We start from the raw sequence: 51,729 nt of genomic DNA, 5'->3' as shown, positions 1-51,729 counted from the left end.
ATCCAACATGAGCATAACATACAGTATATAAATTGCCAGATTATACTGGACAACATGTTGATATCTGTAAACGAGCTTCTCAGAAGATCACATGGGACAAATCAAATTTCCTAAACAAGTTTGAACAGATCCCATCCTCCTTTACACTGTCAAATAAAAACTCCTTTGAAGATGTTAAAGGATTCTAATGCAAATTGAGATTCAAAATATTCATAAACACAAAAACCCAATCTTCTAAACTTGGGAAGTCTCTGGCTCGGTAGTAAATGTAGTATGAATGTCTTACAACAGACTGTTTACACATCTTCAGTCTGACGTCTGGAGTGTGGAATCCAAATAACAGAGTGGGTGTAAAAAAAAAAGGTGAAGAAACGAGAGAATTATAACGTCTCACACTGGCTTAAATGTCCTGAAGCTGTTTTCCTTTCATCTGCTTCCAATCTCAAACTGTAGGGTGAACTGTAGGGTGAACTGTAGATCAAGTTGGACAGATATAAAATTATAATGTTATATTTTCCAAGTTTCATCTTCAGCACCTTTCAAGCTTTTCAACCTCAAACTCCCCAAAACCAGAGTAATGTCTATTCATGACCCTTTTACCGGCATAAATATGGATGATGGAGGACTCTGACAAAGTAATATGAGCAAATATTATGAGCAAATAAATTTATTGCTAAGTTCAAGGGCATTTCAGATGTTATTATGAGATGAAGTGCTTTAAATTACTTTTTTTGGCGCACCCACTCTCCCTCCTTGTCTTCTACATCAGTTACTGATATCATCCATTTTCCGTAATCTGTTTGACAGCCACCAGAGAAAAGGTATGTGCTTGTCTCTTGCAGTAAAAGATAAACTATATATAAAAGTATATTTTGGGCTACATGAAGGACTAAGTCTGTCATGTCTTCTAAGTTATTTTACTTGGTGTATGCAGTACTTGTACTTGGTTTTTGTAGCTTTAAAATACATCCGTGTTTGTAACTTGGACATTAGCCATGGCAACTCCTGTTCTTGGGTCCATCATCCAATAGATTAGAAATCCTGTTCAACCAACTATCCAATGGTATTTGTTCACTTATTCTAGGTTGACTATATATGTTTTTGCATTCAGGGGCATAATGCAGTCAATATGTTTGAGGGGGAACAGTTTCACAATGCATTATGTTCATGTTCACACCCAACGAAGTTCACAATAATTATCTGCTTTGGCTTCTAGGTCCCCCTAACAATCTAGAGCTATAATTGAATTTAACAGTAAATTGCATTTAATAGCAATTCTGAACAAGAAAATGTTAGCGAGAAGGCTTTAAACTCAGGGCTAACATTAGCTGGTGACCTAGCAAGCACCGTTGATTATTTAAGTTAAGAAAGCTCACAAACATGTAGCTACTATTTTTACTTACACTATTTAGCTTTTGAGCCTTTGTAAAAAATATCCTTATGTCCATCTCCTGTTTTGTAGGACGCATTTCAGTGCTGCAAATTAGTTTTGACAAAAACAATAATTTAGCTACTAATAATAGCAAAGAACAACAAGCTAAGGCTTAATAGTGAGATAAATTGCTAATGTCACTTTAAATAGGGAAATTCTGAAGCTCTAAGCTCTTTACAAATTCATTCAAGTCATACTGTTTAATAGCATGAGCTGTGGTTAACACAAGCGCAATTTGCAACAATTCTACACAACTTCCACCTCTGCAGCTGTGTGGCTCTACTAATTTTGCTGCTTCATAGTCAGTGTTGCCAGCTTAGCAACTTGTTGCTAAATTTAGCAACTTTTCAGACCCCTCTAAATGGTAAATGGACTGTACTTGCATAGCGCCTTTCTAGTCTTCCGACCACTCAAAGCACTTTTTACACTGCAAGTCATATTCACCCATTCACACACATTCATACACTGAATGGGTACAGGGGCTACCATGCAAGGTCCCAACCTGCCCATCAGAGGGAATTTAGGGTTCAGTATCTGGCTTTTTTATTCTAAATGATTTCACTTTACTATCTAAGTTTTGTCAAAACAGGCAGAGTTAACAATAGTGAATTTATTCCAGTGCATGATCATTTCTCTATTCATGATACTTCAGTTAGTTTTGATACAAAAGCCTGCATAAAACAGTTTTTTAATATTAGTAGTAGATTTAGATGCACATTGAGGAGCTGCTTGAGAAGAAAAATAGCTAATGAAAAAAACAGTTACAGTCAGTCAGTTTTAAAATAAAATGTATGTAATTATGTCATGACATCATAGATATGCAAATTAGCCTTAGCTTTAGCTACTTCCCACTGTTGGCAACACTAAACATAGTGCTTTCTAGCTGGAAAATCCCCTTTTCAGTTAAGCAAACTGACCACTTCACTCTGATCACCGGGACTGGTGACACCACTCCCCAGAGGTTAAGTCCTGATTGAATTGCACTGGCAGTAATCCGTTTTCTTGTGAAAATACAAGAATACTAGTTAGTAACAGTTTGTAGAAAATCATAAGAAGACGATCCATCGCCCCAAAAATTGGGCTATCGTACCATCATCATCTAACATTTTTTATTTAATTGATCTTTAAAAATGTTTCATGTTTTTCACTTTAATGGAGACAAATCTATTTCTGGGTGGGACCATTACAAAATGCCAGACCTCTTTGACCCCTGTGGTATGAGACATACACATGCATTCATTCATGTCAAGGGGACAGGCAAAGACAGACTGTAGTGTCCTATTTACGCCGTGTATAATTGAGTGCTCCAAATTCCTAAATTCCATCACTGTAATGAAGAAGCCATGTTCTGTACTGTCATCCAGGAGGCTGGTTGAACTGGAACAGCACCCAGCGGGAACCAGATTGAAACCAGCTCCTACGGGGGCGCTCGCAGCATCCCCTGAAGGGTCCAGGTCAGAAGGATATTTTTCACATGCTTGAAATTACTTTGAGAGTGCTACATTCAAATTAATTCTTCACATGTAGATAATACACCTATAGAAGTGGAACATGTGTGTTTATTGAGAAAAAAAAAGTAAGTATATTGGTTTGTCTAAGTGGAGTTTAAATGGGCAGTATACTCTTTGATGCATTTAAACTGACAGACAAAAGCAATACATACAACATGGATAGAGTTCAAAGCAATATGCAGCAAATTTTATTTAGTGCAGAAAACACAGTACAGGGAGTGTTTTTGTGCATTCTCACCTTAGCCACCATTTCTGAAAATCCAACAACACATAGATTGAAATGTCAAAATACACAAGAGGGAATTCATAGCCTAAAACATACAAATATGGATTTCTCATGCCGTCACATCAGAAACACAACAAAACAAGTCAGAGAGGTTCACAACAATGTAGGTATTCACATAAATTATAGAAACATCATTTAATAAACCAGCAATAAATAAAGCATTGATCATGGTAGAAGAAGTGATGAGGCAATACAAGAAGATTGGTGGGTTGTGGGATGGGGCCCTGTAGAGCTTCCTGATTGGCAGATGCCTCCCTGAAAGGACAGTGGTCACTGATTGGCCACGCTGTGAAGGGTAAGTCCATGCCTCAACACCACATTGTGAATGTACAATCATCTCAAACACAAACTAAACTCTTACTTAATGTTTTCTTATCATAACTGTGGACAAACTGCCTTCATTTCACTTCAGTTGTAGCATGGTCATCACAGTGGGATGCATGGGATTTAATCTTTCTGGGTCGCTTGACTGTTGCTTTACGGCACTACAGACAACATAAAGAAGGGGTGTACAAGAACAGATTACCTAAATATACATGTTTTTTGTTCTCTAAAGTATGGCTTTGATGTCATTTCTAGGCTGTAAAGCTGTGCCCAAATATCCACTGTTGGCATACCGCACCAATTACTGTTCACTATCAAGTACATTATATTCTTGTCAAGCATAATAAGTTGATGTAGATAAACATATACAAGCAGCGGAGAATATTTAAGTTAGCAAGCATGGATTTTGGGTAGACACTGTACAGACGCTGTAGTGTATAAATGGTATAAGCCCCGGCCGCTGTTTGCCAAGCTCTTGTCTGCCGTGACGTCAAGAGGTTTTTTTAAGGAGGACGTGGGGACTTCACTTAAGCCGTCTCGGACAAACTATATGTGGCTTTGCTCCATTCATGATCACAAGCTTTTTATTCCACCCATCCTTTTTTTTCCTCTCATTCACAGCGAGCATGCTGTGCTCGCCGAACCCCGCATTTGGTTGCCTTCGGGGGAAAGTAAAATGAGGTCAGGCTAACAAAGCAAAGCGAAAACACAGCGTTGACAAAGAAAGAAAGAAAAAGAAAGAAAGAAAGAAAGATCAGTGTCCTCATATGCTGTAATGTGGTGCAGTATATTAACAGGGGGAGCTATATGTCTTCAAAAACTGCAGAATCAGTTAGTTTAAAATCAGCCAAAACTCTGGATCAGATGTAGAAAATATAAATCAGGATCTGATATGATGCATTGACAATCTAACCTGAAAGATTTTGTTAATACTCGAGGCCACACTTTGAACAACGTGCTGAAATGTAGCAGCATCTGTCATGTGCCAACAACTGCAGCTAAGTAAGCAAAGTGCATTCACACAAATGGCTTGTTAACAGTTTATTAGCTAATAAAGAGAAGGTTATTGGATCAGTAAAGGTATTGGCTGCTGTGGTATTAATATCGCAAAGAAAAAAAAAAGTGATATCCCTGCTTGATACTATAGTAGTACAAAGTCACACATGGACAGAAATAAGAGATTTAATCTGTATTTTAGATTCAACTACATGCAAAATCATGAGTGACCACAGGGAACTGCAACTCTGACGGCTTCATCAACTGAATTTTCATGCTGAATTTGTATCAAACTCCTTTTCTCCCCTTTAACAACACGGCACTCTGAAGTGGGCAAAAGTGACATTTAGAGTTGAGGCCTTTAGCTAACACTAATCCACAGCAAAAGCAACATGGCTGCGGACAGTGATTCCTGCGAGGATCAAACCTGTGACCTTTCAGTTGAAGGTCACTCTGTCTAACCACCTGAATGATCTCACAGCCTCAAATCCACGAGGCTTATCACAAGTCATATTTCACATTGAAATGACCAGCGTGGCGTTACTCTCTCGAGTTGTGCCTGTTGCCAAGCAACATTAAGCTTCTTTAGATTCTGAAAGGTAACTATTTACAGCCTCCAGACAGGGACTCTATTTTCAATTACATGGATCTGGCTTTTGAACAGGTCCTACAATGACAATTTTAAATTCTCCTCTTTACATATATGTATATATATGATGCAAATATGCAAGATTTGACCATTTGTCGGCCAATCAGATCTCAGTGATGTGATTTTTTAATAAGTAAAAGCCATTTTGCCCTTAAAGCTAAGCTTTAAAGTTTCAAATCTAAAGTATTTCTTCATAAAACTATGTATTTATGACTACACCGACCAAACAGCCAAACATTACTATCATCAGATTCTGATTCAAATATTGCTCAATTCTGATTGGTGCAAAACTAACTGAGCCACGCCCATTTCAAACCAGCAAGTGGAGCGAAGACAAAACAAAAGAAAAAAAAAATACAGAAATCTCTCATGTGAAATAAGAAAAACTGTTCTAACCTTAAACTTTTTTTTTTTTTAATGTAGGACCACATCTAGAATAGTAAGAAGCTGATTGAGAAAATAAGTTTTCAGGGCCTTTAAAGCACTTTAATAAGAGAGATTATATATCCTCCAAATTCTTCATACACACTGGTACTTGCAGACAGGTGTTGAACATTCAAACGCTGCTTAAGTGTACAGTGTGAGTGATGTTGAACAGCTGGATAATACAGTGCAGGTACATAAAGGAGGTCGAGTTTCAGTGGTGTCCAGCAGGCTTATCTGAGCTGTATTTCTAACTTGTTAATCCTATCAACTCAAGCACAATTGTATCTACACTGCAAAGGCCCACAGTGATTTGAGAATTTTTAAACATTTATATGCAAGCTACACTTTTACTTGAGGTGTCTATTCAAAATGCATGCCGAGTCAAATCCACCTAAATCCGTATTACTAAGTGTATGTCAGGTAATTATTTGAAAAGCGTGTCAAATCCAGTTGGGGGGGGGGGGGGGGGGGGGGGGGGGGGGGGTGAAGGGGGTTTGATATCAAACTCAGAGGCTCATCAACAATTCTCACTGTGGAGGAAGGAAGGAGGAAACAGTGGGACTGTGACAGAGAAGAGCAAGTGGCGATGACGGCTGGCTTGTGCCGGTTGCGCTTTTATGCAACCGCTTCCTGTCCTCAAAATAGAAAAGAGGTTACATTCCAATAATAATTCTAGTAATTAGTGAGATTATTATTAAAGCAACGATGGAGAGTAAGTTTGGCTTTTTAGAAGCAGTTCAGTGTGCTACATACATCGGGGGGGGGGGGGGGAGGAGGAGGAAGAGGGGACATGGATATAAAGCAGGAGAGCGTGTATGTGTGTGTTGTCCCAAAATATATACAGTACACTTGAACATTGTAGGAATCCTTGTGTGTATGTGTGTGTGAGTGCAAATATAATGACGTCGTAGCTGAAGTAGTGTCTAACAAGACAGACGTTTTGTTTTTCCATCTCTCATTCAGTGTCTTTCTTTCCGTCTCTATCCGACAGCTGAAGTGTCTCTCTTTTCTTTCTGTCCGTCTGATCTAAAGGTGACAAGGCTCGGGTTCGTGGCTGGCATCTGCTCAGAATCATTATCAAGTGTTTATTTAAGGATACGGAGGTTTGAATTACCTATCGGGGCAGTGAGTAACCCAACACCACGCATGGTTGAGAGCTCTCAGCCGTAGACAGACAGTGTTTAAATGTTGTAAATGTGGCTTACGGGGCCAGTAATATGATGCCTGTTGTATGTACTGTACAGTATGGGCAAACCTCTTTCTATATCAGCGGCTTGGTTTCTGGCTTGCAGGGGTTCAAAACTATTCTCAGTTTTGTTAAGATAGTAGAAATGTGAATGTTAAAATTCACATTTGCTTTTACTGTAAAGGTGAACTATAAGATATTTGGCTAAATAGCAATTGCAGCGTTCAGGATACTATACAATAAGTCTCACTAAAAACATCTGACATAGAAAAAAAGTCACCTGACACCAACAGAGAGAATTATCTATCCATGGATTATCACTACCACTGCAGCCCTTTTCAGATCTAATAACACATAGCTCATTAAAAGCCACTGAATGGTTGTTTTTTTTTAAGTAGGTATGAATATTTGAATGAATTTCCACCAGGTCATCACTGATATCAAGGTATCACTGAGGGACCGTTAAAAGATGCAGACGCTGCGGACACATAAACACTTGATGATCACTAATGCGTCAATCATTCGTCGTAATGTGCGAGAGGGGTGTTAACGACTCATGTGAGGATGCCATGTGCCTACTTTCCATCACATATTGATCTTGCCTGCAGCAAATTGCCTCTGACTGCGCGAGTTAGCAGCCAGTTTCCATGACCACCACCTCCGTCACCTGTGAGATCAGACTGGCAGAGGCGATCCAATATCTGGCCTACACAGGAGGCGATACTGAGGTGATTTTACACCTGAGACAGTTACTCGGTGTTATTTTCATCCTCGCAGCGAGACAGAGAATTAAAGAAAGAAGGAGGCGGAAAGAAAAAGAACATGGAAACAAGAGAGCGTGTGCTTCGGTTGTTTTTTTGTGCGTTCTTGTTTCAATCAACGTCGAAAGAGTGTGTGCTTGTTCTGTCAGTCAGCAGAGAAGTGTTTATCTGTGTTTTTTTTTTTTTTTTGAGCACAACTTCTGTCTGCTTGTGTGCTGGGCTTGTGTTTCATCTGCAGGAGTAGCGAGGACAAAGGGGATCAGGGTTGCATGTACTGGAGGGTCAAGGGAAACGCGGGTGATATGTAAGGGCTTTTGCAAAGGTTAATGTGTTGACGGGAGGTTACAGTATTTTGTCATGCTAGATTATAAATTCCAAATCACCTTTTTATCTCATCTTTTCCCTCTTTCTTGTTCCTTCCAACTATCTCATTCTTGATACCGGTCCATCTCTCATGCAAAAAGGCGTTTCATGACACTTTGCATAATATAACGATAAATCCTGAACAATTAAAATCCCTGCTCCGTCAACCCCCCCAAAACCACACATTTCAATCATCTACGGTATTTCTGTACATCTGCGGAAAGTTTTTTTTGTTCTTTTGTTTTGTTTTTGTTTGTTTTTTTTTTTCCTCATATCATTTTCATTTATACTCAGTCAGTCACTCTACTTCTTTTTCTTCTGGAAACGTCTGAACTGGTTCTGGATGGCGAGCGCTGCCTTCTCCGTCTCCGGCGCTTCCAGGTCGATATCGATCTCCTCCTCCTGTTCCTGAGGCTTCGCCGCCGTTGCCTTCTCTAGTAGGGCAGAGGGCAAAAAGGTTGGAGGTTAACACACAGCAGAATGGACAGGAAATGTCAGTCAATTTGTCAGTATTGCAGTTTATTAGCAAGTACTTCAAATATCAGTATGCAAATCAAGATATGTTTTTTCTGTTAGCCCAGAAAGTCTAAAATAAGTAGTTTCAGCTTTCTAAAACATCACATCTCTGATATGAAAATGAAAAACAACATCAGAGACAAAGAAGAGCTGAAGTGATAAAAGCTGGAGACTATAAATGTACCTAACTGACAGTAACAAGTCAGTGCTTGATGGTGCTTTAAAAACCACGCTGCATGTCGGCCTAATCTGTGGTGACTCCTGCAAAGAGTTGCGTGGATGAACAAACAGCACATCCTTGAAGACGAACGCAGTCGTGCAGAAGGGTCTCTTAAAATCTTGTGCTTATTAAAGACCAAAGAACATTTCATACTGAATATGTCACTATTATTTTTTCAGTAATGAGTCACAGCTCATTTCCAGTAGAAGAGACCAGACAAAATGTCCAGTCAACTCAAGTGTTCTTTTTTGGCAGAGACCCTAAAGACAGTAAACCAAGCAGCAAGAATCATTTTTAGAGGATCTGAAAGTTTCAATGGAATAAAATGGTTGGCTTCAGTTTAAAATGTCATATACTGTATTTTATAAGTATACACAAGTCACGTGCTAACAGCTACATCGACCAGTTCATGGCTGTGTAAGTTTTGGTTAAAATTTAGAATAAATGGAATGGCATGCTCTAAAATTGCATAGAAATGTGTTTAGAAAAGCAAAATGATTTTGACTTTAGTGAACACAGGAAGACATCTACTTGACTAGACAATGTGAATTCATATAACAGCTTTTAAAGATACTCTTGACCTGCTGTACTTGTGTTTGTGTGATTGGCAGGCGTATGAATCAGAGCACTATGATTAGCCTCAGGGTATCTACCTTCCTGTACATTCTCTCCATACATGTTTATTAGCTGCAAGGTACTATTACAGCAGGTGAACCTTGCCTCAGGGCTTGAATGGAAAACCTTTATGCGCTATCTATTTTTGGCACATTTGAGCAGGGAGAACAGGTGAGGGATTGAAGGAAGGTACTGCAGAGGTGAGAAGGATGAGGAAAGAAAAAAATTATGTTGTCTGGTTGAGACAGAGAAAAACGGAAAGGGTGCCTTTTTATGATCTTTCATGAAACACAAAAAAAGAATACGACACACAAGAAAAATATACTAAAAATAGTTTTAACACTCACATAGATAAAAAGAGAGACACGTGGTCAGGGAACTAGAAACTGTGCATTGATATGACAAACAACCCCATCACACAGTCTGCGCACACTGGCAGATCAAGTGTTAGCTGGTGCCGCACTGATAGATTTTTGATAGAACCTCTGCATTGCTAGAATTGGATATTGATGAGCAACGCTGCACAAAAAGTTAAAGCTGCAGCCAACTTTTCCTGGCTGACAGACTAGTGATTCCTGCCAAAAATACTGTCTTGTCTTGGTTGCTTAGCTCATGGAAAATCAGTGGTATGACCTCTGATAAAACAGAATGTCAAGTTTCTTGTGTAGTGGACACTCAAAGAGGCAGAGCAGAGCAGAGAAAAGGGAAAGACAGGTAAACAAAATATACACCAAACAAAATGGCTGCGACAACTTCCTGTATTTTATTAACCATCACAAACATCCCAAACTGTTACCTGACATAGTACACTTTTACCTCTCCTTTTGCATGGTTTAATATTAAAATTTAAAACATTTAATTAGTGAGCTTTAGAGGTGTTGATTGGACAACTTTGTTACCTTTGGACAGAGCCAGGCCAACTGTTTCCCTGTTTCCGGTCTTTGTGCTAAGCTAAGCTAACCATCTCCTCACTTCAGTTTCATATCTATTGGACTATTAGAGTGATATCTATCATCTCATCTAACTCTTGGGCATTGACTGTATATAAATATGGACGTTATGACAGCTCCCCAATAATGAAGCCAAAGCATCTCGATAGCACCCTGGTGGCTGGCTGCAGTATAGGTCATAAGGTCTGCCCCTTCCATGTTAGCGGATGGGACATGAACCAAACTAAAAAATCAAAGTACACGTCAAATAAACCCTTTCCGAAAGATGGTTTCTATCATTTTAAGTTGTTGTTATCATGCTGATGTTTGTCCAAGTGCTCATTTTTCTGGTAAGTTTGTTTTCTAATTAGTTATTTGACGATATAAAAAAGGGGTGTTAACGTCATGATCGACAGCTGTTACAGCCACTCTCAAACCTCCATCAGGCAGCGGTGCGGCTGATGGGGCGTGTCCCGTGGGCCGTCATCCCATCGCCTGATTCTACTGTGCAGAATCTGGCTCCAAATGACATCACACAAGCAAGATTGCAGCTCCCGAAAAGGATGTTGGCTTCATTTTTGCATTGCATTGTAAGTGGAGATGCGTCGTCCATATTTATATACAGTCGATGCTCTCAGAAGGAAAGCCAGATGATACCACTGACAGAGTGGTCTAAAAAGTTACCAAATCTAGCAACAAAGTTCCTAAATTGGCCAGAGTGACATATTTGCTTGCCAATTTTTTGCACCACTTTTCCTCTGCCAAGAGAAGACAGCAAATGATCACAGGATATCATCTGATATCTACCAATGTTTTGAGCGACTAAAAGCTACTTTCCCTTGGCAACACTGTGTTGGCAGCATTCGAGGTATTTATGCTTCAATCTGGATGGACATTTTAGTGATTCCCAAATGGCACATCATTATTTAGAGATGATAAAAAAGCTCAGACATACCTTTGTTGTCAGCTGCAGTCGTCTGGCTGCTGTTAGCAGAGTTAGTGGATGCCAGCTGCAGAAAAGAAAGAACAACACTTTAAGCAACATGTACTGTAACTGTTTCTATTATGATGTTACATTACTGCATTTCTGCTGGACTTCTGTTCTGCACTTGAGAGAAATTGTCAAGAAAATCCTGTAATAGTTATTAAGGGACTGCTTTATTGGAGATGTTTATTGAAAACACACGTATACACAAATGTACTGTACATAAACACACACACTAACATAAAGCATTTTCTGTTAAACATTATAATCAAGCAACTTCCTGATTGCCAAATTGAAGGCTTTCAGTCATAACTGAATGGTCCAATCATCATGATTTTATTAATAACTGTATTGCAGCTCCCACACACACACTGTGGATAAATCTGTCTGTGTATTCTGTCGATTCTGCAGCTCGATAGTCTCACATTTTGCTCGGAAAGACTTCCTGGCAGACTGGATGAGAGGCAGAAGACTGAATGGTGTCTTCTTGGAACTGTTTAAATGACTCAAAATGAAAAATTCACTACAGTGTGCAGAAAGAACTGAATGAGAGGAAGCTGTGTGTGTACGCTGGGTTCTCCTACGTCTTGTCAAATGCCAAATTTGCCACGAGCTTACCGTCAAAGAAGAAAAACAGGACAAGGCAGGGGCGTACTATGGCTAACATCACCACATAGTCCAGACGACAAGTAATCTAATTTTATGATCTTGCACGTCTCCATTTCTGTCTGTTTATCTGTCTCACGGGTTAAAATCCAATTAATTTTTTTTTTCAGCCATCTGTCTCACCTCATCTCAAGATCTCTCCATTTGTCGCTTTCTCGGTTGCTTTTTTTAGGTTATCCATCTGTTTAGGTACATTTTCTTCTTGGCTCTCCTCTGGTTCATTTTCTTTCAGACTTTTCCTCTTAACAAAGTTTACATTTATAACTTTAAAACGATAAGAGTTCACTGCTGTTGTGTCCAACAGACTGTCACATGTTTATGCTAAAAACCTAGATTTCTGTATCCAAAAGTAGCCTGTCAGATAGCAGTAAGGTGTCATTTCATGGTTTTCATGGTGATTTTTTTTATCCTTTTTTATGGTAGTATACAAAGTTTACATTGATTATACATGTTTTGGAGCAAATGTGCCTTTAAAGCTGCACTAATCAATATTTTTATATCCACTATGGATCAAATGACTAAATAATGTGAAAGGTGTCGCTCATGTGATAAACCCACAGAGAACTCTGCAGCTCCTTATTTTGGTTTTACAGCCTGTAGCTTTTCTGTTTCAATTCACTCTTACCACTCTCATCAACCTTGTTTCCAGCAGCAGGAGCTTTTTTCAGTAAAAAAGCTGTGATGAACCCACTGTACACTATGCCTGCTCAGCACTGAACGGTACAAAGGAAGTGGTGGAGAACAAAAACAGAGCTAAAAAGAGGATAAATATTGGATTTTTGTCAAGGTGGCCAAAAACTCAACTCAAATTAATGGTAATGTGGCACTGTTGTGTGTACTGTTTGCTAAAATATTAGTGTCACAGTGCAGACCTGTTCCTTCTAGAGAGTAATGACCACGGATGACTAACACGTTGGCCCTTGGCTAGCGGGTTGACCCTTTGGCTGAGCGATTAGCGCAATTATCTGCAGTCTGGGAGACGTTCAAGACTTGCTGTGGAAACCCTCCTTCGCTACAGTTGGCCATACCAAACTGTATAAGGTGATGATATGTCAATGTTGTTTTACAGCTTGTTACGCTGCCCCTAAGTGGCCAAAAAAACAACAACAATCAATGTCACTTTAAATACCAAGCAATATTCTATATTTAGTAATAATTTTCATGAAACAAAAGTAGGATTGTTTTGTTTCAGTTGTGGTGCCTAATGAGATGTTCTTTAATGCTAAAAGTTTAATTCTCATCTCACTATAGCTGTTTCTTTGTCACAGTAGAACATGTAAACTCCTGGTTATACTCTCCTCTAAGCTATCTACTGGAGTCCTTTGTTTTTACTTTCACACTTTTTTCCTAGACTGCACTTTTTTTTTTTGAAATGTTATTTTTACTCAGACCATCATTAGCTGTCAACCATCTAACATCTTTTTTTCCTGTGTTCCCGCTTGCTTCTCCCTCATGTTTTAACTCTCTCCTTCTGCTCTTTTAAGGATTACTTTCCTTCCTGCCGTCGCGCTATTGGTGTTACTCTTGCGGACATGTGAGTCAGTGATACAGGAAGAGAGTGTGAGGAAAACTGACAGAGAGGGACATGGACAGAGAGGGAGAGAGAGATTTAGACAGATTCTGCGATTATGCAATGTCGTGTCAGACTGAGGGGAAGTCGGCGCGTGAGAGTGTGTCTCTGTGCGTATTCGTGTGCGTGTGTGTGTGTTTGTGTGAGCTTGAGTGCGTGTATATGAATCTATCCCTGCTTAACTCTGTCCTTATTGCACTTTATGATCCACGTAGCAAATGGCCCATGCATAACACAATCTTCAACAGAGCGTGAATGAGTTGGTGAAGAGAGGCCTGTCACTCCAGCCCTGCCAATAACTCAGAGTCTATGCTGTGTGTATTTGTGTGTGTGTGTGTCTATTTGTGAGAGTGTGTATGTACCTATGTCTGCAAGCATGCATGGGTGCGTGTGTGTGCTGATGTGCTGATTTGTGTGGGAGTTTTTTTGTGCTCATACAGTGTGTGAGCATGATGTGTGTGATTTATGTGCGTGTGCACACGTGCAAAAGGGAACGCATCGGGTCAACAGCCAATCAGGGAGCCCACGTTCAAAGCTAAGGAAGCCAGACAAGGAAGAAAACTAATGTTCAGTGACTGCAAGTGTATACAGTATGTGTCTGGAAGGAGGGACAGAGACTTGGAGAGGGAGACATAGACAGAAAGACGGAGAAAGGAAAAGGAGGGGAGAGATGAAGATTTCGAAAAGAAGAAATTCAAGTGACAGGCAAGGAGGCAGGGGTAGAGACAGGATCTTACAGAATAAATGGGAAAGAAAACACATACACACAGTGAGAGTGTGCTCTGAAGTAGAACTGAATGTTTTTTATATCAAAATTGTGATTTGACATTACAATGTTCAAATCGCACATGCTGCAATTTTATAATTAACAGCATCCTATGAGGCTTTAAAATTTATTCAGTGACCATTGATTTTGTCAATTATAATGATGACAGCGAATGTACTTGGCTGTAGCTAATTAGCGTTAATTCTTTGAGTTGGGAGAAAAAAAACAAAAAAAAATGCTTGTATGTTACAGTGGTGTGGGCAGAAATTGTATTTTGGGTGTGCCAATACAAAAGTGGGTGGGCCATCTTTTCCCTGAAAAACAGACTTATGAAAAATTGGAAGAAGAAAAAAGAAGACAAACAGAGATAAACTGTTATAAACCAACAAACTATAAAGGCTGTACACAACAGTATAGACAAAAAGCGTCTTTTATAGCCTACCCAGACTAACATGCAGTATATTTGCACCGGCAAGACCGGCTGGGCATCAGCTCTACAGCGCACAGCACTGTTAATTATCTATTTTATTGCACAAAGTGGCAACTAAACATAAATCCAGACTACAGCCTAATAGCCTACAGCCATTGTTGCTTCATTACCAGTCAGGTCATGAAAAACCAAATCTGCATGTTTTACAGAAAACTGCGTCCTTGCACTCTATTAATTGTCCATAACACTTGAGAAGCACCTTGATTTTCCATTCTTGGCTGTGCAGGGAAATACATACAAATTTGGCTGTGAATGTGGTTCATAAATGGCACATAAATCGGCGGGTGAACCCATAGCTATGAGAACGTGATTTCAGTTGAGGGTGCTGACTATTAAACACGCCCTCCCAAAAAAATGTTTGAGTTCATTAAATATTTGCAGCGATCCCACCGCAGCAGAAACGGTAAGTCCATCTCCCCATTGAGAGAGACACTGTGCACATTTATGCACGAGGCACAGCAGTATAACTTCATTGATTATTTATATCTCCTGACACACCGACATGATTGGCCTCATGTGTGATCTGGTTGGAAGTGCTCTCTACATGCCCGTGTCTTTACGCTCAGCTAAAAGTAGTTTTGACAAGGAAGAAACACCATTCTATTATAATTTTGATGCTTTTGAAGAAAATGAGCGGACTTTTTGTCTTGTTGCTATTCAAAGAAGACCAACAGAGAAGCAAGTTTTTCTCTAGATAATCTAGGTAATTGCCTCATGTCAATTGCAGACAGGTAGCTAGCAACTAGCTACTAAGCTAGTTATGCTAACTGTCAAGTGTAAAAAAAAAAAAAAAAAAGACAGCTGGCTGACAGTTGTTATAATCTCCTGCTAAAATTTAAAGCACATCATATAATTGTTTTAAGCTTATCACCTTCAAAAGGTCTAGTTAAATGGACCCGAGGACTTTAGGGCTGTACAGCAGTCTGTCCTGTCAGTCTGTTAAGCTAACTTTACCTAGCTGACGCTAAAACAGTTTGTCATTCCTATGACTGGCCAACTTCTAGTTGTTAGCAATAAAAATGTTTTTTTAATGTTGTATAAAGTCAAGTAGACCACTAATGTAATATCTTATCTCTTAAATGTGAGCTAAATTAGTTGACTTTTCTGTAAAGAAATAGCCAGGAGTGCTAGGAGTGGGTTTCTACTAGCAACTGCATTTTTCCAGAGTCTGTAATGTAGATTCAAGATAAGTTTGTGATTATACAGTATTTGGTGCAATATTTAAAACTATATAGACCATAAAAACAGGCCTGGAGTTTAATTTATAGGAAATTCTTGCAATTTATGTTGCAATATTGGTCAGAAAAATTGCAATTAGGCTACATGGTTTTCTCAAATCATTCAGCCCTGTTTGAGAGAGAGAGAGATCCTTGTAATTGCACCACTGCTGTTGTGGTGAAACATCAAGGCAACAGACTACAAACTAAAAAAAAAAAAAGGTGCAACAGAGAGAGAGAGCGAGCCTGCAGAGATAGGAAGAGGGGATAAAGTGAAAAAGCGAGATGGTGAAACAAGGTGATGTAGAAAAAAAGAGAGAGAGAGAGAGAGAGACTGCGGAGATATGAGTGAGTGTGACTGCAGCAAGAGAGAAAGAGACTGCAGAGAGAGAGAGAGGAGAGCTGTATGTTCAATATTAACACAAATCACACAGCGAGGAGTGCAGAAGCTTTCAGTGAAGGAGGCATTAAAACAGGCTTTAACTCAGAAAAGATCCACTCTTTCAACAGTAAGTCTGATAAGCTGAGAGAGAGCGAGAGGGAATTTGACCTTGACAAACACGAGGATGAAAATCAAAAATCACAGGTGAGGAAGTAGGAGAGAAAGCAGAGGAAATAGAAAAGACAGTCAACAAACGAACACACACGTACAAATTAGAGGAAAAACCTGCATAAATGAAGTGGAGAAACAACAAATGTGTGATTTTTTTCAAAGTGAGCAAGTTCCTTTGTATCTTTTGTCTTATTTTCTTTCAGTGTGTGTTGTCTTTTGGCAACAAATAACACACAATCTCAATAAAGCTGACTTAAAGAGAAACTGGGAAAGAAATGAAACTAGTAAAAACCTGATTTTGTGGCTCAGAATTAAAGCTTGCTCTATCCTATCAGGGATGTCAGAATATATTTTTGTCATAATCTCCTTTTTCCTCTCTCTCTCATTCTTTTTCTTCTAGTGTCTGTGACAAGCTTTATTCTCATCCTAGGGTGCCGGATATATCTGAATGTGTGTGTTTGTTGACTGTCACATCAGTACATGTTAGTGACTGATGTAAAAAAAAAAAAAAAAAAGGGTAAAAGCTGCAAAGAAAAGCAGGCATTTTGGTATATGAGATATAATGTCTGGAGACAAATGTTGCGAGACAAATTACCTGTTCAATAAACCATTCTGCTTAATTTTGACGTTAAAGTTGTTATTGTATTAGTTAAAATATCAGCCTTTAACCCTATTGTTAGCGTTCCACCCACTGTTTAAGTGAGGCTTGTCCATGAACTGGTTGGTGTATCTTGCTGTCAGTCAACACATCAGTACACCTGGTTCTTCAATGAAGAGTTGATTATTGCTGTTATAAATAATACCTTGTTATTTATTGATTATGCTCTTGTAAATAATTCACATTCTTGGTGTTCACTCATGATTTCATATGAAGTCAGAAAGGTTTTTTTTTCTTTCAGTTAAACCAAAAAACTCACAGATTTCACTAAATAGATGAATTATTGTTCTGTAATGAGCTATCATACAGTATTTGATACCTTCAGAATCCTCATAAAATGTATTTTGTATCTGGAACTTTGTAGGCAAACTGAATAAATATCAAATATTCATTTTCCCTAGTTACCCTGAACAATAATATATGAAAAACATCGATATTTTAAACTAGGTTTAGGGTTAGGGTTGGGGTTAGGATTAGGGTTATGGTTAGGGTTATGGGCTTGTTATGTTAATTTTTAGATGCCAGAGGGACCACAACACTCACAGCCACAGGGCTCAGCCATAGCAATATTTATAAAAGTAAATTTTTTTTACCAAAATCAATTAGTCTCAATGGAAATCAGTAGATTTTGAAGTTTATTTGCCAATATAGAGTTTAATTTTGGTCATTTTGGTCAATCATCTTAGCTCTCACATGTTCAAATTCTATATGCTGCTCTGCAAGTAGTCACTACGTTACCACGTTTGTGGTGTTGGTAGTAATGCTTGGCACCATCATAAAATTCCATAAAGTTAATCACCATTTTGAAGTCTATTCACTGAATAACCTCATGTCATGCTCAGTTGCTACAACTTACAAATGAAATATTCAGATTTGGTTTAACCATTAATCCCAAAATTATACTCATCTCTATCCTTATCTCTGCTTCTACGATCAGATCCTTCTGTTCTCCTCGTCCTTATTTTTCTCACACCTTCTCTCATGTCTTTTCAGTTAGTGGTCAATTCACTTCCCTTTTAAAGCTCAAACTAAATCTCTGTGGGCTTAAAAGAAACAGGCATGTGACTGCAAGGGGAAGGTCGTCTGTTTGTGTCCCAGCAGGCCTGCTGGGAAATTCTGCTTGAAAAGATTGTGTGAGGAACACCTTCCCCTCCCACCACCATTATTTTTGAAGGGCACTTAACCCCATTTTGCTCCAGTGAAGCTGCTCAGTGATCAGCAGCAGATTAATGTAACTGTACAGAGCAGCTTCCTGTAAGAAAGTAACTGTATTCATGCAAAGCAGGGCACGGACCAAGTGTGCAAAACCTAATTCAGCACTTTTCTCCTTGCCATGACGTATCTGTTTCTAATGGTGTCACAAATTAGCTCTGAATTGGCTGAAATGAAATTAAAAATCAACCTCCGACCCTGATATCCCCCTATAATAATCCTCATATCATCTGTCCATCCTTTTGTCCCATCCTTTCTTCTTCCTCTCTTGTCCTTTCCACTTCCTCCCTCTTAATCACAAATGACTAGCTGGCTTTAGACCCCCCTTGAGATATGTCCTTATCACCCTCCCTCCCTCCACTTTCTGCTTTTAGTCAGGGATTTCCCTCTTTTAGTTGTTAACGCTGTGATTCATGAGCGGTGAGCCTCAGAGAAAGGCTAAGAGAAAGAGAGGAGCCAAAAAGAGGGAGGGAGGGAGGGAGGGAGGGAGGGGTGAGGATGGGAGACAGAGACAGATTGCAGCATTTAACAGCCTGCCCTGGGGAGCCGCTGAAGGTGATAGAGAGAGAGAAAGACACATATGGAGGGAGAGGGAGGCAAGATAGAGAGAAAGAGACATGCATTGTAGCGAGAGGGTGATTTAAAAAAAAAAAAAAAAAAAAAAAAACTGAGAAGACTGGCTCAGTGAGAATGATCGGAACATACACGGTCTATTCAGAAAAGACACGGCTGGCACAAATGGAGTCCACATGGACACACACACGCGCACACACGCTCGTACTGTACACACATATACAGAAGCAAGAAACACATGCGCCCCCCCCCCCCCCGTCCCCCCTCACCACCACTAACCCTCCCCTCTTCTCACACAGTGCGATGCACTTCATTTACAACAAGGTTTTCCTTTGGGGAATACACCTCTCCGAGCTGTTTTCCTCACACTTCTGTCACATTTCTTTATCCGTTCCCAGTTGGCCCTTTCCTCGCCTCCCCCCTGATCTCTGCCAAATCCAACTCTTCGTGGAATAAACATAATAAATATTAAATTACTTATATAAGGTCCTAGAGAGCTGTCTACTATTGTCAGAGCTGATTAATATCAAGATCAGCCCGATGTTTCTGTCTATTATAGAGGAAGAAGTTATTAGTGGAGGGGTTGTTTTGCTTTTGGGGGGGTTTGGGGTAATCTTTTTGGGGAATATATAATTTACCTATATATATATATGTATAATGGTTAATAAAATGTCAGAAAGTGACAATGCACAATTTTCCAGAGCCCAAAGTATCTACTTTACCACTTCATTATCTCACTATCTTAAATTAAATTATATTCATTTGGCAGACTTTTCATTCCAAAGTAACAATGAATGCTTTTAACCTCTGTAGGAACAAACATTAGATGTCAGTAAAAAAGTTTTTTCCTTCCAAACGGACAACTTAACATGTGCTTTTGGCACGCTAACGCTTACATTTTAAATCCCCTGATCCTAAAATGAAGACTGGGACATATCCACTTTATTTGACTAACTCAGACGGCTGAAGCCTCATATTATCTTCATAAACTTTTAAATACATTTTCGCTCATAGGGAGGACTGTGGATTTTGTTCCTCATCACTTACATTGTAAGTGCATTTGGATGAGATCTTCTAATGGTCAGTATGAGCAGTGGGAATGATACTAGCGAGCAAAATGTGTTTCAATGTTCTTGTGGGCACCTGACTGTTGTTTTAAGACAGACTTGAAAAACTGTGAACCTATCCTTTAAACTTTAGATAAAGGATTCATGCTATTGCCTGAGATCATGACGTTTTTTTGCTGAGGTTTGCATAGTGAATGCTATATGAGAAGAACTCTATCCTTTTTATAACATAGGACACAAACAAGCTGAGTGGGCAGCCTGACAAGGGCACTCAGAAGGTGTTGAAATAACATGAATAAAAAGTAACGTTAAGTGAGAGTCAGTGTTGGCAAGCCTCCACTAGCTAGTTAACTTAGATTGCTAGCTTCCACTTTCAGAGTGGAAACTAGTTAGCTTAGATTGCTTCTTTCCACTTTCTGAGTGGATTGTAACTTAATAGCACAGTAGGTCCTCTTACATGTTGAGGCTGTAAATAGACAGACAACTTAAATCACTAATGGTTACCAGCCAACACTGTTAGCTTGCTGAAAAAGGGGGCAAATTCCTTGTAAGCACACTGTCCCTTCGAGCTTCTTGTTTCCACAAATGAATCCAATAATGATTTTATTCTCTGAAAAAAAATGGAGAAATGTGCAAAATATTTGATTATAAATGAACTTTCAGTCGATCATTTGGTCCAATATTACTTTAGTCAATCATTAAGAAGTCTTTAATTTCTAAGGCCCTCATAATGAAAACAAGATAGAGCCTAAGATAGACTCCGACTACACTCTTATGCAACATCAATGGGAATAATAAAGAGATTATGAGATAGTGCAGTCCTGATCATGAGAAAACAATGGCCTATTTCTGTCTCTACATGAGAATAAAATTAAAACATTTTCTTGGCATAACTTGCCTAAAAGATAAATGAGCACCACAAAAATGCTAATTAGTCCAAGGGGGAGGCAATAATTGCGTGTCAAAATAAGGTGACGTTTTGAATTTATTACTGATTGGTCCAGAGGGAGGATGAATAATTTGAAGGAGGCAACGTTATTACTGTTTTCTTATTATTCCCCATCCAGAAAAAGGGAAGCAGCCTTTGGGCTTTCTTTGTCTACAACTATCCATCTCATGTATCCGTGCCCTTTTTTTCCCTCTTCTCTTATATAACATATGCCATTTGGGGGCTGTTTTAATCCACCTTATGGTTTCCATGAGTGCTTATGTTTTTAGCCTGAGCCGACTCATGCCTCTACTCTTTTCATCTCCTCTTCTGTCCTCTTCTGCACTCTACCAACTCTACTCAATTTTACACCCACCCGGTTGTTTCCATCTCATCTATGCTTTATTCCCCCTCGCTGCCATCCTCCTCCTCTCCTCTCTTCCCTTCATCCCTCTTGTGAGGACACTCAGCCAAAGGTCTGTGTTTGGCCGGGGCGGCCAGATGTGTGTCGGTTGCTGACTGTGTGGTACTGTACGAGCTCAACATCTGTTCAGAGCTGCTCTTACTGTACATTAAGTGGACCAAGCTGTCAAGCTCTGGATGCTCCATGCAGCCAGAAAGTTCAGTTCATTCAAAATGCTGCTTTTAGAGCTTAGTTATGGATTCTAATGGACTCTGATGAGCTGTAGGTTCTAATGAACTTTGGACTCCAATTTAATTAGAATTAGAGCTGGATTTGCAGCTGTAATGGAGTCTGATGATAGTCCATAAGATCCAGTCTGACAAACAGGACAAAGCATTTCAGTAATGGACACAAGGTTCACAAGATTATGCTCTTATCATGGATGTATTGTATTAGTTTCAAAATCTAGATGACCTCTAGTTTTAAAGCTTAACCTGTATGTACATGCTGTAGATCCACTTACATATGATTTAATCCTCTAATACTATAAAAAAAATAGACAAAGATTTTTGTCTTAATCTTTGGTGCATTTAGCCGTCGTATTTGCCTCCCCATCTGTTTCGTTTGACTTTGTGTCCACTGTGGAAGCCCGTTCCTCCATCTATTAAATTTGCAGCACAGCTCCCCTCAGCCTCTGTTCTGAAACACACTGTACCTGCCAACTAAAAATAGCACAATGCCAGTTAATGGCTTTATATAAGTCAGTGGGTGTGGGGTCTGTGCAGTAAGAGAGTGATTCAGAAATAGTTGTGATTCCTGAGGGTAGATGGGGATAATGGGTGGTGATGATGTATGAGAGGACTTCGTTTAGGTAACAATCTAAGAGCATGGAGAGTGTGCTCCAGGATGAATGTATATAAAAAATGTATAGAAATTAAGAATTGCAGCAAAGACTTTTGAATTTCCCAATTAAATGTTTTTTTTTTTAACAGAACATAAATATTACATTACAAATACATTTATGCAACCAAGAACATACTTTTAACTTTAAAAAAATGTATATTTTAAATAATCTGTCATAATTGGTTGGGATGGTTTAGTGACGGGTCAATACCCACTATAATATATCGCAATATTTTTCTGTGAAGAGAATTTAATCTTTGTAAAAGCATATACTTTGGTTTTGGTGGAACATCCTACCTGTCAACAATCTTGACATGTAGGAATTTTAGAGCAAAATATGTTTGAATAGTTTCAACTTTTAGTTATGACAGAGCTAATAGCAGATAATGTGATCATTTTGTCCATGGAAAATTATACCCTTACATTTTCATATACAGTCATTTTAATCACTTGAGTGCTGGAACGCTGACAGTGTCAATGTTAACATCCTGATTTAAAGAAGGTCATATTTAGGTAATATCACATTCACCATCTTAGCTTAGTGTGTTAGAATGCTAACATTTGCTAATTAGCACTAAACAAAAAGTAAATAATTGCGGTCATAAACCTAAGTATTGGACAAAATTTTGACCTGATTATGGCGCTACAAGAAGGATTACTTAAGTTATTACAATTCATCCTCAGGGAAACTTGAATGTCTTTACATAATTTCATCACGGCAATCCATCCAATAGTTTATTATCCAATTGGCATTTCAAACAAAACCACAAATGTCAACCTCATGGTGGCGCTAGAGGAAAATTCAGAGGATCACCAAAGTCAATAGGCTTTATCCTCTGGGGATGATGAATGTTTCTCAATCCATCCATTAAAGTTATAATCTTGAAGATTTTCATTTAAATAAAAGTCTGTTAAGTCACTATCTATCGCCAAATGAGGTAGCACAATGGTGATTGAGCCTATGGCCCACTAATGAAAGCTCTTGAATTTGCATTATGATTATTACAAACTGGGTGTCCGTGGCGACTTTCCCACTATGCATTCAAATCACAAGCAGCGCAGTTAATGACACATTTTCCATCACACAGTGGATGATCTGCCAGAGAGGGTAGGCGGACGTAACGCAAGACACTCTTTAATTCCCTTGTGCTAGCATGACGTCACACAGCAGCGACACTGTTTGGATCTCTGGGACTGAGGTCCAAAAAAACACCTGGAATTACCATCTAATGCCATATGGTGTCGCCAAAGAGAACGAAACAGAGATCTTCGACATCGCCACTTTAATAGTTAAGATATTTCAGTCTGGACCAAAAAGGTGAACTGACTGACCAACAGACTAACATTGTCATTTATAGAACCATGTCAGTGTGTATAAAAATGTTATTCAAATTAGCTGGTTACTGATTCTCATGTGAGGAATTTGCTGCTTTTCTCTATTTTATGTCATTGTAAATTAAAAATCTTTCTTTTTTTAATTTGGTGAGACAGAACAAGCAATTTGAAGATGTCCCCTTGGACTCAGCAACTTTATGATTGTTTTTTTTCAGTGTTTTCTAACATTTTGTTGACTAAATAATTAGTAGATTCGGGGGGAAAAAAAAGGTTGGAGTCCTATTTGAGCAGGATTAATGTCTTATTTCTTATTTTAAAACACACTGGACATCCATGTGTGAGAGATACATTGTAACTGCTGGTAAGAAGAGAAAATTCACTGGTAGCTTTGACATATTCAAAGCAATTAGCAACTTGATATTCAAAGCATGCATCCCTGTCATCAAACATTCACATATTCACATTTCAGCGTTTGATATCGGATAAACACGCACGGCCTCACCCCTTTGGGAAATGGAAGCAGGTGATTGGGTGGTATACCAAAGGAGGTGGACAAGACTAGTAATGGCGTAATAGAAAAAACGGCGGCTAAAAAAACAGGTGCAGCGACACGGGGACTGACAGCGTATATTTAGGACTCCTTTTAGTGGAAAAACACATCCTCTGCCGGTCCCTTTTCTCTGCTCGACACTCAATGGTGTCTCCTTTGAAAACACACATACAGTACATTTCTTAAGCCATAAACACACACAGGGCTTAGTGCTGCACTTGCTGTCAGATGGGGGGGGCAGGAAAAAGAGGCAGCAGAAAGCCTCTAAAAGCTCAGCAGAAATGTATTTATAGACAGAAATAAAAGGATTATACCTCCATGAAGGAGTAGGGGAAAGCCAGTGATTTCCAGACACGCCAGATGCTGTACAATCTCAGTTGGAGGGGAAGGTGGGGGGTGGGAAGGAAGATACGGAGGAAGAGGAGGGAGGAAGTGGAAGAGGGGACTGACAGATGGAGAGAGACAGATTTACAAAGAGAAACAAAGATTGGCGCTTTCTCGGTTTTACCTCAGCAGCTTCATATTGGCCTCCGAGCCACATCAGAACCTGGTAATTATCCCCTGCCAGCTTGCTCGAAATAGGGTGGCTTTTTGTAAGGGGGAAGCCTGCTAAGTGTTAATTACAAGCATAATGAGAAAGCTACCTTTCTCTTACTGCGTGTGTGCGTATGTGTGTGCATTTGTGTGAAGTGTTTGTGTGCTCTGCTTTACATCAGGGCACTTTTGGATTATGCTAAAAGTATTAAAAATGACTCTGACTTCTTCATTTTTTTTTTCTATAATGCTGTCCTGCTTCTGAGAGCGAGCAGGGATAAAAGGAAAATCCACCAAACAGCTGTCAAAAGTGGAACCACTGCCAAACACGAATTACATAACAGCCCCATTTCATTCCCTGCGTATTCCATTCATATTCCCACAAATTAGAACTACCCCTTCCCGTTGCCTTCCCCTTTCTCTTTTTGACTTCTACACCTCATGCTGTGCAGATGTTAGCTCCCGGATGTGCGCATGCAAGTGTTAATACCCTGCCTGAGTCCTGTTGCTGTTGCTAAGGAGAATACAGTCAAGCCTTTAGAGGGGGGAAGGAAAAAAAAAAAAAGCAAAGAGAGAGCGAGAGAGCGAGGGGGAGATGAATAGAAGCTTGTGAAAAGCAAGAGGAGGAAATGAGGCAGTGGGTGACAAGATTTCAGCTGGAGGAGACAGTCTGTCAAAGCAGTGGGAAGGTGCAGTACGATAGCTCATCGCCATTACTCCAATGAAAGTGTACGTGGCTCCCAGACAGGCTGAATCATGTTCTTTTCCGTAAATTGAAGCAGAAGGAAGTGCATATTGTGGGATGTTTTTGTAATAATCATAAAGTTGGTTTTAAAACACTTGAATCATGTGTCAGATATGATTTAATGTGCCCCAATCACATCCTGAGTGATCTCTACGAACCAAAGTACACATCTAAGAATGTTTATATTATATCACGTATATGTCATATGATTACATTTGTATATACATGAAGCGTGAGAGGTTGAAATGAAAAAGAGGAAATGCTTCTTTTTTTTTTCCATTTCCACTTAGTGCTTCATCCACTGAGATGGCACAGCTGCAGTCTAATGTATGAGGTCAGGGGTTCAACTTGTATCCATCCAAATGGCGTTAGAAGTAGGATGGCATGGATGGCCGACAGAGATTAGGTTTACAGGCTGGTAAGAAGGACCGCTATGCACACTGTAAGTCTTCCACTCCAGCTGCTAAACAACGCTGCATGGGCAGGGTATGAAAAATTCAACATTCACGGCCAAACGTGGGAGTTCTTAAAAGGATGATGTCGACTTGGTTCTTTTAAAGTCAGATTCTTCTTCAAGGGAAGAGATGTTAATTGATTTCTGACATTTTGAGAATAGGGCAAGATTATCAATTAATCTTCGGATTATTTTCTCAATTAATTGTTTGGTCTATAAAATGTCAGGAAATTGTGAAAAATGCCAGTTACAGTTTCCAAAAGCTCAAGATGTTGACACAGAGCTCAAATATCTTTTTTTTCTGGTCAACTGTCCGATAATTATTGATTTACTGTCACAAAAGACAAAGAAAAACAGCAAATCCTCAGAAATAAAAAGGAGGCACTGGGGATTTTTAAAGAAATTTTTGCTTGAAAAATGACTTAAATGATTAAGCAATTATCAAAAAAGTTGCTGATTAATTCTCTGATGATCGACTAGGGCAGCAACTGATTATTTTCATTATTAATTTATCTGTTGATTATTTTCTCTATTAATCGATTATTTAGAAGAAAACGGTAAAAGATGTTGATCACTCTTCTCCAGAGCCAACCGTGACGTTCTCAAATGTCTTGTTTTGTCCACAACCCAAAGATATTAAGTTTACTGTCACAGAAGACTCAAGAAACCAAAATATAATTACACTGGAGGAGCTGGAATCAGAGAAATTTGACTTTTTTTCTTTAAAAATGACACAAAACGATTAATTTATTATCAAAATAGTTAGCGATGAATTTAATAGTTCGCAACTAATCGACTAACTGTTGCAGCTCTACAATCGACTAATTGACTATTCGACTAATCGTTTCAGTTCTAATTTAGACAATGAATATAATTTAGATTTTAAATGTCCAAATAGGAACATAATTTTCCAAATTGTACAGACGGCATGTATCAAAAGGCTGTGAAGGAAAACTGAAGGCATTAACCGGCTTGTCAAACCACTGTGATACGTCTCTTCAGGCCTCAGTCCATTTTCAAAGTGCAGATGTGGGGGGAACAAACTTCCTAAATGCAGCCATTTCTGGTCGTCAGTGTCCAGCAGATGTTCAGTATGTCATTCTGTGTTTACATTTCAAATCTCCCATGAGTAGTAGTGGCATCATCTGCTAGAAGACACACTGATAGTTCCCATCTGTCCCGGGCAGTAGATTGAATGGCAAGGACCATTAGAAATACATGTGCAGAATGAACAGTCCCATTGGAGCAACGCTCTACTTCTATGAGGGAAGATAATCACACCATGGGGACCTCCATGACGTTATTTTTATCCATGTGGAATTTATTCAATCAAGGTTTGCTTGTCATGCACATCCATGTATCTTCTGACGAGATATTGGACGAGTTAGTAGGTTACATAACGCAACTATCTTTTTAGCTGCCTGGTTATCGTTTTCATTCTACAGCCAATGTAAAGAAACACTACAGAGATTCACATTTTGCACCACTTGGAGATCTAAAGGAAAATGAACATTGTCCCAGTAATACCTAATGACTGTCTTGAGCTGCTTCCGGGTCAACTTGCAGGTTAAATATTTATAAGATGAGGATGGGACTCTTTTGAAGCGGTAATGAAACTCTGACAGACAGCTTCAGCAGTGAACCGTGGTGAAATGAGCACAATCCGTGAAGCTAGAATCAAGCTGTATTATAATATATTTATACCCAGAACAATATAACCAACATATCAATTAACCAAAACTACTTGCTCTTGTTTTTGATGTTTTCAAGTATTATCAACGGTCAACAGTACTTCGATCATACATGACCACACTCCCCAAGTCTGCCTCATAAAGATGGTTATCCCTAATGCTTCATCCATTCGCACATATGCCTGCAAGATCAAGCCTATGTTTCATTATAAAATAGCTACTTTATTATGCAAAAATGATGCATCTATGCAGCAAGTTTGGGAAGAATCCATGCAGTGGTTCCCCATGCACCAACACTTCTGCTTATGGATGGAAATAAAGCACCATATATTTATATATATAATTTATTTAAAGTATGGTGTCTGGTGCTGCTCAAAGGTACTCAGCAGTAGAAAACAACAGAAAACGTTATAATGTTCATACCCAAACACATCAAGGAGTCAACGACAAATCATTCTTGTACATCTTCTGTTAAAGATTATTCATACATATTCAAAACAAAACCCCCATTTTGTGGACCTTCTGGATCCCACACAAGGTCCCTCGAAGGTCCCCGGGCCCCTGCTTTGGGGAAACACTCATGCGCCACCAGATGTTCCTAGTGCCCACTGGCGATGTGAGCTGGTGTCACTGCTGCGCGCCTCTCATTGCAGTGCTGTTGTCAGACTTGGGACCAAAGCCAAACGAGAGTGGAGAGCGCTGCGCTAAAACATTTTGTTCTTTGAGTCTTAACCGCACCTTGGCTGCGGGTTTTGCGAGGATGATAGTGAGAGGAGTGTGAGATTACGGACAGAGAATTAACACCGGGTTTAATTGCCTGCGCGTGCTGGCTGGAATAAGATGACACGTTTAATTCCATACAGGTGCATGATGTTGACTCAGGGTTTAATCTGGCAGGGTGAAAATGACCGCTCAGTGACTGCAGCGCGCGGAATAACTCTGCACTTATAGTCAATTCTGAAGAACTGATCCAAATCTTAAAACAGCTATTTTAACAGATTTATGCTTCAAACACGCGCGCACTCACCTCGCTCATCTTGGAAACGTGCGCGGAGGGGAGTTCTGCAGCAGAAGTGGACTTGAGTCTCGTCTTTCCGTGCTCTCAGCCCTTGTCAGAACCGAAGCCAAGCCGTCAAAAGAGTGCTGCAGTGAGTGTGGGAAGCGCTGTGTAATAAAAAAAAAAAAAGAAAAGATGAAACAGTCTTTCAGCCTGTGGATGCTCCGAGACCAAGAGAGGCAGCAGGAGGGCTGATAGAGAGAAGTGATGCTTAGTTCTCCTTCGGAAGAGATGATGGAAGGAAGCTTTAGTGTGCGTAACGGTGCGGTTTATGGGCAACAGGATCTCTCTCTCTCTCTCTCTCTCTCTCTCTCTCTCTCTCTCTCTCTCTCTCTCTCTCTCTCTCTCTCTCTCTGTCTCGCCCACTCAGTCTCAACTAGTCACCAGGGAGCAGACTATTGCCCTAGTAGAAGGATGTAGGCTAATAGGAACATAATAAGGAGGATAACCCTGGAGCATTTAACTCTGCCTTTGACGGAAAAGTGTTAATTGATGTTTGATATTTATTTATTTTATCCCTGAACATATCCCTGAGTGGACTTGCTGTGAGCTCTGGATTTTCAATATTTGATCTGTAAGCTTACAATGGTGAGTTCCCAAAAGTAAAAGGTATATATGGAGGCTGATTTTGCAACAAAGCTGATGTTTTTTCCTCCCAGTAGAGAGATTCAATGTTACGCATCCCGGTTGTCAAGTTAGCCAAAATGCATGCATGACTTCCTCTTTAAACTGTCAAAATAAATTACCAAAGCACATCTAAAGAATATCCTGAACACGTGCTCGTTATCAAATGATATTTCAAGTGTCATTTTCCTCTCTTTGCACTGCTAACTGCATATTCTTAAATCTATTATTCAATTTTCAAAAGGCAGCATGTTCACGATTTTATCCTGAAGGAAAAATCTAAGACATCCGGTTTGTGCAAGCTTTCTACTGACTTTACTCAGAGTGGACTGCCTTTCTTGAGATGGGCAACCCAAATCAAATTAGTCTTATCATATCTAATAGTGCTGTGTGTCATTGTTTCCTTAATGTATATATCTAATCGGTGTCGTTTCAAAATTACCTAATTTGAAGTTATAATCCAAAGAATGTGTTGGTTATTTAAATTTTAAAAAAGCATCATAAATGTATCCACTGGAGGGAGCAGTTGTGTCATATTTGATTCTAGACACTAAAATCCTCAAACTTTTCCTGGTTTGGAATCTTTAGGGTGCTGTAAATCCTCATCTTCTCCAGGTACAATTAGGAAGTGATGGTAAAACTTTATTTTACAAGTCCCATAATTTCCTGGAAAGTAATTTTTAGGTATGTACCTGTTAAATTTTGGGATATTTTCAATTTTTGGGATATTTTGGTACAATTTGGTACAAATTAGAAGAATAATGGGAAAAAAGTTGGTTTATATGTGGGTTCATTCATATGTTGCTCTTATATGGCAAAACATCTTTTAAAATTTGATTCTTAACAGTTCTAAAAACATACTTTTCAGTGTGTAGTTTTTTGTGTCAAATAGAATGAGTGAGCATCTCTGAACAAATTCAGTAACATTTTATTTCAGAGGTGCCTTACTTTCCAACTAATTTTTTTCAGCAACTTCCTAAAATTAGCTTCTGTGTAACTGCTCAAAAGGGTTTTATTATATGGTAGTGTGAGAGAAATACACTCATTATAGAGCTTTTAAAAAATAAGCTACAGTAATATGCCAATATCTAGTTTGACACACAACTACACAATGAAAACTGGGGGTTTTCTGTCAGTCAAAGAACTGCCAAATTTTCCTTATAATTTGTAACAAATTGCATGACCCCTTCTGTAAAATGCCATAACGATTAACATCACAGAAGCAAATTACACCAAAAATTTCTAGGAAATTCATGTAAAATGAAGGGACCTGCTGCCAGAAGACACCCACATACAGTCAATCCCACAATTGTCTTTACAGTTCACAACATTTCTGTTGCTTGATGGACAGAAACTCAGGGGCCCAATCAAGGAGCCCTTAAGCTTGTCTGTTGATAACCGCTGCTTCACACAGAGGGCTCTGTACTTATGGTTGTGGTTAGGGTTAAATTTCACTGTAAAATGTTGCTGCAGAGATGCGAAACATGGCTGCTTTGTACCAGGGGAGGCATTGTATGTGCTGTGCTCATTGGGGCCATTGGGTCATTATCCATCAATACTGAGTTGATATGAATAAATTTCATTTGCCATGACACTGGCAACATTTATATACTCAACCCAACTTCACATTATGTTATCAATGTTCAATAAACCTACAGAGCATTTAAACACAGCTTGATGTAAAAATGCACCTCTATCAACAGAAAAAAATATTTTAGTCAAATATCCGTCCAGAATTTAGCAACTCACAGTTTCAAACTTCAACCTTTTGAGTCAGTTTCCAAGCTTTTTCAGTCTGCAATTTAAATGGTCTATTGTGGACATTTGCTGATGCCACCAGCTCATATAGATATAAAATATATATATATATATATATATATATATAGATATATAAAAAAAAAAAAAAAGCAGTTTAAATTCCCAGATTTCTAACATCACATGCAGCCATAATCCATCCAGACAATACATATGTCAAACAGTTCTCGAGGGTCCTGACTGTTTATATGAAGGTTACCTTCATCCTCATTATTACAGTCATTCATTCATTAATTCTTTAGTCAAATTTTAACAATTTTTAAACCAATTTCTATAACCTCTGCAGAAACAAAGTTCAAGGTGCAGGAGAAAGAAAAAGGATGTCCCATTAGAGTTTTCACCTTCCTGCAGTTCCGCTTTAGGCCACAAGAGGGCTTTCTATCTCCTAAATGTTGTGTTCACTCTGAGCACAAGTAGTTTGAAGAGGATCAAATCGGAACGTGCCATCCTTCTACAAGTATACATTACATGCAATATATAAAGAAACACATATAAAGATCTTTTTTGAAAACCTAAAAGAAAATGCCATCAAGGGTAGATAAACATGACAAAGAGACACCAGGTTATTTTGTTGGTGTTTATTTATTTCTAATGTGTTTTATTTTTATTTTTTTTTATCTGTCCACAAAGTCATATTAGTCACTACTATGTTAGATCAGTTTTCCCTCACTGCAATGGCAGTCAACTACACAAGAGCCCAAACCCAGCATGGCCCCCTCACCTCACAAAGATTTGTCCTTTTAATGGTAAACAACACCTTCAAATTGATCATACCTGTAGATACAGTACGCAGGATCAGTTCATCTGAAGTTATCCTTTTGGTGAAATGATCTGATTCACAATCAGGAGATAAGGTGCAATTTTCATATATATTTGAAGAATCACAAGGGAGCTAAGTTGAAAGTACGTGCAAATGTGAAGGGATAGTTCGTTTAGTGGAGAATTTTTTAATGTTTGCCTAGTCAAACTCAAGGATGCCTTTTATGTCTTTTTGGGAGTTTTGAAGGTAGTTAGTTGAATAGTGAGCTCAGCCTTAATGGATGTCTATGGATGCTCAGTAGGAGCTCCTCTCAAAAAGGGGGAAATACACCTTCAACACTGAACGTTTGCATATAGCAGCACTAACAAATTGTCTTAACCATAATACTTTTTTTGGAAATTTTCATTTTCATATTCATCCAAAGTGGCTGGGGGCTCTTGAAAACAAAATCCAAAGTTTGATTACAGTGTAAATTCTCAATTAACAGTACAACGTGCAACTCTACAAATGCACTGCGGTATATTGTGCGGTTCAGTTAAACCAGCTGTCCATCTATACAAAAGTACAAATGTGTATTTCTTCACTTTTGAAAAGAGACACTACTTCTCCCACTGACATCCATGAGGTAATTATATACTTTCACACTGCTTGCAAAAAAATGAAAAGGCACCTGTGAGTTTTCTGACTTTATATTAATTGGCAAAAGAGTAAATTTACCAAAAAATCAAACTAAACCTTCAAGAGAGAAAAAATATTGACTTTTAAGTGCTATCTCAGTCTTTCAAAGATGATTTTTTTTTCTCCGTGCAGATTTGGAGTTTGAGTCGAAGGCTACATTTTTACATTCAAATCTCCAGAGAAGAATGCTTCTTAAACAAAGGGTCTATTTTGAAAATCTCTCATCACCGAGGAAATTGTTGTCATTAGACATCTAGAATGATTGGCAGGCCGTTTTATTCCCATCTGCCTGTGGGAGGAGTAGAAGGGACCATCACTCAGGTTTGTGCTCTCATTAAAAAAACACAACATCTCTAGTGCTATCTGTACAACATTCAACAACACATTTCTCTTTTTTTTGTTGTTTTTTTAACCATAATGCCAAAAACAATAATAATTATCATTATAAGAAGAGCATTTTTCCATCTCAACGGCATTGAACAAACACCACATAAACTGAAATAAAAATCTAATAAAGGCCTCAATACCAGATAGTACACGTCACCTTCAAGTGGTGCTAGAGATAGACAGTTTTACGGACAAGAGAGGGACATAGAGGAAGAGCAAGCATGAGAGAAAGAAAGGGGAGGAAGGTCAAGAAAAAGGATATGAGAAGACGGCAAAGGAAAAAGAGAGGAAAGGTGAATTATTATGTTTTATCAAGTTGATATATGCTTTAGTGTCACATCAGACATGTTTTGGCACCTCATGAAATTAAATATAATATTTATTAGTCTTAGACTTGGGCTTTGGTTTACCAAGGGTTAGTATTAAGACCGAAAGTATTCTAACCCTACATCTATAATGATTTTTTTGACTTGTCTAAGGGTTAGGTAGTCCATTCTTTCAAGCCTCTAGCCATGCTAGAATGTTTTAAGGCCTAGTGACCTTGTTTAAGGCCGAATGGGCCCGAACAGTAGGAGAGAAATCTGGTACAGTATGAAAACAGCTTCCCCCAGGAGATAGGGGTCAGGAGGTAAAGACACGAGAAAAAGATTAGGAAAACGGGCCGAGGTGATGAAGGAGAAGAGTAGAGGAAGAAAAGGAGGTGGAAGGACAGAGAGGAAGAAAGAGTGTATGTAGAAATAGGCTAAGTGCTTTTGGTGAGTTTTACAAAATACACCAGGAAGTGCTTGAAACAGAAGGCACGGTGGCATTGACAGTAGTTGTTAAGGAGACACCACTAAGGGACTTTCACTACAAAACTCATAAGGTGCTCTAAAAAAGAACTTAAAACACATTAATGCACATTATGGTGTGGTTGCAATCAATGGATACCCCATCAAAAACAGTCCAGGAGGGATAAATAGTGGTTGTTAACCAGTGTTAAAGGCATTTTTTTTTTCTAAATATACCCTCTAACCACGAGAATTTGGGATAGGAGATGAACTGTGAACTTTCTTTAACAACCAGTTCAATGGTTGGATATTTGATACACTAATCAACTGATTGATAATCGATAGGGTTATTCCATTGAAACCACAGCTTTACACATTTAAAACAGCAACCGAAAGTGACAACTTCCATTGAAAAAACGTTTGGTCTATCGATAAAGTCAAAATAAAAACAACTACTTTGGGAACTCAAACCTTGCACAGTGCTCTGTATAGACATTCCAACTAGTCTTAGCTCACAAACATTATAATCAATATTACCTATATTGATAACCTTTTTCTGTAAGCATCTTGAAATGAAAATAAACAAAAGTCTGCTTTTTTTTTTCTTCCTTTCTTGCCTTTACAAAAGCTACACATATTCTACTGGGATGTCTATGCATTTGTTAGTGTTTTAATAATTACTCCTACCATTGTCTTTTCTTTTCTTATAAAAAAGAAGAAGAGAGGGAATCTACTCATCTAAAAGACACCATACCCCGAGAGTACAGTTTGTATCTCAGATTTAGTCCTGTTTGGCAGGAATACTGCTTTCTTTTTCATTCATTACCTTGTATCTTCTCTCCTATGGAGAAAAAGGGAAATTGTTCCTTTTTATTGACACAGTTGTCTCAGTCTCTTAAAAAGGTGAGTCAGTTGATTGTGTTCAGGGGCTCGAACGACATCCCTACAGCCCTCAAACAGACTCCCACTCTGTGTTCTCTCCTTTTTCACGCATCTATGATGACCTTGAGTTGCCTTGGCAAACCCACCTGCATCCGACACCATTGTAAACACTGAATGTTGAACTGTGACCCCTTTTTATCACCCAGCCTTTGACCTTTTTCATCACATTTTACATTATGTATCTGACCTACTTTTTTTGTTTTCAGTTTACTTTTCAAGCTGGGCCATAAGCGGCTGCTGTCTGTATCAAGGACATCACGCTACGTTGTAGCATTTCTTTTACGACTTAACTATTCACAACACCCTAGAATCACAAATATACTTGTACTTAAATTGTTTTAAACTGTATATTCAGATAAAATGAATGACCTATCAGAGCCTCGAGGCGCAAGAATAGCAGAGACTCTCTTGACAACATACATGAACAGGCACTAACTGAAAAAGAAAAAAAAAATATTACAAACTTTTCTTTCACTTTTTCCTTAGGACAATCCTCTAGAAACACTTTTCAGACAAACAAGGCAGTAATATATAGTTGAGGGAAAGCACACGGTCTGCAATAGTTACCTCATGCTTTAAATGAATACCAAATAGCTTGGCTGAGGTTTACAGCTTGAAACTTTTCTGGACTAAACTTTCCTCCATTTCTGTATGAGTTGAAGAGGAACTTGAAGTTTTGAGGTTTCAAACTGTTAATTGGTCAGTCAGGAGAACTTCTCTTCACAGCTGGCTTCAACAGTATAGTAGTCTGGGATATACAGTCCATTATAAGTGTTGAATAAATGCATGACTCTGGAATGATGCAGGATTGTATACATGTTTCTTTCACTTATCAAATTGGAGTCCATCTTAAAAATCCATCTCGGAGTGAAGCATGAAAACAAAAATGGGATAGAAAAAGTGGCCTAAAAGTCCTGAAAAGATGCATCCATGCTCTTTTGTACAGGGAGTCAGAAGTCAGAACTGAAGTAGACAAAAAATGTCAGCGGCAACATAACTGCTGTGATTTTTCTCTCTATCCTTTTAATAACTCTCTGAAACATCAGGAGTCAAGAATCATCCTCTATTCAGAAATGAAAGCATAAAGGGGCAAATATTCACTTAACTTTAAACCCCTTTTCTTTCTATAAAGCTTCCCACCCCTTCTTCAATTCTTGAAGTGTAGTTGAACCAAACTCTCAAATTTAAAGGGTGTCATCCAATATGATTCTAATCTGTTAAGACTCTTTCCTCCTCTCCCACCATGTGGTTGGAGCTCAGGACTGGTGAAAGAGTGAGGGACATCCTCAGATCCTGGTCCGGTCCTGGTGAATCCTCCAGACTGCTATTCTCTAAATTCTCTTCCAATTCCTCCTCTTGGTCTTCCTCATCTTCCTCTATCTTCCCCTTGAGATCCAGACCATCACTTAAAGTCTTGGATACTGAAGCCAAGTTGGAGTCTGGGTGGTCAAGGCCATCAACCAGATGTTCTGTTGCATCCTGACAGAGCCCATTGAGGGTCTGGGCCTGGGTTGAGGACCATTCCCCCATGGGGGACTGGGACTCAACCTCACTCAAATGCCTCCATATGCCATGGGAGTCAAGTTCAGAATGATCGATCCGGGGCATTGTGGCCTTCGGGGCTCTGTCGTCATCTAAGGTGGTCGTAGAGCCCCTTTTGCGTCTGGACTTACTGGTGTGATTGACCTGAAGATGCATGGCCATCAGCTCTGCTGAGGATGTACGGAAAGGGCAGAACAAACATTGGCTCAGTTTGACCCCTGTTGAACTATCCCCTCCCCCATCACCACCACCAACAATTCCTCCTTCCCCTACGCTAATGACTCCATCCTCTTCCATCCCTCCGAGGCCAGGAGAGGGACGACGGGACAGATCCAGGGGTTCAAACCCACCCTCTTGAGTTGAAGATGCAGGTCCTTCCTTGTCACTCGACGGCTGAACCATTCGGCTAGTGGTAAGGGGTTTACGTCTGGACACTTTGGGGGCCTTCGGTGGGGGAGACTCCCTGATCCAGCTTCCTTCCATTCCACCTTGGTAAAGTGCACCCATCACCCCAGACAAATACCTGTACTGGGTCTCCAAGTCAACATCCCTTAGAGCTGCCAAGGCCTTCCGATGCTCCCGCTGGTCTGGAAGCCCCAGGAGCCAAGACTGCTGGCTTGGCCTCGATGTGGGGGTGTCGGTTGGGCCTCGGTTTACTGGGCAGTGATTGGGTTGGGATCGGCGCTGCTTGACCAGCCCAGAGGTTCCAGATGTGAGACTGTTGATAGTGGAGGTGAGACCAGTGGAGGAGGAATTGGAGGAAGAATTGGAGGAGGCTGACAAGGCATTGCGTTGCTCCCTGTGGTGCCGCTGAAGGTGATACTTCAGTGAGCCAGACTGGGTACCCGCATAGTCACAGTGGGGGCATTTGTAGGGTCTCTCACCTGGAGGAAATAAGATTAACAAAATAAGACTGGAGAAATGGCATTGGAGTGCGCCTAATGGTGCAACATACATCAACTGATAAAAAAGTAGATGAATATGCAGGCTGCAAAAAAAAGTGTATGAAGACTGAAAGAAAAGCTGCCAAGGTGTAGTGTAAGTGATTTTGCATGTTTTGGTTCATTTACTACAAATCACCACTGTAAACTTCACAGGTGTAGTTTCAAGAGTCTGCTAACAGATTTTCATACTATACAGAAATTAATGCAAGGCAATGACTGCCTGGAAAGTGGAAAGTCAGGATAAAAGATTAAAAAATCTGAAAGACTAGCATTCTTTGTGAATGGTTATCAGTTATATTTAAGGAGCTTAAACTAGCAAAATCACTGACATAGTCCTGAACACTGTTGAGTGGGAGATGTAGTTACACATTTTAAAGGGAGATGGCAGTATTCCATCACTGATTAAAAATTACACTGTTGGCAAAGATAAAGAGGAGGGGGCATCATGCTGGAAGCATATCAAGAGCAGGAAATGTATTACCTATGAAAAGCGTAAATGATCTTATTCACATGAACAAAAAAACTGATCACACAAGGATAACGCTGCTCTATCAGTAAATGCAGATGTACATGTAGAAGTATGAACAAAGATTGTGATGCTGAGGCAAACATAATAATGGAATAAAAGCCTCAAGGGACAATAATATTCTCAAGACGACAGTAATATCAAGAGAGTATTATTATAATTTGATGCCTTCATTTAAATTACTGACCATGTGGTAATCACTTGATGGCAAGAAGAAGCAATAGTGCATGAGAGCTGTATGCTATCTTAAATAATATAGCTGTGATGTGTCTTTTTGACAGTCAGAATAAGGTCAGAGAATATGAATCTCAGAAAGATTAAAGGCAAAAATTGTTATTATGGAGTTATCTGTGAGTATTTATTTAATGTCATAGTGTTATGACATCAAGAATCAGTATTCTTCATCTAAAAAACATATAATACATGGCTAAGTCATTTTAATTTGCACAATTTACAGTTAAAATCCAGTTAAAGAAGTACAATTTAGTTCATGGGAAAAATGTTTCCTGTGCCTTTTTCTGGGGAGAGGTTAAAGGCTAGTGAGAGAGGTGAGATTTTACCTGGTTTAATCCCTGGAATGGCTTGACAAATCAGATTGGAAAAGTGAATGTGCAAGGTTCTTACTGTCTTCAGATCTACTGCTAATATACCATTGAGCAAAGCACTTAACCAAGAGTTGCTCCAGAGGAGCTGCTCAGTTGCCTGCAGTAGAGGGCTATGATTAGTGCTGGCCAGTTATCTGGAGTGAGTATATAAAAAAGGTAGTGCTGCAAAAGTGATGCTCAGTGAAACCTTTCCAGGGATTTATAAAGGTTGAAAAAGTAAACGTGGTTTATTAGACTCACAGCATTTTCTCACCTGTGTGAACTCTCAGGTGCACTTTGAGATGGTGTGATGAACGGAAGGCTTTACCACAGTAGGGGCAGTCTTTTATCCCTCTGCCACGCACTCGCTCCCTGGTGGGAACTGACGGTATGGAGGAAAGTGCTGTCATACCATTTTCTCCTGCAAGTGGAAAAAATGTAAAGATAACAACTGGTGTGAGGGGTCTCACAGAGGCTTTTATTTACAACAGAAAAGCAATATGAAAAGAATATACCTTGTGATAATAACACCCTTCTTACTGAAACCCCATATGAGCAAACAAACATAACTAAGCCCAAAATGCTAAGTAGAAAAAAGTGGATGTGATTGTACCTTTGAAGCTTGAGATGACAGAGTGAAACCCTGTAGCTGCTCCTGCTTGTTGTGATCCACCACTGTGCAGTTTAGATTCCTGTCTCAGGTCTCCTGTTTGTTGGGATCCACCACTGTGCAGCTGAGATTCACCACTGCCTCTTCCAAGGCCTGCTCCTCTACGACTAACACTCCCCTCTTCCTCACTACCACCTCCTTTCTGGGGCTTTTGAGTGTGAACACGAGCATGAACCACCACCTGCTGCAAGCTGCGGAATAGCTTTCCACAGTCTGGGCATTCCCATGGCCCTCCTGCTCCTGCAGACTCCTCTCTTGGATCCAGGCCTCCAAGGTAGGCTCTAACTTGATCGGCCTCTGTTATCACAGAGCTCCGACCTGGGCCTCGCTGGCCTTGCTGCTGACCTCGCTGATGGGGCCTGTGCTGCTGTTGCTGAGCTACTGCAAGACTGCGAGCCACCAGCTGCCACCAAGTTGCCTGGTCCCCTCCCTCAGATACTGATGCTGTGGTGTCACCTGTGCCCCCTCCTCTAGTTGCTCCCCCTCCTCTCCCTGGATCCCCTCCTCCTGAGCCACCAATGCTGCCACCACCACCATTTCCCATCTCTGCCACCTGAGCCACAGCTTGGAGTCTCTCCATGCAGCTGGCCCCACTGCCATCACTAGGCAGCCCCAGGTAGCCCAGGATGGCTGACTTGCTTGAGCCCATCCCCATTCTGCCTCCAGTGTCCCTGTCTGATCTTCCTTGTCCACCTCTGCCACTTCCTCGTTGGGCCAAAAGGAGGCTGGAGTAGAGGGCATTGAGAGACTGATTACTTGCAGAGCCTTTGGCTTGCTGCTCAGCACCTCCTGGTCCCCCAAGGGTTCCCAGCCCGGCTTTCAATCCAAGTTTGTTGAGATGTACTTTCATGTGGTTTTTGAGGAACCAAGGCTCCTTGAAGCCACGGCCGCATACCTGGCACTTATGGTCCAAGGAGTCTTTGTGCTTTCGCATGTGTCCCTTAAGGAACCAAGACTGGGTAAACCGCTGTCCACAAGTATCACAGCGAAATGCTGGCAGTGAGGGGGATGCAGTTACTGTTGTGGCTGATGTCATCTGTGGGGTACTTGGGGCTGGGGCTGGGGTATGGGTTGGGGTGGGCACAGGAGTGTCAGGGTTTGCAATGATTGGCCTGGAATTGAAGGCCGGGGGCACAACAGGTACCTCAGGGGAAGGGTGGCACTCTTGCAAGTGAGATGCCAAGCTCTCTTCTTGGCTGGCAGAGAAAGGACAAAGAGTGCATTTATACGGGTTGTGGAGAATGCGGACATGGCGCGCCAACTCCGAAGCTGTACGGAATTTTCCTTTGCAGGCATGACAGCGAAACGTAGGCGCCATTAGAGTAGACGCAGCCTCCCCAATGGTAGAAGGATTAGAAGAATAGGGAGAGGTCACAGAAACAGGGTCCTCAGTAAGTGGAGGGGTCAATGGTGTGCTCTCATCCAGCAGAAAGTGTGGATTCTGGTCTGTCTGTAGCTCATCATCTAGACCTTTGACCTCACCATCGACATCCTCTTCTTCTGTGAGATGCTGGATGAGAGTCCCTGGCAGTAAACGCTGGTTGGAGTGACTTCGGTGGTTTTGGATTATGTCCTTGTGGTTCTGTCGAACCTTGAGGTGCTGCTTTAGGGGTGCTGAGGGGAGTCCAGTCCGGTAGAGGGCTGAAGCTCGGCGGTCCCGGTCCAGACTGTGAGCTCGAGCATGAAGAGACAAAATGCTTTGGAATCTGAATCTCTTCCCGCACACATGACAGGGAAACCTGAGCGCAGGCCCTGATGAGGCCCCTCCTACTCCAGGTATTGCCCTGGTAACAGTGTCCTTCTGGAAGAGCTGGAGGTCCAGCTCATCACTGCAGTTTCCGCTCTGCCCTGATGAAAGGGCCAGCTCCAGAGCTCCAAACCCGAGGAGTGGTGCCGACGGTGTGGCTGGGGGAGAGGAGTCCAAACAAGGGCTGCATCCAGCCTCTTGTCCCCCTCCTCCTGGGAACAAAGCCACTGCCGGGGTTGGGGATGGAGGAACTCCATCCAGTTCTTCCTCATCATCTTCTTCATCAACATCGTGGTGATTGTTATTATTGTCCTCATGGAGGGGGAAGGGAGAGAGGGGGAAATAAGGCGTGGTGTCCGGGCTCTGAGGGGAAGGTTCGGGGCTGTGAATGGGCAGGACAACAGGGCTGTTAGGTAGAGAGAGCTGAGTGTGAAGAGAGGAAGCCTGGGGGCTGTGGTCCAGGGATGGCAGTGTTGGGGGAGACTGGGGCTGCTCACAAGAAAGAGACAACACACATTCTGGCGGAGAATCCATCCTCTATCAGTACAAAACACAGACAGAGAAGGACAGAGACAGATAGTGAGTGAGACTGATGACTTTAGAGGAGTTACAACTTTAAAAACCTAGAGAAAGGGTTAAATTAGCATGTTGTGCATAATTCTCTTTAACTGTAAGATGATATTGGCCAAATTTGGAAAATAGCCAAAAAGAAGACATAATGAATGGTCAATGGTATTAGTGTGTATTAGTGTGTTTAACAAGTCCATATGCCTATATATGAATGCACGTGTATATGCAGGAGTGTGTATGAGAACAGAAAAGAATTACCAGCAGCGTGTGTGGTGTTATGCCATTCTTTAGTGTCTTGGCTGAGGGGGGACACACATCTGTGGCAGCCTCCTCCTTTGACCTTCTGCGGACAAAAACAACAAAAACATCAAAAAGCAATTAATGATTGCATGATGACAAATGAGAAACTTCACTTAAATATGAGTTATGAGTTACATGTAACAATTATTGTATTTAAAATTAAGTCGTTGCCTGTTTTTAAAAAAGAAAACACATTTTTATCACATCATTGATGCTTTTATCCAACTAAAGACTTTAAGTAAATTAACGATATCAATGTCACTGTAGGCGTAAATGCTTTTGAAATATTAAGCGATGAACTGCAGGTAGCAGATTTTCGTCAAATAGGATAAAAAGCAATTTGCACTCACACTCTGACTGAGACTCTTTTCTGTGTATTCCATCATAAATGCTAATGGCAGAGAATCAAATGCATACTCATTATAATACCGTTTTGAATGTGTTTTAATGCATGTAAATGTTTAGTACAAAGCAAATCTTTATTTGATCTTCATTTACTCTTCAGTCTGCGTAGGTGTATGCTTGCGCTTGAATGTGTAACAGGTGTGCACCTGTTCTGCCTCCTGCATGTGTTCACAATGCACTCCAGCATACTGTTAGCACATATGGGATGATTAGCCGGAGTGTGAATGTGCATCAGTGTGTTTCTTTATGTGTGTGTGTGTGTGTGTGTGTGTGTGTGTGTGTGTGTGTCAGTCTGTGTTTAGGAATTAAGGGCACCAACACAGGACATGGACTGTCCCAAACAGGATGGGCGCGAGATGTTTTGACTTCCCCACACACCCTTCCTGTACACTCATACAGTAGCAGCTTTTGGCTTAAATCAGGACTGTACACACATACATGCACATACACATGCACACATACAGTGTGTCTGCACTTATGCACAGCAATATTTATAAAAATTATTGCCTGGGTGTGGCACCTTTGACCCATACACTGCTTACTCATAGTTAAGTAATGTACAAATGTAAGCTTATTCTACTGTTGTGTTTGTATTGCAACCATCACTCAAGATAACAGAGTCAGCTAAAATGTAAAGTGTGATATACAGAATATTGAACACATAAGCATTTGGCCAAGCGTGCTCACACACCCAAATATTTTGAGTGCACAGCAGTTTGCATCAGACTGGATTTATGCACATCGGCTGTTTTTGTCCGTCATTTGGTAGAGTTGAGAAGCAGCAGAGGCACCCACAACAAAACAAAAGGTCATCAATCATTGTGGCAAAACAATGGAACATCTGTGTTTGCAGGTGTGTCGTCCATATTTGTGTTCACGCGGCAGTATGGTCACATATGTGTTTATATGATCTGTTGGGTTTGTTTATGTATGTGTGTGCGTATGTGAGTGAGTCTGGATGACAAAGAGATTCTCGTGTAGCCAGTTGACATTTTAGCTCAGCTATGACTCACAGGGATATCACACCATATCAATCACATAAACACACAACCATAGACATACACACGCACACACACACACACACACACACACACACACATTCACACAGAGTCCTTTCTTAATCCATTATTATTGTTCTTTCTCTCACTGTCTTCCTTTCTCTTCTGTCTTTCTTGCTCTCCCTGATTCATACTCCTCCCATCCCCCTCTCATTCTCTCGCTCCCTCCCTCCGTCTATTATTCACTAATTTTCTTTCATTCTCTCCCTCTCTCTTTCTTTCTCTCCTGCAGTGTTGCCAGTTGGCAGAGTGCCAGGGAATGCTGATATCAGCTGGTAGATTGGGCCCTGCCAACATGGCGAAGAGCAAAAATGAGAAAGGAGGCAGACAGAGAAAAAGAAAGAGAGAGACGGAGAGAACATATAGTGCACTTACAAACTAGGCAGCTTAAAAAAAATATATAGTCAGAAGCCATGTGATTGAAATGATTTAATGTGATTGCCAACAATGTGTTGAGGGGGAAAAGGGGGGAGAAAAATAAAAAAAAACATAAAGAGGCAGACATGCTTGAACAGAGAATAGGAGAGATATAAGAGTGGTGAAGTGGCAGGCTGGGGCATAACATGAAGAGAGAACAACAGATTTAAAAATCATTTGAAAAGTCAACACACAGAAATATACATCCAGACAGACAGAGAGAGAGAGAGAGATACAGAAAGAGAAAAGACAGAAAAAAAGGAGTCTGGCTATCTAAATGTATCTGCAGCAGTGTTAAGTCTGATGGCATTATCATATGAATATCACCATCACAATGCATTGTTCCACCGTGACGGTGGCTGTCGCCAACCACCGGCCCTGTCATGCCAATAAAGAAAATTTGGATAGATGGAGAGAAGGAGATAAGGTGCAGCAAAGGATGCAGGGAAGGGGGTTGGGGCAGAAGAGGGACAAATCAGATTGGAGTCTGGTGGAGCAGAAGCACATAAAATCCAGGTGTAAATGAACCGAGAAACATACTGAAGAACCAGTCACCTAAACCACCTTTGGATGCGGTCGGAGACACGTTCGCTCACATTATCAACAAATGCAATTCATTCCCAATCTGCAAATGAAATAACGTGAATACTGTATCTGAATCAGATTCAGAATCATGGAAATGTTTTTTTTTTTCATGCCAGGTGCAAGCGTGAATCACCTAAATCATATAGTCAACATTGACGTATGATTCGTGTTGATACCAGATACAAAAAGTGTGGGGGGAAAAAAAAACTGGATTTTCCTGCCACTTTTCACTATCGCCCTTTTTTTCTCTGACCCTGAAACTTGCAGCGTACACGCGGCGACGTAACATTGCAATTCACACGGTAATGACAGCTTAAAAGCATATCGTTGTTGTGTTAAGCATTGCCATGATGTTGTCATTACAGTAATTGCAGTTTAACATTGTGGGCACTGAGATAACTAATTTTGAAGTACTGAATTACCTTCACTGGAAACCTTCACTTGTTTTTATGACAAGAGGTCAGTATTTCAACTTTCTTTTCACAAAACCCCATCCTAAAAAAAAACACACAGCATTTTATTAATACTGATAATTAATCCTGCACTTGTGTCATAAGGTGTGTGTGCATAGAAGGGGGGTGGGGTGGGGTGGGGGGGGTTGCTGAGTCATACATCATATCCCTGATAAATAGTTGCCAAGGGAGTAGGAGCACAATATGTTCAGACAAGTTTATTTTGGGGGGTTTTGATGTCATTGTGTAAATATTCACTGCAGTTTTATTGTGTGCAGGTCTGTACATGCCGGCGAGCTACACATTATAATTGTAAATGTGAGGGTGTGAACACCTCAGTTTTTTTTAATAATGTGTGTGTGTGTGTGTGTAGGCAGGAAGTACTATATCTGCTCAGCTTTACCGTAATGACATGAGTGTAAATGTGTGTTATAGGCTTTATAGTATGAGTGTGTATATCCGTTTCCTGTAACACTCGTTTCTTTTCTTGGTTGTCCTTTATAGCCTAGCAAGTTTTTTTGTGTGTGTATATGTTGCACATATACCTAAAAATAGGCATCTTTAAGGTCTGAGGCCTGGGCCTTTAGGGCATAAAGTAAATTGTGTGAAGCTGTGTGTGTGTGTGTGCGCGCGTCTTCGAATCCTTACAAGTGTATATTTCTTCATGCTGTATTACTTGAACTCTCATGTGATGAAGTGAGTGCGAGGTGAGGTATCCTTTGGGGATAAGTGGGTGTATGATAGACTGACCGCAAAAAAAAAAAAAATGTGTATGAAAGAGGGGATAAGCGATAGCGGAGGAAAGAGAGGGGAGTCTGCTCTCTGTGCGGTACTGTATAATTTGGTCCTGTGGTTTTTATCGCGTGCTCACGTGGCGAACATCCCCACAGACAGTATTCATTTCCTTTAGTTCACCTTTCCCTGAACCCCCTGCTTCACTCTCTGCTTTGCTCCAACTTTGTCTGGCTTGCGCTCTCCCCTCCCCTCATCTTCAGCTTCAGCAGTGATAAGATGAGTGTAAAGATTTGACTGGTTTCCTCCTTGTAAAGAAATTTTGTATCTTTTTTTAGTTTGGGAATGGGTCTTAAGGGCCCACTCCTGCCTGAGAAACAAAAACTAAAGGCCCTCACGGTGCTGTCGGTTAAAAGTGTCAATCAAATGGCAAGAGATTGGCATGTGGGTGACCTTTCTGATAGATATGTTGTGAGCTAGATGAAGAAAACGTTGTGTGAAAAGGCTACATTCAGCCCAAGACTCTCAATCTGTCCTCAGCTCTTTCATCTTTTCCTAGATCTGGGGAGGGCACCAGCAAAAAAATTTGAGAAAAAACAATTCCTAACCTTTATCTATCACTTTCTGCTACTCCCTTCTGCTTTGTTCTATTTCTTCCTGTCCAAACTTACCACTTCATTTTTTTTTTACTCCTCTACCTCTCCCTTACTCTCAAGCTGTTGCTCCTGCTCCTTCTGAATGAATTCCTCCTCCAAAGCGCCGAACTGGGAGTGACGAGACAGTGCCAGATCTGAGCAAGCGAGTATGAACGTTGGAAACATCACAGCATCTCGGGCGACGAAAACGAGGCTCTCGCTCCAAGTCATACGGGCCGCGCTGTGTCTAAAGCAATGAGCGGAAGCGCCGAGAAGCTCGACTGACTCGTCTGATACAGGATTACAAGACGGGAGCCTTAAAAGAAGAATTGGTTTGGCGCATGCAAATGTCATAAGCAAATCATTGGATGTGTTCTTCCTAAAAGGGTTATCTGTGCACATTCAGGGATCACCTGAAGGAGCTGAGAGAAAAGCAAAGGAAGGAGCAATTATGCATCCCGCAGGTGAAACAAAATACCTACATTACTAGTTTTTCCTAGTCAAAAATTCAAATGTGTACTGAAAACTGTCAATCAAATCGACCCACAGGCTGCAGGCATGCTGACTCTACACTGTGACCTCCTTATGGAATAAATGTATCACATATATCAGACGTGAGCACCTTTAAGAGCCTACTATAGAAAAAAATAGTAATTGTAGGCACAGCTTGATTCTTTATTCACCCTGGGGAAATTTGCAGAACATGTGTTCTCCTTCTTAGTAACACCTTTCTTTACACACACTCAGTTACACCCTTATATATATCGGAGCGCCTCTTGGTGTAATTTAGGTAATGCCTTGCTCAAGGGCACCTTGACAGTGTGTGTACAAGGTTGGAGGGTAACTTGAGGGTAAAGGTGAGGATATACTCAAAAAGAACTTTGAAAAGAAGTGTTGTGCGACCGTGTTGGACGGCAAACATGCCATCATGGAGAGGGGTGAAGAGACGGGAAAATTGTTTAAATACGGGGATAACTGCGCGAGCTTTCGGACAGTCTCTCTCAGAAGGCCTTGATAGTGTTGCGCTTGTTTTTGCACATATAAAAAGTTGCAGAAATAAAGAGATCTTAGGAGATAACTTGTTTACTTTTCTCACCTCTGCACGCCTGTCCAATTGCTGTGTGAAGCGGCGGATGTGCGGGTCGGTTGCGGGAAAGTTACAGATATTGTCTATTTCGTCATGGAAAAGATGTGTGGGGACGTGGTTTCAGATGCCATTCAACCATCTGACAAGCGTTTCCGTTGGAGCATACTGATACCTTAATACCCTTAACTATGATACAAGGAGTAACACTGAACAGAGCTCCCTTTACTTTTATTAACTTGTCTGAGAAAGACCTGAGGAAGCTTCTGTGTGCGGATACTCCTTGATTTGTAGATTGTTTTTATGTATCCAGCATTTATCCCGCTTAGATTTTCGGATGTGCGCACAACTACTCTGTTTCATCGCCTTTATACCTTCAGCCAGTCTAACAAACCTTTAGGCTTCCTCTGCTTAACATCTCTTGATGATCAGAGTGCTCCAGTACTATCTTTTGCTTGACCTGCTGTTTTAAATCACAGCGGGCCTTCCTTCTACTGCTGTGACCTGCTTAGCTTGTGTTGCCGCCTAAAATTATGATTTTAGTTGGTCAAAAGGAGGGAAAAAAAAGGAGGGGAAGTAAACTATCTACAGTACCTGTCCACCTCTTTGGTAAAAATCGGTTTAAAACTGGTCTGAGAACTCAATACCGAGTGGTGTACTATTTAAGTAAGATCCTAATGCTCTAAATACACACTAATCCCGAGCAGCCAGCGGAACTCTCAACAGTCTCAAAATGTCACAATGCAGTAGATTCTCTCTAACTGAGGGCAAGCAGGTGCCTCTCCCGCAGCGCACTAATGACCCAATTATATCAATCAGAAGCCTTGATTGGTGCTACACTCCTCTCCCTTTTACTTTCTCTCCCTCTGTCTTTCTGTCTGTTTCTCCCTCACGTACAATCTCTTCCCCAAGAGCCACCTGGATGGGGTGTATGTGCCCCCTCAAGTGCGGTACAGTACGTGCAAAGATGGGGAGGAGGAGGCGGCGTTGATGGTGGTAGTGGAGGAGGAGGATACTACTTGAAGCAGAGGAGAGAGAGAGAGAGAGAGAGAGAGAGGCCTGAATGAAGCGAAATCCATTAGACCCTTTTTAACATATAGGGTCAGTGTTTCATATTCATTAGGTTCCTGATGAGCATTTGCAAGGTTTTAACATGAAATCATCATTTTGTGTCTAAAAGTAGGCAACCTGTAGGGCTGGAGGGGGTGGGGGGGGGGAGTCTTTTCATGTTTAAATGTTAACCAGGTGATAAAATATTACTTTGAGATGCTCATCTTACAGTCAGACTGGACAAAGTCAGTTTTAATAGCGTCAGTGATGAGTAAAAGTCACTCTAGTAGGTAATAGTCACAATTAATTCAAATAAAAATATATATAGTTTCCACATTTTACTCTTAATTTCCTTACAGGGAATAATCACCTTCAACTTGCATCTGTTTGATGAGAGATTTTTAAGATGATGTACAGTTTATGTTTCTGTCATTAAGAGAATATCAGCCTAAAAACCTTTAAAAACGCACATTTTAAAAATGTATATAGAGTTTCAGGACCCTCCACAACATCCCTGGTTATAGGACAAACCAGCAATGTCAACCTACTTCCACCATGCACATGCTCTCAAAAGTGTGACATTTTGAGTGGATATAAAAATAGGGCATTTCAGGATCCCTAAACATATTCCATTGGATATAGAGAAGGCGACGGGAGTGTCTTTGGTCAACCCAGATGACACGTCTGCGCCTTATCTCAAGAGGAATTTCCTCCTCGCCCCTATGATGTGCGTCAATAACGTGCAACCATTTTCAGTCGCTCTTTCCCCTCTTCTCTCTCGCGGCCATCTCAATTAGAGGCACATTAATGAAATAAATAACCATCAACAAACAATGCACTAATAAACACCCCCACTAAAATGAGATTAACCCTGCCCGCAGATGGTGTCCGCGCACAATCCCGCTTCCAAAAAATGCGATTAAAAATCATAAACAGTGGGATATAGTTTGGAGAAGTCGGGGGGTGGCGTGTGTGTGTCATGTCAGCCTATCTATCGCTCTCTCCCCTGCTCCATTTTGTTCTTAAATTTTCTATACAAAAGATTAAGGGAGGGGAAAAGACGAGTGAGCGAGCAGGGAGCGGACGGGAGGAGAAAAAAAAGTGCCATCATGGATTTCATCTTGAATCCTCTGCCAATCTCCCAAACCGACATCAGTCCCAAAAGGCGACACAGTGTCCAAAAAACGCACATTTTTTTAAACCCAGCGTGAAAACCGGTAACTTATATTACAGAATACAATTTGGCAACACGCGTTTTGCACACACACGGCTACAGCGCTGCATGCCACACTTGCTATGCTACTTTCTGAGCTTGTAGACACTGGAGGTGATGTTAGGACAACTAAACGGATTGTAGTAAACATTGTAGTAAAAGGTGGAGAAAGTATAACGTTTATAAAGCACTATAATAGCCCGTGGGTGCGTTTTTGCGCACATCACAGATGGAAGTGGCGGTGCTTATCTCGAAAACAATACACTACACAATGCCTAATGTGTGTCCAACAAAAGAATTAGTCAAGCTAATCGCATCTACCTACAAATTACGCTTTGTAAATCAACTTGCTAACATGCAAAAATCCACTTTTACGCCTTGGACAATATGTCTGCGTCTTATCGAAATCCTCCGTTACGCACCGAGAACTTGTGCCTCTTTTGTAAAGCTACTTTTTCGGTCAAACGTCGTTTTTTCGGAGAGGTTAAAATGGGATCAAGAAGAAGAGGTCATAACGCTGCCTAATTTCAAACGGATTTCCTCGCGTGGGTAGATATGAGTAGCGTGCAGAACTTGGGTTAAAGTTACGCGAATTTTAAAAATACATCTTTAACCACTCCGAGTGACTTTTCGTGCACTTGCAACCATTTTAAAGTCGCGTTTAATTTCGAGTTGACTTGCCGAATCGACTTGTTTTAAATGTTAAACCGAGTATTTTCTACATCTGCGGGGAAACTGTGCATTTCTCCGGTTTTTTTTTGTCATGTCACGGCTATAGGAGGCTCAGAGGCTGCATGCATGTCGGCCACGCGCGCACATACGCCGGCTTACATACATGACACACACGTAAAGTGGTCCGGAGCGCGCGGTTACATACATACATGCTTCATGCCAATCACTCACATGCACACACGCGCGCACACACACATCCAAACTGGAGATTAAAAAAAAAAAAAAAAAAAAAAAAGCGAAGTGGCCTGAAAAATTAAACACAACAACAACAACTATATTGGCCATTATCCCGTGTGTTGCTCGTGAAAAGGCAACAGCAATAAATCCAAAGATTTTGGAAATGTTTCATCACCGGTGTTTCATGCCACCATGCATAAAAGTGTATATGTAAACATGCTGGTAGATAAAATTTTACTAGATAAATCAAGATATAGGATATATGTTTAAAGTAAAGACTCAGTGTACTTACGGGAGAGGCGGCGAGGAGATTAATGACACGACACGTCATGATTACGTTTCACTTGAATTAAATACATTACGAGTTGGGAAAAAAATGGAAATCAGGGTTGTATACAAGCATACGCCGTTTCCCCCTCCCTCCTCCCTCCGTTTGGTCACCCTCTTCTCTCTCTCACTCTCTCCTCCTCCTTCTCCTCCTCCATCTCCCTTTCTTTTCCTTCTCCCCTTTCTCTCCTTTCTTCTTTGCATTTTTTTTCTCCCATTTATTGTACAGGAGTGAGTGAATAGGGAGAAGCAGAGGAGAAGTGGGAGGGAGAGTGATGTAGGTTGGAAATGTTAATTATAATCTCAGCACGGGCACCATTTTACAACGCTGTCATCTCTTCACATTTGTATCCTAAATATGGCATCTGGGGTGGCGGGGAGATGACAGTTTAGAAAGACATTTTTTGGGGGGAGGAAGGAGAAAAAGAAGAAGAAGAAGAAGAAGAAGGAGAAGAAGAAGAAGAAGGGGGGAAAAAAGTTTCACACCATTTGAAGTGTGTTAAAAGTGATGACAGGGACAAGAGATGCCTTAAATGTTGTGGTGAACCACCCCGGAAGCACATGGCCACACAGAGGATGGGAAGATACAAAGTGCACATATTTGGATGTGGGGTTCCCAAAATAAGGTCTGGGGACCACCAGGAGGCCCCTTAGGGAGTTACAGGAGGTCCCCAGCAAAAAAAAAATAGCAGCAGTGGGAGAAGCACTCAAACTTTTTGAAGTAAAAGTTTCAGTATGAACAACTTGACCTTTGAGAATAAAATCATCAAAAGTTCAAGCACTCATTGTGAGTAATGGTTTCCACACACATGCCTTTTTTTCAGTTGCCAACCGCTTAGTCGTGACAGGTGCACATATCCTCATCTTATTTGTTCTGCCATGGTTTGGAGTGCTTTCTTGTACTACAATTTCCTTTTTATAATTTTCTTTACAACAATTTTAAAATAAATTTTTGGCCCCTAGAGGGCAGACGACCTCCAAAACAAGCTGCAAGACACACAGCCCTGACATATTGTTGTCTTATAAACTTGTTATGGTTAATGTGGCTGACCAATAATGGACTGATTCTACCTACATGTATTGTGTATCTATCCAAAACTTGATATATTGCATTTCTCTGTGCCAAAAACTATTAAAAACATGTCAGTGAGTTACACCTTTGCACTGGATGATATGTTCCTTCACCCCAAAGAGTTTTGGTCATGTTAGTTTGTTTAGAAACGGCTCCAAAGACGTATAACAGCGATCACGTTTTCAGTCTCCGGAGAGTAGTTCTTTGTAAGGCCGACACCACAGCAGAGAACGCGCTGGAACGTGGTGTCGTTTACAGAGCCTTGCTAGCTTGTTGTGCTGCATATCACAACCTCTTGACTTTATAGTAAAGTTATTTACAATCTACAATGTAGTACAAAAGTCAAGAGGTTGTGATATG

The 51,729-nt window shown here is 40.5% G+C and overlaps 2 protein-coding genes across 4 annotated transcripts; both read right to left on the bottom strand.

Moving 5' to 3' along the window:
- Nucleotides 1-3,161: 3,161 nt before the first annotated feature.
- On the bottom strand, nt 3,162-28,822 carry pcp4l1 (Purkinje cell protein 4 like 1). Of its 2 annotated transcripts, none has more exons than XM_042401157.1 (4): nt 28,542-28,822; nt 11,170-11,224; nt 8,242-8,368; nt 3,162-3,484 (listed from the first exon to the last, which is right to left on the bottom strand). In XM_042401157.1, exons 1-4 carry the CDS (start codon nt 28,548-28,550, stop codon nt 3,361-3,363), a joined length of 315 nt encoding a protein of 104 aa, XP_042257091.1. In that variant the 5' UTR covers nt 28,551-28,822; the 3' UTR covers nt 3,162-3,360. The 2 variants fall into 2 exon arrangements, with proteins under 2 accessions (XP_042257091.1, XP_042257092.1); XM_042401158.1 differs by having other exon boundaries at nt 3,398-3,714.
- Nucleotides 28,823-31,592: 2,770 nt separating this feature from the next.
- Nucleotides 31,593-50,391, bottom strand: znf219 (zinc finger protein 219). 2 transcript variants are annotated; one of them, XM_042402388.1, is made up of 5 exons: nt 50,263-50,391; nt 41,389-41,473; nt 38,757-41,097; nt 38,418-38,564; nt 31,593-36,973 (listed from the first exon to the last, which is right to left on the bottom strand). In XM_042402388.1, exons 3-5 carry the CDS (start codon nt 41,092-41,094, stop codon nt 35,757-35,759), a joined length of 3,702 nt encoding a protein of 1,233 aa, XP_042258322.1. In that variant the 5' UTR covers nt 41,095-41,097; nt 41,389-41,473; nt 50,263-50,391; the 3' UTR covers nt 31,593-35,756. The 2 variants fall into 2 exon arrangements, with proteins under 2 accessions (XP_042258322.1, XP_042258323.1); XM_042402389.1 differs by having other exon boundaries at nt 41,389-41,470.
- Between the last annotated feature and the right edge of the window lie 1,338 nt (nt 50,392-51,729).

This window comes from Thunnus maccoyii, chromosome 22 (assembly GCF_910596095.1).
Source record: "Thunnus maccoyii chromosome 22, fThuMac1.1, whole genome shotgun sequence".
NCBI classification, from domain to species: domain Eukaryota; kingdom Metazoa; phylum Chordata; class Actinopteri; order Scombriformes; family Scombridae; genus Thunnus; species Thunnus maccoyii.
Note: the sequence above shows the minus strand (reverse complement) of the source record. Positions and strands in the feature narration are given on the sequence as shown.

Excerpts from the sequence above, each read along its gene's own strand:
- pcp4l1 (XM_042401157.1), bottom strand. Across the intron at positions 8,369-11,169 it reads GACTGCAGCTGACAACAAAG|AGAAGGCAACGGCGGCGAAG; the intron begins GTATGTCTGAGC and ends CTGCCCTACTAG. Across the intron at positions 3,485-8,241 it reads CGTTTCCAGAAGAAAAAGAA|GGAGGCATCTGCCAATCAGG; the intron begins GTAGAGTGACTG and ends CTGTCCTTTCAG.
- znf219 (XM_042402388.1), bottom strand. The coding sequence starts at position 41,094 with ATGGATTCTCCGCCAGAATGTGTGTTGTCTCTTTCTTGTGAGCAGCCC. Across the intron at positions 38,565-38,756 it reads TGTCATCTCAAGCTTCAAAG|GAGAAAATGGTATGACAGCA; the intron begins GTACAATCACAT and ends TTCCACTTGCAG. Across the intron at positions 36,974-38,417 it reads GCACCTGAGAGTTCACACAG|GTGAGAGACCCTACAAATGC; the intron begins GTGAGAAAATGC and ends TATTTCCTCCAG.